Here is a 71,308-nt window from a genome sequence, read left to right as displayed (position 1 = left end):
GAATGTGATTCTCTCACAGTGAACAGCTCCAGGAACACCACAACACAATGGTGTGTCTGATAGAAAAAATCGAACCTTATTAGATATGGTGAGATCTATGATGATGTTCACTGATCTTCCAATAAATTTATGGGGATATGCTTTGGAAGCAGCAACATACTTACTTAATAAAGTTTCCACTAAGTCAGTCTCTAAACACCATATGAGATATGGAAAGGACGTAAGCATAACCTTAAACATATTAAAGTTTGGGGTTGTCCAGCTTATGTTAAGAGACTGCAGTCTGATAAACTTGACTCAAGATCTGATAAGTGTAGGTTCATTGGGTATCCCAAAGAAATAGTGGGATATTATTTCCATCACTTTTCTGACCATAAAGTGTTTGTGGTTAGTGGAGCAACCCATTTGGAAAAATATTATAGTGGAGAAATAGAACTTGATGGACTAAAGCAAGCTTCTCAAAGTTGGAATACTCGCTTTAACAAGACAATTGAAAAGTTCAATTTTGTTAGATGCGAAGAAGAGCCTTGTGTGTACAAAAAGGTTAGTGGGAGCACAATCATATTCTTAGTATTGTATGTTGATGATATATTTCTCATGAAAAATGATATACCGACATTACAAAGTACCAAGATTTGGCTATCTGAATAGTTCTCCATGAAAGACTTGGGAGAAGCGGCTTATATATTGAGAATACAGATCTATAGAGATAGATCGAAGAAGCTGCTTGGACTTTTCCAGTCTTTGTACATTAATACCATCTTAGAGAGGTATAACATGGATAATTCCAAAAGAGGCTATCTACCGATAGGTACTGGAATTACTCTCATTGGAGAGGATTGTCCTAAAACATATGAAGAGAGAGACTGCATGAGTAGGATCCCATACGCTAGTGCAGTGGGAGCTATCATGTATACAATGACATGTGCACATCCGGATGTGGCTTATGCACTAGGAGTGACTAGCAGATATCAGACAAATCCTGGTGAGGAACATTAGAAGGTGGTGAAGACCATTTTTAAGTATTAAGAAGGACTAAAAACTAATTCCTCATTTATGGAGATTCTGAATTGAAAATTGAAGGTTATACTGATACAAGTTTCTCTTCAGATAGAGATGATAGCAAATCTATTTTTGGTTATGTATTCACTTTAAATGGTGGTGCAAGCTACAATAGTTGATTCAGTGATTGAAGCAGAATATATAGCAGCTAGTGAAGCTGCTAAGGAATCTGTATGGATGAAAAAGTTCTTAACTAAACTTGGTGTGGTTCCTTCAATGGAAAGTACAATTCTATTATTGTGTGAAAATACTAGAACCATTGCTCAAGCAAAAGAACCAAGATCACACCAAAAATTCAAACACGTTCTGCGAAGGTATCACTTGATAAGAGAAATCAATGAACTTAGAGACGTTGAGATTCAAAAGGTTGATGGAAAGTAAATGCTCCAGACCCATTCACTAAAGCTCTTGGTGCAAAAGAGTTTGATAAGCACAAGTAAAAATTGGGAATGAAGTACAAGAGCGATTAGGTCTAGTACAAGTGGGAGATTATTAGGGATATAGTATATATGTCCTAGATCCAATCTTATATATGATGATTTGAACATATTTTTACGTATGTTATTTGATATAAAATATATATATATATATATATGGCATCTAATAAGGTCCTTCATTAAATTTTGAGACTTGACATCATGATGGAGATCATGATAATGAGAGTAAAGTTTCTTATAATTTTATCTAAATTTTATTCTTGATCGTAGGATTATTAATTTGGACATTAGTAATCCGGTTAGATCAATATTTATGTGATCGTCTTTATGGGATAAAGATTAGTTGATCTCATTAACTAAATTACATAGATAGATGATGTATATAGAGATATGATCATTGAACCGACTCATTGGATAATTCCTAATGGTTAGAATTACCATAAACTGTCAATAGGATATTCTCTTGAAGAATGTGATGTAAGAATTTCCTTTGACCTGAGATCATCATAGTAATTGACAAGTTATTTATTGTGCTTTGATACTAGACACCTATGGCCCCAGGGTGTTAGTTTAAAGGATATTGAGTACGATTAAATATTTGTAGAAGTAGTGATTGATCAATATGGAATCTATCAACTCATGGTATTGAGTTTATGCTCTATGTTGTCATGAATTATAAACGACCACATTAAGACCTTGGCCAGGACAACTGAATGAAAGAAGAAAAGAGTTTCTTAGGTCATTCAATGGTCGATTATATTTGACGTGAACACATAGTTAGTCGCCTATTAGGATTTGACAGTTGAACCATATTCTAGGGTGACTCAAAGCTATAAGGACAGAAGGAATTACTACTTTATTCTTCTACGAGTTTTTGAGAGTAAAATGTATACTTCGTGCTATCTGGTCGTTAAGGAGTGTTGCTAGACGCCACCCTTGAGTAGTATATTGATGTGATCGAATTACTACCGACTTAGTATTGAACCTATGTGCTCTCACACTAACGAGTGTTCTGATCTTTGCTAAAGGGTCGATTGCTTTATTTTTTGATAATTAAATTAAAGAATTTAATTAGTAAATTTTTGTTAGTTATTAGTCCAAATGACAACAACAACAACAACATACCCAGTATTATCCCACACCGTGGGTGTCACGACCCCAAATTCCCTCAGTAGGATGTCGTGATGGCACCTACTCTCTAAGACTAGGTGCTATCACGACATCCTACGGAGGAAATTTGGGGTCGTGACAAGTTGGTATCAGAGTACTAGGTTCATAGGTGTTATGAGTCACAAGCAGGTTTAGTAGAGTCTTGCGGATCGGTACGGAGATGTCTGTACTTATCTTCGAGAGGCTATGGAACTGTTAGGAAATATTCACTTCTTTGATTCCTTATCGTGCGCCTTTGTTATTTTCAAAGTTCTAAACAATTGTCTTTCTACTCTCTCACAGATGGTGAGGACACGCACAACTGGATCCGATGATCAGACACTCACGCCCCCTGTTGGAGCCGCAAGAGGCCGAGGTCGGGGTAGAGGCCGAGAAAGACCACGTGGTGCAGCCAGAGCACCTGCACGAGCTGCTGCACCAGAGCCACCAGTAGCTCCAGTTGGAGAGCAGGCACCTGAGACGCTTGTTACTACTCCTGCACTTTAAGAGACTCTTGCCCAGTTTTTGAGCATGTTTGGCACTTTAGCTCAGGCAGGGTTGATTCCACTTGCTCCTGCCACATCTCAAGCTGGTGGAGGAGCACAGACTCCCACCGCCCGTACTCCAGAACCACGGGCCCAAGTTGACCATGCCCAGAAGTTATACCAGTGCAGCCAGTTGTCCCAGTTCGGCCTGAGATTAGGACAGCAGTTTCAGAGGGGGAGCAGCTCAGGCTCGAGAGGTACAAGAAGTACCACCCTCCCACTTTCAGTGGCTTAGCTTCAGAGGATGCTCAGGGTTTTCTGGAGGAATGTCATCGTATTCTTCGTACTATGGGTATTGTGGATTCCAGTGGGGTTTCTATCACGACATTCCAGTTTAGAGGAGCAGCCTACTAGTGGTGGCGGGCATATGAGTTGGATAGTTCCGCTGAGGCATCTTCACTCACTTGGACTCAATTTTCATATATGTTCTTAAGGGAGTATGTTCCTCAGAGTCTTAAAGATGCATGGCGCGCAGAGTTTGAGCAGCTGCGCCAGGGTTCTATGACTGTGTCAGAGTATGCGGTCTGATTCAGTAATTTGGCTAGCCATGCACCAGCCTTAGTTGCTACTGTTTGAGAGAGGGTTCGCAGATTTATTGAGGGTCTCCATCCTAGTATCAGATACAGTATGGCCCGAGAGTTAGATATGGACATCACATACCAACAGGTGGTGTCAATTGCTAGGAGATTGGAAGGTATGCGGACTTGGGAAAGGGAAGAGAGGTAAGCTAAGAGACCCCGAGATTCTAGCACATATAGTAATTCTCGTGCCCCAGTTGCAGCCCGTCATGGTAGAGGTTATGTGAGTTGTCCTATTCATTCAGCACTTCCAGCTTCCAGTTGTATTCCGGCTACTCTCAGACCTCAGGTTCCATATTATGCACCGCTAGTGTCTACTGTACCTCCTGTACGGGGTAATTTCAGCAGACAGTCTAGTCGATCAGGCCCGAGCCAGTCCCAGCAGCCACGTCCTCTGAGGGCTTATTTTGAGTGTGGTGACACTTGTCATATTATGAGAGATTGCCCCAGATTTAGGAGGGGTGTACCTCCACAAATTTCTCAGGCCCCACCTATTCCACAGGGCCTTCAGGCTTCTCAGGCCATGATTATTGCACCAGTTGCCACTCCACGTGCACAACCAGCTAGAAGTGGAGGTCAGACAAGTAGAGGTCGCCCTAGAAGGGGAGGCCAGGCTAGATATTATTCCCTTCCTGCTAGGACAAAGGTCGTTGCATTCGATTCTGTTATCACAGGTATTATTCTGGTCTGTCATAGAGATGCATCAATCTTATTTGATCCAGGCTCCACTTATTCTTATGTGTCATCTTATTTTGCCCCGTATTTGGGCGTATCACGTGATTCCTTGAGTTCTTCTGTTTATGTATCTACACCTGTGGGTGAATCTATTATTGTGGACCGCGTGTATCGGTTGTGTTTAATTGTTATCAGTGGTTTTGAGACTATAGCTGATTTATTATTGCTCAGTATGGTGGATTTCGATATTATTTTGGGCATAGACTAGTTATCGCCCTATCATGCTATTCTTGATTGTTACGCTAAGACGGTGACGTTGGCTATGCCAGGTCTACTGTGGCTAGAGTGGAGAGGTACCTCGGATCATGTTCCTAACAGGGTTGTTTCATTTCTTAAAGCTCAACGAATGGTTGAGAAGGGGTGTGATGCGTATCTGGCCTATATGAGAGATGTTAGTATTGATACTCCTACTGTGGAGTCAGTTCCTATAGTAAGGGATTTTCCTGATGTATTTCCAGCGGACCTCCCGGGTATGCCACCCGACAGGGATATTGATTTTGGTATTGATTTGTTATCGGGCACTCAGCCCATTTATATTCCACCATATCGTATGGCCCTGGCTGAGTTGAAAGAATTAAAAGAACAATTATAGGAATTGCTGGATAAGGGCTTCATTCGGCCCAGTATATCGCCTTAGGGTGCTCCTGTCTTATTTGTAAAGAAGAAGGATGGTTCTATGCGGATGTGTATTGATTACCGCCAACTGAACCAGGTTACAGTGAAGAACAGGTATCCATTGCCACGTATTGATGACCTATTTGACAAGCTTCAGGGTGCCAGAGTGTTCTCTAAGATCAACTTGCGTTCAGGCTATCATCAGTTGAAGATTCGGCGGCCAGATATTCAGAAGACTGCTTTCAGGACTCGGTACGGTCATTACGAGTTTCTTGTGATGTCTTTTGGGCTGACCAACGCCCCAACAATATTTATGCACTTAATGAATAGTGTATTTCAGCCCTATCTTGATTCTTTCGTCATTGTGTTTATTGACGACATTCTAGTGTATTCCCGGAGTCAGGAAGATCACGAACAGCACCTGAGGATTGTGCTTCAGACTTTGAGAGAAAAGAAGTTATATGCAAATTTTTCAAAGTGTGAATTCTGGCTTGATTTAGTGGGATTTTTGGGCCATATAGTTTCGTGCGAGGGGATCAAGGTAGATCCGAAGAAGATTGAAGTAGTGCAGAGTTGGTCCAGATCGTCCTCAGTTACGGAAATCTGGATTTTCCTTGGTTTGGCAGGGTATTATCGCCGATTTATAAAGGGTTTCTCTTCTATTGCTGTATCTATGACCAAATTGACCCAAAAGAGTGCTCCGTTCAGGTGGACCGAGGAATGTGGGGAGAGCTTCCAAAAGCTCAAGACAACTTTGACTACAGCCCAATATTGGTATTACCTACAGGTTCTGGGTCTTATACTGTGTATTGTGACGCGTCGCGTATTGGTCTCAGCACAGTGTTGATGCAAGACGGTAGGGTGATTGCCTACACGTCCAGACAGTTAAAGGTATATGAGAAGAATTATACGGTCCACGACCTTGAATTAGAAGCTAGTGTTCATGCCTTGAAGATTTGGCGGCATTACTTATACGGTGTCCATTGTGAGGTCTACACCGATCACCGGAGTCTACAACATCTGTTTAAACAGAAGGATCTTAATTTGCGGTAGCGAAGATGGTTGGAGTTGCTTAAGGATTATGATATCACCATTCTCTATCATCCCGGGAAGGCCAATGTAGTGGCCGATGCCTTGAGGCGTAAGGCGGAGAGTTTGGGCAACTTAGCATATTTACCGGTAGCAGAGAGGCCTTTAGCCTTGGATGTTCAGGCCTTGGCCAACCAGTTTGTCAGGTTGGATATTTTCGAGCCGAGCCGAGTTTTGGCTTGTGTGGTTTCTTAGTCTTCTCTTTATGATCGGATCAGAGAACGTCAATACGATGACCCATATCTGCTTGTCCTTAAGGATACAGTTCAGCACGGTGATGCCAAGGAAGTCACTATTGGAGATGACGGTGTATTACGGATGCATGGCAGGCTATGTGTGCCTAATGTAGATGGTTTGCGCGAGTTGATTCTCCAAGAGGCTCACAGTTCGCGGTACTCTATTCATCCGGGTGCTGCGAAGATGTATCAGGACTTGAGACATCACTATTGGTGGAGGCGGATGAAGAAATACATAGTGGAATATGTAGTTCAGTGTCTAAATTGCCAACAAGTGAAATATGAGCATCAGCGACTGGGTGGATTGCTTCAGAAGTTAGAGATTCCAGAATGGAAATGGGAGCAGATCATTATGAATTTCGTTGTTGGACTTCCACAGACTCAACGGAAGTTTGATGTAGTTTGGGTGATTGTGGATAGGATGACCAAGTCAGCTCATTTCGTTCCTGTGATGACTACCTACTCTTCCGAGTAGTTGGCTCGAATCTATATTTGCGAGATTGTCAGACTTCACGGCATACCTGAATCTATCATATCTGACCAGGGTACACAGTTTACCTCACAGTTTTGGAGGGCTGTACAGCGAGAGTTGGGTACTCGTGTGCAGTTGAGTACAACATTTTACCCTCAAACAGACGGGCAGTCTGAACGCACTATTCAGATAATAGAGGACATGCTTCGTGCTTGTGTGATAGATTTTGGGGGTGGTTGGGACCAGTTCTTACCACTTGCTGAGTTTGCTTACAACAATAGTTACAAGTCGAGCATTCAGATGGCTCCGTATGAGGCCTTGTATGGTAGGCGGTGCCGGTCTCCAGTGGGTTGGTTCGAACCGGGCGAGGCTAGGCTATTGGGTACAGACTTGGTTCAGGATGCCCTAGAAAAAGTTAAGTTGATTCAAGATCGACTTCGTACATCCCAATCTAGATAGAAGAGTTATGCGGATCGGAAGGTTCGTGATGTTGCATTCATGGTTGGTGAGCGGGTCTTGCTCCGGGTTTCGCCTATGAAGGGTGTGATGAGGTTCGGGAAGAAGGGCAAGTTGAGCCCTAGGTATATTGGGCCTTTTGAGATTCTTGAAAGAGTTGGAGAGGTGGCTTACAGACTTGCACTACCACCTAGTCTCTCTGCAGTTCATCCGGTATTCCATGTTTCTATGCTTCAGAAATATCACGACGATCCGTCTCATGTGTTAGACTTCAGTTTGGTTCAGTTGGACAAGGATCTATCTTATGTTGAGGAGCCAATGGCTATTTTAGATAGGCATGTTAGAAAGCTGAGGTCAAAGAACATTGCTTCCGTGAAGGTTCAGTGGAGGGGTCATCCGGTCGAGGAGGCGACTTGGGAGACCTAGCATGATATGCGCAGCTGCTATCCATACTTATTCACCAGCTCAAGTACTTTTTCTAACTCCGTTCGAGGACGAACGTTTGTTTTAAATGTGGAGAATGTGATGACCCAAAATGTCATCTTTAAAGTTAATAATTAATTCTGTATTCTAAGATCCCGAAAAGCACTATTTATCATTACTCGACTTGCGTGCGCAGTCCGTAAAATTTTTCGGAAAGTTTTTATGTGAAAAATGGATTAAAATGTGAATTAGAGCTTTAAAACTCAACTGAGTTGACCTTGGTCAACATTTTGAGCAAACAGACTTGGATCAGTATTTTGACAGTTTTTGTATGTCCGTATCGTGATTTGGGACTTGGGCGTATGCCCGGAATCAAATTTCGAGGTCCCTAGTCCGAGATATGGAATTTTGATGAAAAATTAAAAGTTTAAGTTTAAATAGTGACCGGATATCGAATTATGTGCAAATGACCTCGGAATAGAATTTTGATGATTCCAACAACTCCGTATGGTGATTTTGGACTTAAGAGCGTGATCAAATTTTTTTTGGAAGTCCGTAGTGAAATTTGGCTTGAAATGGCTAAAATAGGAATTTAAGTTTGGAAGTTTGACCGGGGAATTGACTTTTTGATATTGGGGTCGGAATCCAGTTCCAAAAATTTTCATAGCTCTGTTATGTCATTTATGACTTGTGTGCAAAATTTGAGATCAATCGGACTTGATTTGATAGGTTTCGACATCGAATGTAGAAGTTGGAAATTTTAAGTTTCATTAAGCGTGAATTGGGGTATGAATTGCGATTTTAACGTTGTTTGATGTGATTTGAGATTTCAAATAAGTTCGTATGATGTTTTAGGACTTGTTGGTGTATTTGGCTGAGGTCCTGAGAGCCTCGGGTGAGTTTCGGATGGTGAACGGATAAAAAATGGGACTTAAACAACTGCTGCAAATGTTCTTCTGCCCAGAAATCGAGGGCCATGATCGAAGGCAGGCTCGAGGGCAGACTCGAGGGCCATGATCGAAGGTAGGCTCGAGGGCCATGATCGAAGGCAGGCTCGAGGGCAGACTCGAGGCCATGATCGAAGGCAGGCTCGAGGGCCGTGATCGAAGGTAGGCTTGAGGGCAGACTCGAGGTCCATGATCGAAGGCAAGCTCGAGGGCCATGATCGAAGGCAGGCTCGAGGGCAGACTCGAGGGCCATGATCGAAGGCAATGATCGAAGGCCCAGGATCGAGGGCTATGACCGAGGCCAGTGATCGAAGGCCTAGGATCGAGGGCTATGACCGAGGCTAGGATCGAGGGCCATAAAGATCGAAGCCATAATCGATGCCCATGATCGATGGCTGCCTCGGCAGTTTTATAAAACTGGGGATTTCATCCCAGTTGCCATTTTTGACGAACTTGAGCTTGAGCAGAAGCGATTTTTGGCAGATTTTCAAGGAGAAACATTTGTATAAGTGATTCTAACTCGGATTTGGTCAATATACACGATTATATCATTGTTTTCATCATTTAATTAGTGTATCGAAATGGAAATTTGGAAAAATTTTAGAAATCTCATAAAAACGAATTTTTGAGATTTTGGTGTCGATTCGGAGTTGGATTTGAGTGAAACTAGTATGGTTGGACTCGTAATTGAATGGGTTGTTGGATTTTGTAAGTTTCACCGGATTCCGAAATGTGGGCCCCACGGGCAATTTTTTAGCTAATTTTGGATTTTATTGAAAAATATAGTATTTTCTTATTAAATTGATTCCTATAATTTTTGTTGACTGTATCGAATTAATTATGACTAGATACGAGTCGATCAAAGTCGGAAAATCGAGGAAAAGGCATACTACTTGGTTAAATTGGAGCAAGTCGAGGTAAGTGACTTGTCTAGCCTTGTGTGGAGAAAATTTTTCCTAGGATTGGTATTAATTGTAATGTGATGAAAGTCGTGTACACGAGGTGACGAGTGTGTAAACGGGTTAAATGTGAAGGATTATGTTTTTAAATTGTGTAGATCACTGTTGCATATTAATTAAATTATTAAATCTTGTTATATGCTCCATCATTGATTTGATTTATATACTTTAAATTTGCTTGGCCTTTTTCCTGCTAATTATTTTACCTGTTTAGTTGGAACTTGGTATCTTTTGTTCTGTGCATTATTTGAAGGTTGATTTTCTTTAAAATAAATATTATTAATATGAAGTATTTGACATTTTAAATTTAGTATTGAAGCAACGTATTAAAGATTTTAAAATATTATTTTGCTGAATTATTTATTCCTAAATATTTTTGTAAGATTTTCGTACTCATTGTGATGGAGCCGTGAGCTCTTTATTGTGGAAAAATATTATTGATGATTTATTTTGGCATGAGCCGTGAGCTCTTTATTGTGAAAAAAATTATTGTCGAATTATTTTGGCAAGTTAAATTATTTGAGCACTTGAGGTGCAAATTATGATATATTGTGATATTGATACGCATGCGGTGGTATAAGGTCTAGGTATTGAAACACATGCGGTGAGATAAGGTGGCTTGATAAGCGTGGCTAGTAGGGGGAACTACTAGAAGTCATGCAGTGTGATAAGGATGACTAAAATGCGGGATGCTATTTCGGAAAAAATATTTTCTTTAAAATAAATTGTGAAGGCTCCCGCGGTGAGATAAGAAAATGAGATATTGTGAATTTATTTATGATTTGGGACTACGAGGCGGTACCTCGGAAGTGCCCTTGTTGATATTGATTTATGGCCGCAGTTGCCTTTGATTATTTATTGTGATTTTCTTAAAGTTGAAAGAAAATTTTGTTTGTTTCCACGAGATATTAATTGTCATTATTTTGTGTAATTAAATGGTGACCTGCTACTTAATTCATTTTCATTGTCATTTATTTTATTATATTGTTAACATTTTACCATGCTATTATTATTTTCCAGTAGGGCCTGACCTGACCTCGTCACTACTCTACCGAGGTTAGTATTGACACTTACTAGGTACCGCTGTGGTGTACTCATATTATGCTTCTGCACATCTTTTTGTACAGATCCAGGTACTCGTTACCAGCCCCATCTTCAGTGAGTTACCTGTGCACGGAGACTTCGAGGTATATCTGCCAACGTCCGCAGACTCCGGAGTCCCCTTCTATCATTATTATGTTGCTTCCTTATTTTTCTTTAGACCTTGATATATAGAGACATTGAGGATAAAATTCTTAGAAGCTTGTGACTTATTTCTACCGGATTTTGGGAGTTGAAATTGTTTGAATTGTAGTTTATTTATTTCAGATATTTATTATTATTCCGCATTGATAGGCTTACCTAGTCTTAGAGACTAGGTGCCATCACGACATCCTACGGAAGGAATTTGGGGTCGTGGCAGTGGGGTCTGGGGAGGGTGGTGTGTACGCAGACCTTACCCTTACCTTGTGAAGATAGAGAGGTTGTTTTCAATAGACCCTCGACTCAGGAAAGCATAAGCACCACATTAATAAAAATATAAACAAGAAGGGACAATACCAAAAAGCCATATAAAAGCATAATAGAAACAACAAGACCGTAAGGTGATCAACAATGAAAGAAAACAACGGTTAGTCATAAAAACTTACTACCAACAGAAAGCAAGACTGCGTGACAATACTACCGTTATGAACACTCTAGACTACCTACTCTACTACCCTATTTCTCGACCTCCATACCTTCCTATCAAAGGTCATGTCCTCGGTCAACTGAAGTTGCGCCATGTCTTGCCTAATCATCTCTCCCCACCTCTTCTTTGGCCTACCTCTACCTCTCCGTAGGCCCTCTAATGTCAACCTTTCATACCTCCTCACCGGGGCGTCTGTGCTCCTCCTCCTCATCACATGACCAAACCACCTAAGCCGTGTTTCCCGCATCTTGTCCTCAATAGGGTCCACACCCACCTTGCCGCGAATAGCTTCATTTCTGATCCTATCTAACCTGATGTGCCCGCACATCCATCTCAACATCCTCATCTTTGCTACCTTCATTTTCTAGACATGAGCGATCTTGACTGGCCAACACTCATCTCCATACAACATCGTTGGTCTGACCACCATTCCGTAGAACTTACCCTTAAGTTTCGGTGGCATCTTCTTGTCACACAAAATACTGGAAGCGAGTCTCTATTTCATCCATCCTGTCCCAATACGATGTGTGACATCTTCATCAATCTCCCCATCCCCCTGAATAATAGACCCAAGGTACTTAAAACTCCCTTTCCTAGGGATGACCTACGAGTCCAGCCTCACCTCCCCTTCCCCTCCTTGAGTCTCACTACTGAACTTACACTTCAAGTATTCTGTCTTGGTCCTGCTCAACTTGAAACCTCTAGATTCCAGGGTCTGCCTCCATACCTCTAATTGCGCATTCACACCGTCTCGCGTCTCGTCAATCAATACAATATCATTTGCAAATAACATGCACCACGATACTTCCCCTTGGATGTGGCGCGTCAGTAAGTCCATTACCAGAGCAAACAAAAAAGGGCTGAGTGCCGACCCTTGATGCAACCCCATCATAACCGAAAAATGGTCTGAGTCCTCACCCACCATCCTCACTCGAGTCTTTACCCTATCATACATGTCTTTAATCAACCTAGCGTAGGAAACATGTACACCTCTAGCCTCCAAATATCTCCACAAAACCTCCCTCGGAACTTTATCGTATGCCTTTTCTAAGTCGATGAACACTATATGCAAGTCCTTATTTCTCTCCCTATACTGCTCCATCAATCTCCTAACAAGGTGGATGGCTTCTATAGTCGAACGCCCCGCATAAACCCAAACTGGTTCTCGAAAATATACGCATTTCTCCTCACCCTTAGCTCTATCACTCTCTCCCAGACTTTCATAGTATGACTAAGCAGCTTGATACCCCGATAGTTATTGCAATTTTGGATATCACCCTTATTTTTGTATACAGGAACCATCGTGCTCCACCTCCACTCTTCGGGCATCTTCTTCGTTCTAAAAATGACATTAAATAACCTAGTGAGCCACTCCAAGCCTGCCTTGCCCGCACTCTTCCAAAACTCCACTGAAATTTCATCCGGCCCGGTCGCTTTGTCCCTGCTCATCTTACGCATAGCCCCCTCAACTCCATCCACTCTAATATTAGTCCAAATGAAATATTATTATATTCTTTGCTAGCATAGAGGATATAATTAATATTGTGAATAAATTAAAGTTTTCTATTTGAAATAGAAAATTAAAATATATCTCTTGGTTAAAATATATATATATATATATATATATATATATATATATATTGTGTGTGTGTGATATATATAATTGATATTTATTTATATAAGGTATATATAAACTATTAATGAAGACTTTAGAGTGAAATCCAATTGCAATTGGATTCACGTGCACTGTTCATAAAGGAAGTGTGACTTCCATGACACCCATTTGGAATGGGATTTAGCTTTTCATTAGGAAAAGTTTTATAAAGTAAAAGGACTGTTTCGGCAACTTCACGTAATTCCCGTTAAGAATGGGATTTGTACTTCTCCAGTAGGAATTGTGAATATATTAAGTCTCATAATCCAATCCAATTTGGAATTGAATTGGAACGTCCAAAAAGGATCCGACGGACCACGTTAAATTCCATAAGATATATTTTTGAAATAAACTTTTACCCTAAGTAAATCATCACCTCAACCAAATAGAAAAAAGGTTTATATGTGATGTTATATAAAGGTGATGGAAAAAATTTGCCGTAGCAAGTCTTGAGAAGAAAAATCACTTTGTGAAAGTGAGAGTGCAATACAAAGCCAAGAGAGAAAATACAATTACAAGAAAATTATTTCTTGTTCTTCTATCTTTGAATTGAAATTTTTGAGAAACATTTCAACACGATATTTTCATTTAATTTTTTCGCGGGTTTCATTGATCAAAAAGTTGATAGCAAGGATCAGTCTCGGTGTGAATACGCATAGAGTTTTCACACTATCGAAGAAAATTTTGAAACGAGACTTTCTTCACCAGGTACGTCTTAGATATGATCTTTGACATGTAAATAAATTTTAAACACAAAAAGATCTATCTAGGATTATTATTGTTTTTCGCTGCGTGTTACGAATATCTATATGCAATTCCTTCCGTAACAAAGTGTACAGGAACATGTACGGGCTGCTTCGGCATTTTCTTTTAGCCAACAAAATGACCAAGCAAAGCTTGGTGTTCTCCTTTGCATTTGACCAGCCTACAGTCGTCGCGGCTTTGGTTTAGGTTCAAAGTCTCTCATTAATTATAACAATATATACTTTTTCGGGAAACAAAAAAAAAAGACTTTTAAAATTTATTATTTAAATCGAGCCATAAATATTTGTGCGATTATAAATTATCTTATTAGGTGTAAAATAAAAAATTTAAAGTTAAATTATTTTTAAATATAAAAGTATCTCATTAAAACAGACTAAAATTAGTTAAGATCGAGTAATATAATAAATTAAAAATGCAATTTGATTCCAGAAGTCCCTCCCTTGACAGCTATTGTAAATAGCAAACGCAAGTGCTTTTCCCTGAATAACCGAATGCTATCACTTAATTTCTATAAAGGTGGCTGCCATATATTTGAAGTCAAAATCAGCTTAATTTCCCTTATCAAAGCATTAGTAAGACCCCAACACAGCCATCTATTTGTCACATATAGGGCTACCTCTTTATAAATTAATCATTCAAGATCCCAAGTCATCCGCACCAAATAAAAAATAATTAATGGATTTTTCTATGTACTTCTAAAAGAGTTTTTTCTACCTCAATTGCGAAAACAGTTGGAGTTAGTTTAGATCTTTTGGTTGTGAAAAAAGAATAAGGAAGATCTTTTTGTTGACTTGGTGGAAATATTAATAATTAAATACTTCAGAATTTTTAAAAAGGAAAAAAAATAAAATCTACTAATCAGACAGATTCTAATTTCACGTGATGCGGATTCTTTACTAGGACCCCAAAGCCCAAAGGTAAGGTCCCTCTCAGATAGACACGTTTTGGAAAAGCTCATTGCCATAACATCACTATAAATTGCCTTGGTATACCTAATAGGAATGAATGCCATTCTTTAATTAAATAGCAGAATCTCACCAAATACGAAAACTGAATTGCTGCTTCAATTTTCTAAATCTGTAAGTTGCTGTTATTCTCATTTTAGAATTCATACGCAAATGTCCCTTTAGTTTTCATTCTGATTTGCTTTTCTCTCGAATTTCAATTGTTTCTTTTGGGTAAAGTCTTGTTATTGAATCGAATTCAGTAATGTGTTTTTTTTAATCTTCTATAAGATATGATCCATTATAAAATGGAAGCAGAAGTGTGTTGTTTATGTTTCTGTTGTTTCTTGGTGATTTGTGTTTTTAAAACTTTTTGTCGCCTTTTATGTAGATTCGTATTTTATTTTATTTTAATGAAATGGGGGACATATCTGCCATCTGGTTTATTTTAATGACTACTTTTTCACAGAGATATCATTTTTCTCCAATTCTTCCACCAAATTTCTTCACGTTACCTTTCTCCCATGTATGATTGAGATTTTCTTGTAAGATGCCAACATTTTCTAGAACTCAAAAGCATGCACATACCCCTAAGATTCTGATTTTGATTAAACTCTTAGAATGACTAATATAAATACTTGTAAATATGAAAATTTTGGGATGTATGAAATATGATGTTGTTAAACAAAACAGATAATAATAAGTCAGAAAAACATTATGAGAAAATAGTATTGACTAATGCCTGTTAAATTAATGTAAAAGGAAAGCATCTCTTTTTTTGGGGGGGTGTGTAGAAGAAGAAACTTTAAGAGAGGGTAGATTACCAGCTTAAAATCATAGGCATAAACTCTGGAAGTGTAATGTGACAGAAATTAATGAATGAATTGGAAAGCCTCAGTTCTTCAATAATTGGAGAGGAGTCATTTCCTTATGACAGCAAAGAGCTACAATGGTAGTGCTTAGGCAAATGTCTTCTGAATTTATAGTTATATTGTTCCAACAAAAGTTTTCTCCTCTTGATTTAACATATTGCACATTTTACAACTCATTCATTAGAGGGAATCTGCAGGATGTTTTTTTCTCTCGATCACAAATGCTATGTTTTCTGCTAAAAGAAGAGTTGAATGGCATCTAGTGTCTTTGGTGTCTCGTGAAAATTGTTAACTGGCCTGCATAGAAAATGCTTCCTAATTTTGCCTTTCGGGAGATTGCACATTAAATGATCTGCCCATGCTATTGCTTGGCTCTAAAAGCAGTCCTATTGAACACTTCTGCTGCCTTTTATTGTATTTAGATGATGGATTCACATGTTTACGCTTGGGGAATTAGGACCTCTAAACTTATAGGAATAATGTAGACTGCTCATTCATCCTGATAATTCCCCCCACCCCCGGCCCCCAACCCTACTGACAACCAAAAAAGAAAAGAGTGCGGCTGCGTGAACGCGGAATGTTTCGTGCACCGGGCTGCCCTTTTTTATACAACGGTAGCAAGCCCAACCAGTAGAGGAACGAAGTTTTTGTTGAGGTTTTGTTTTTTAAGATGAAATAGTCTTAAAATGAGGGTGAATGGGAAATGGAGGAAAAATGAAATTTTTGAGTAAAATTTTAAGTTTCCCCCTCTTGACAATGAGACATTGTCCCATATTGGAAGAGGAAGACATTTTTGGTGGGTATATATATAATTGCTCTTCTTGTAGCTCTTAAAGAGTTAAGAAGAAAGCAAGCCTCGCGCCGCCGCCGTCGTCGCTCGCTCGGCTCCGGCTACAGCTACGGCTACGGCTACGGCTACGGCTTCGGCTTCGGCTTTGGCTTCGGCTTCGGATTCGGCTTCGGATTCGGATTCGGATTTGGTCAAATGATCGATCGATTGATTAATTTTTTGGACCAAATTTATTTGTTAATAGTAAATATTAACGTAAGATTATCCGCATTTGTAACGGATATTTTCCAATCCGTGTATTGACCATTTGGCAGCCGCCTAATGCTCTTCCCACCATGAATGTGCTTGCTCCACAAACATGAATGTGCTTGCTCCACAAACAAGCTAATGCTTGCTCCACCATGGAGAGTGGACGTTTGGTCTTCTTCAACACTGGCTGCTATATATATGTGCAGCAGATGTTGAATAAAGACACTCGGAACTCAACTGAAATTACCAAGAACTCAACATACAATTGGCTATACATTGCACTCCTTCCTCTCAGAACTTCCATACGTTCTTCTGAGTATATACTCCTTCGTTCTGCATTGTTTTTAACTTCAAACAAAGCAACTGTAAGTGTGATTTGCTACCGAACTTTGTGTTCGCTGAAACACTGGGGTTTGAAGTACCGCTACACCAGTGTGTTATTCGTTCTATCCTGGGAGGAAATAATCCATTACCTTGGGTACTAGGAGGGGATTAAATTCTTTAAGGAAACACTGTGAATTCAGTGGGCTCGAATTTATAACTTTTTCATTACGTTAACTTATATTTTGCAGAATTATTATTTACAAATACAGCAATATTGGCGGGACTAACAGTTTTCACCCTCTGAACTGTACTGGATCAATCATACTGCATTGCGATGATACTCTAGGGATGTAAGCATAACTAAGAAGTGCATATATGTATGACAAGCTAGAATGGTCTTACTCATTTTGGTTCTTGGAACATGTGAGTTGGAGGCTTTTCAAATGGGACATGTAGGTTTTTGTCTATACAGTCCTTACTTTAATGGCAATCGTGATGAAATTTAATTCAAATAGTGTCATATAATCTAAACACTTATACCAGAAATTAGAGTTGGAATTCAAACTACATGAATTACATACTGTTGCTAATGAAGAAATCAGTGAAGTCAAGATATCCTTCTCTGTTTAGTGTGATCGCATTTTTTTGTTTCCCTGAAGGGCTGATATGAACTTTGATTCATTCTACAATTCACAGGAAAGGCTTCTGCTTCCTTTGATTTTCTGTATTGTGCTTCATCATCAGTGAGGATGCTTAAGATTCCTCCGCACCAAGTTGCAGGACACCAAGCAGGCAATGGGAAGCTTGGTCCGCTCGTGGATGAATCAGGACGTTTCTACAAGCCTCTCCAAGGCGATGAACGAGGGTCCAATGAGGTTAAATTCTACGAATCATTCTCTTCCAACACTAAGATCCCAGAACACATCTCCAAATTCTTCCCTATCTTTTATGGCACTCAGCTCATAGAGGCATCCGATGGATCTGGCTTGAAGTACCACTTAGTTTTACATGATCTTGTTCTAGGTCGAGTCAATCCGTCAATAGTGGATATTAAAATTGGTTCAAGAACCTGGGCACCACAATCAACTGAGGAGTATATGCAAAAGTGCTTGAAAAAGGATGTAGAGACATCGAGCCTTCCCTTAGGATTCAGGTTATCGGGGATACAAATATATGGAAATAAAGAATCAGGTTACTGGAAACCTGAAAGGACTTCAATTCAAAACCTTTCTGCAGAGGAAGTCAAGTTAATCCTAAAAAAGTTTGTTTCTTCTAACGCGGCGACTGACTCAGACTTGGAACCAGATTGTTCCTTTGCAGCAACTGTATATGGCGGTTCTACTGGCATTTTATCGCAGTTGCTAGAGTTGAAAGCATGGTTTGAGGATCAAACGATGTACCATTTTTATTCTTGCTCAATTCTGATGATGTTTGACAAAGAACATGCATCGGTAGGACGGAATCCAGGTGCAATAATCAAGTTGATTGATTTTGCTCATGTTATAGAAGGAAGAGGTGTCATTGATCATAACTTCTTGGGTGGTCTTTGCTCTTTGATAAAGTTCATATCTGAAATTCTTACTGCTCCAAATGAGCACACAACAGAAGTTTCCTCAAAGCCTGATCATCAGAACTTTATTTGCTTTGATAACGGTGTAAACTAATTCAGCTTAAAATCATGTTGCAAATTGCAATCTTTTTGTAGGAAATTCTATTCTAATGTTGCTATGACCCCAGTAGATAATAATCTTTACTGGACTCCTGATCATAAATAAACTTTTCTTTCAAATTTGATACTCTATTTAACTTACTTTTGATAGTGCTTTATTTTTCAAACTCATATTTGTATATTTGCTGAAGCCTAGTTGATTGATTTATCCTTCGACTGATTGAATGGACAGGATTATGACAAGAACTTTAATCTTTAAAGCTTACCTTTTATATATCTTCCTTCATGGTTGCAACACATATTGGTTTCATCTGAGAATATTTAGTGGATTTTAATGTATTAATTTTATTTAAAGCCATAACAATAATTTTGTCTTTACTGATTCTTTTGAACTTTCCAAAAGGAAAAAACTTAAAATCAATTCTCTGATCATTTGAAATAAAATAATTTAACCTTAACAATTAAAAATTAAATAAAATGAGAATATATAACACTTAACCATGTGTGTATACAAAAGACACATGTCCTATATTCAATTGTTTGGTGTAATTGTGTAAATAAGGAGGGCGAATTTGAAACAAACAAATATTAAACCGTTTCTCGTCTAAAAGTCACTATTTTGATCACATGGACTTTATTCAAACGATTTGAAGAAAAAAAAGAACATCAAAAAGATCCAGTCATTTTATTATTTAAGGAAATGCAACGTCAAAACCCAAACCCAGGCCGAATGGCGTGATAGAAGGCGCCAAAATCAGTTTATAAGCGAGAGCGGGAGGGAAGAGCACTTAGCGTGACAAAGAGAGAGAGAGAGAGAGAGAGAGAGAGAGAGAGAGAGATCCAGAAAATGGTGATGCTTTGCTTCGTATTGGATTTGCGGAGCTTATCAGCTCCATTGCTTCGCGATTTGAAGCAGGTGATATATCCACATGCATTTACTCATGAACAATTATATACAGCAATTGAATCTGTTGACTGATTTGCTGGTGCAAAGCATTGCGTTGTTTTGTTTCATTCTCTTCGAATTTCACTTGAATTCGCATATTTAAAATAATAATTTTGACCGATATTCTCTTCTCCGCCAGTCGATGTTACAGCTCGCCAATTTCTACTCGATATCGTCTCCAAGTAGTAGTACAGACAGTTCGAGATCAAAACCTTTGCCCGATCGCATCGGACTGTGCTATGTATTCAAAAATCGAATCTCACGCACCGATGAAGTAAATATAATCTCTTCTCTATTTTTAGCTCGAATATTTAAATGCTTCGGTCCCTATATTCATTTGTAGGCTGAAATGCGTATTACTGCTATTTTTACCTGGTAAACTTGTAATAATACTCCTGAACTGATAAGTGATGTTATACACAGCTTAAGATAGCTTATAGTCCACGAGGCAACTTCAATCTCCGTGATTTCCACCATGCAGTGAGCAATTTGCCTTCCGATGCCTTTTTGCCTGATTTCAACAGTTCTGGAGCTCTATGTTGCAGCGGTAATTTTTACGTGAATTTTTATTGATTTCAAAAAATTTAAATTCATTCAAGTTGTTGTTCTGCTTCATGCTTATGCTTAATTTGATTTGATCACTCTTGTTACCATTGGTGTGGTCACCATTTGGCGCTTGCAGATTTGAAACTTTGCAGTATCCTAAATGACAAAGTTTTGTACTCATGGGGAGGTCATAATAAAGATATTACGAGAAAGGTGATTTTGATTAGTTCCTGCATATTTGAAAGCCTGAACTCTGCTACCAAAAAGGCTCTCATGGTGATGCATCTACTCTCTGCATTCATATCATTATCTGTTCTACTTTATCCTCCAGATTTTGGACGGATGATTAGATGTCTTAATTGTTCAGTTTCTAAACCTTTTGAACTGCAAGCTTCAAGTTGAAAAAAGTGGTGGTTTTGCTGACAGGATGCAGCAGATAACTGTGTTTCCATAGAGTTTATTTTCTTGGAGCAAAATTCAAGTCATCTTGCTGATACTCCTGGAAGTATTAACAAATTCTTGAAGCAGATTGGTGATCTCGAGAACTGCTCATTTCAAAACTATATTCCAGGTTAGGGACACTCTTTAATCCTTCTGTGTAGGAGTCCTTAGAATGATACTTAAAACCTATTTGTTCACCGTGATTTTCATTTTATGATTTAGTTCATCTTGATCTTGTCGTGGGTAAATGTAATAAATTGTCTAGTTGAGCAAGGCCTATCTTTATTGGTTTATATAACAGATTCTTAGAATCGACTCTGTTTCCTGAGTTACCGTAGAGATCATTTTGTTTAAAAATCCTTTCAGTCTGTAGGAAGTGAGTTTCCTGATATTAGACTTTAGAAATGCCAATTATGTTCTTCCTGGTTGTAGCATGTAGTTCAAAATGAATCTGTGACAAGTTCTCCTTCTCCATGTGTGGTTCTTTGCATCCTTCGTATGTCTTTGGATCCTTGTTCATGCAATGTTTAAAGCAGCTAAAACATTTATGTATTCAAAGAGGTTAAATTTTCTGTTGATGGAAATAAAGGTCAAATGTCCTTGACTGGTTGTAAAAAATTTGAATCATAAAGGTTAAATGTCCTTAATTTTGTTCAATGAATGAGTACACTTGTTGGCCCCTAACATCTTTGTATAATTCCTAGGAAGAATCAAGTTTTCTCTTCTTGTTATTTATAACAAATAGATCTGCAGATGCACATGCTTTGTCTGGCTTGGTAAAGAAATGGTTTCAGGAACTGAAGGAGGACTTGGAAGAACAATTACAGGCTCGTTTTGTCTTCAAGAGCAATCTTTTAGGTTCAACAAACCAGATATCCTGCAACTTGCGCACATCTTTCAACCAGATAATCGATGAATTCGTTCCTTGTAAGGTATACTCATAAAGTTCATTAGGATACCAAGCAAAACAATTGATTTATTCTAGATAGGTCCTAAAAGTAACTTCTTGTTTTGAAAATGAAAGTCTTGATGAGCTGGACGGTAAGAATTATAGATTCTTCAGTAAAATCATCGCATCTTTCTCTCTGGTTAGGGTTCTTCCTACTGCTAAGTTACATTCTTTAACTGATTGGTAATTGGCCTTCAAGTTTTGGATTTGTTTCAATGATGCATTTAAACTACTTGTTTGTCATGTGATGGCCTGATGAGGGTTAAAAAACAGGTGATATTTTAGATTCTATGATTTTAACCATGAGATATTATCAAAAATTCTGAGTAATCATACAATTTTGCATGATGATTTACCTTTTATTAGTATAGTTTCCCTCCCATATTAGTTTCTTGAGACCAATCTCTAATAGTAAATCTTTGATTGACAAATAGCCCTTGTGCTTGTCAAGTAGTGTGTCAAAGTAATACTAATTATGGTGTTCCCTTTAGTTTTCATATCTTTTTTCTAATCACAGATTTGAGTGGGAAGTCTCATAAAACCTTACAAACGATTGAAGTCTTTATTCTTGCTTTCGCAATTTAATCAAGTAGGTAACAGAAAAGTAGCTGGTTTTTTAATGCTAAAACATTAGTGTTGAAACCTCATATAGATCTTACGTTCTTGTAGTATAGGAAATATTAACTGACTTCGAGTTTTCGTTTAACTTCTCAATGTTAGTTTTTAAAATGGCAAAAATATTAAAATCCATTAAAGAAAGATAGAATATGCAACAGATTATTTGGTTAAACCTAGAAAGGAGACGAATTATTAAAAAGGAAGGACCATCAACTACAATCCTCTGTGTTTGATATGGTGTTCATTTAGTCTTCCTATTCAATGATCCATCCTCATCTCTAGAAAACATTCTTTCTTTACTCCTCTGTAATAACAAATTGCTACCATTATAACAACTATTTTCTTTATGTTGAGTCCTTCCCATAAATGCCAGAATTCTTTTAAATTTTTTAGTCTGAAGGATTGTTAAGTTCCCAAGCCTGTTTAAATGTAGAGATTTGTCTAAGGCATTTCAAAATCTGAAGCTAAACAGTTAATTCATTTGCACTTGTTTTGATATGCCTACTTAGATTTGAAAAACAAAATCAATTTATCAGTTCATTTCTGTCGTTATTTTGGATTAACTTCAAAGATCAGAAATCCCTTTAAAATTCAAATGTCTATCCTAACAGGCCCATGTAAAATTTCAAATATGTGCCAAAGATACTATATTGGAAAAATGCACTGTTAGATTATCCAATTTGTTCATCAGGAAGTTCAGGATTAACTTCAAAGATCAGAAATCCCTTTAAAATTCAAATGTCTATCCTAACAGGCCCATGTAAAATTTCAAATATGTGCCAAAGATACTATATTGGAAAAATGCACTGTTAGATTATCCAATTTGTTCATCAGGAAGTTCAAAAGTTGTCAAGCAGAATTATTTTGGCCCCTTGCCAATACTGTATTATGGGTATTGCAGCTGAGAACTAGTTTTGGATAGGAGATATTGCTGAATTTTTTCTTTCTTAGAGAACGCTTCTCTTAGAAGGCATCCTTTATCTTACGAAACTACACATAAATCATGCTTGGTGCTTCTCAAGCTGTCATAAATCATGACCAGACGAGCAGATGTTGATAAACGAATTCAGTTCATTTGGTCGCAATAAAATACACATCTTCGCGAACTGTTATAAGCTAGTTTTACAGTGAATGTTATAGATATCCCTACCATTAATTGCATCAGTAAACCATTTTTATTCCCCCTGGGTGTCCAAGAGTATACATCTTTTATTTTCTTGTAGTGAGCAGTAAGTCTCACGTGAAGTTTCTTAGAATTGTTGCTCCTTTAACAGTCATGCAGGTGTCATGGCATTCCATTTGACAACTCAAAAATGATCCGGACAGATAAGTCTTCTTGCCCAGTAACTGGAGTTGAGCTTGGAGCACTTGATTTGGTTGAGAGCTCTGTGAAGATAGGAGAACATACAATCCTCTATATGCCCTCTTTCCAGTGTTGCCGGGACCTTCAGAAAGTTCCTTTACCAATTAACTTCGATGTTATTGAAAGAACTAACTTGAGATCGCTTGATGAAGGTAAGTTTGGATGAAAATAAAAAGCTTTCTGTGTTAAATTTTGCATTCTATTGTTAATGTCTGGTCCCAGTTGAAAATATATTAGCTATGAGAAATCAAAGTCCTAACAAAGACAAAACTTATACCGATGCCCTCTCTTTGCACTTGTGAGAATTAATAACTCGGAAAATTATATTATTGATGTACCTTAACTATAATACAAGTATGCTTATTTACATTAACAACTAACTAACAGCACTCCTTACATCAATTGGAAATTCTCATGATGCACTAGAGTCATCAGTTTGGCACCTAATTCAACATGCATTTGTTACCTCTTGCTCATGACTGGTGATCTACACTCAATATCAGCTTCTGTTTCTTAACAGGGATTATTTTAGGTACTTCCTACATTGTTACCCCAGCTTTGTCTGAGTTGGATGATACTGATAAATCAGAGCTAAATTCTAAACGTAAGCAGAAGGCCTATCATTATTCATTGCTGCCATGCCTTCCCATACTATATACTGCATAACCTTGCCCAACTTATAAAATGTTCAAATAGTCGCTGAAATTAAACTGAGAATACTTTTCATGAAGAGATGATGATCTGGCTCTGTGATTTGGCAGTTTTTCAAGTGCTGTGTGGTGTTCTGCATTCCCTTGACCAGGGTTTGGTTTGTTCATCAAATTCTAATGTAGAAACTGCGAAGCAAACGTCCTTCCTGTGCTATTATATTCTTTTACCTTCAGAGAAAGGAGTAATGATTCTCAGAGTAAGTATGTAGTCCCTCTCACATCTGAGCCTTTATTTTCCTACTAAAAAGAAGTCAACAACATCTATCTCTCTTCATTTTGATAAAAAATTAGTGCTTTATTTCCTTCTCATTTTTCTTAAAAAATTTCATGCGACAGAATCCCTTGTAGGTCTAGACAAGAATATGCGACCAACGAGAACGTGCAATAAGCTATTATTATTGTTGTTGTTTCTTTCCTTTAATGTTTTTATGTTTTCCTTTTGGCCCTAAAGTCCAATCTGTCAACAAATTATAACCGGCAGTGAAGATATTTCTTTCTTCCAACAACCCCTTGATTATTCTTGTTTTAATGCATCCAGCTATCCTGCAATATTTTTTTCTACTCTTTATTATGTGATGTCACTGTATAAGTATTTTCAGCGGCTTGCTGGATCAGAGGAAGCCTTGCCTGTCCCTGACATCAGTAATATCGCTTGCACCCCAGTCACCGAGGATATTGAAAATTCTCTGCAGGTCTCTTTGCTTAAGGTCTGTTTCATTAGGGAAATTCTATTCCTGTTCTTTTATTTGATTCTTCCGATACATCTTCGTTTCTTACTGGGAGCAATACCAAACTAGATGCACTGATAAGATGAAAGATGAACCAGCATTCATTAATAAATTCATGAAGCTCTATAAGCTGGATCTTAATTTATCTTTCTCAAGGATTTGCAGTTTCACATTCTCATCATTAACGATAATGTAGCTTTATCTCTAAACCGTTTGCACTTTGCTAGGTATAAAGAAAGGGCTGAGTGTTCTTCCTTGGTGCATAGAGGAAGGTCATTTTTGGTACTTCTCCGGATTAAGTTCTGATGCTCTTTGTTATTCCAGATCGAATTAAGAAATTATGATCCAGTTCAGCACAAAAGAGGCTTCCATCAAAGACTAAACTTGCTTGTCAAAGAGAGCCTACAATTTGGGTAACTTCTTTTCTTTCCTGTAGTGTTTTTCTTTATCTGCTATAAAAATATATTTCACCGGTCACTGGTCAGCTATATGATCTAGGTCAAATGCCCAAATATGCCCTTGTACTATACGAAATTGAGCACATTTGCCCTTCGTTAATACTTTAGCTCAAATATGCCTTTACCGTCACATAGTTGGTCCATATATGCCCTTAGAGTTACACAGTTGGCCCATATATGCCCTTTTCGAAACGGAATTCACCCAAACTATTCTTTCGTTAATTGTATTAAAGTGTATTATTACAAACACTATTTTCTTTTTATTAGTACTTTTTTTCTTTACCTTTCTCTTTTCTTTCTTCTTTTTTCTTTTCTCTTTTTTTTTTCTTTTTCTTTCTCCCTTATCCGTTTCCTCCATTACTGATGTCTTCTCCATTTTTGTCACCAATTTCACTTGACAAAACTCATAAATTCCAATTACTAAGAAAAATCTCCCATAAGGTAATCAAGTTCCAATTTCACTGGCCCTCTAAATAAACGAAATTAAATTGTTCCAAAAATTATGGTTTAAACTTTAAAATAATAAAAACATCTCAACCTTTAACAATACTCAAAAGACCAAAATATTTAAATTATTTCCAGAAAGATAATTTAATGATTAAAAGCCTAGAGTTCAAGTTGTAGTGTTATAAATTTGAGTTAGTCCTTTTTCATCTTTTTTCAGCTGGACATTTTCTATTTTTTTTATTAACTATGTAAATTAGGGGTGTACAAGGAACGGGTTGGCTCGGTTTTTATCAAAACCAAACCAAACCAATTATATCGGTTTGGATTGTTCGATTTTGTTGGATTTTTCGGGTTTTTTGTTACATTAATATTACTTCAATCTTACTTTGTTAAATTTTTTTAGAACTAAATATATGTTCAGTAAAAATTAAAAAATTGACAAACATATGATCTATAAAAACATTCTTATGGGAGAATTTTCTTAGTAATTGGAATTCATGAGTTTTGTCAAGTGAAATTGATGACGAAAATGGAGAAGACATCAGTAATGGAGGAAATAGAATAAGAGAGAAAGAAAAAGGAAAAAAAAGGGAAGAAAAGAAAAAAGAAGAAAGAAAAGAGAAAGGTAAAGGAAAAAAGTGCTAATAAAAAGGAAATAGTATTTGTAATACACTTTAATACAATTAACGAAATACCTAATTAGTTTGAGTGGATTCCGTTTCGAAAAGGGCATATATGAGCCAACTGTATAACTCTAAGGGCATATATGGACCAACTATGTGACGGTAAGGGCATATTTGAGCTAAAGTATTAACGAAGGGCAAATGTGCTCAATTTCGTATAGTACAAGGGCATATTTGGACCTTTTCCGTATGATCTATGGATTGGTTTTTTCTTGAAGTTCATCCCTTTTCATTTTCTGTCAATAGTTGACGTGAAAGTTTTTCTGGTGGTCTGAAAACCGCACTAAGTTGCTGATGTGTATTGTTGATTACTCCATAGTGTCCATTTAAGTGCCACTGGTTAATATAAATGTTTTAGGAACTTGTTGCCTTTCTTAGTTATTTATAGGGGATCAATATAGCTAGTTGGTTCAATTGGTGTCTTCTTAAGCACTTCTTAACCTTTGTTCCATGCTCCTGATCTGGGTTAACTATAGCACATTCTAATTTTTAGCGAAGAATCTATGCTGTTTTATAGTTGATTTTGTTAGGTGATGGAAGGAGTCATCTACTTCGATCAGGAGCTATTTGCTTTAATAAGATTCACAACAAATTTCATTAGTTCTCAACTCTGGAAAAAATTAGCTTCCGAGCTTTAGCTTTAGCCCGAGCTGTCTGATCTGCTAATCACCATCCGTGCTGATCACGTGTAAATCAGCTTTATATAGGCATTGAGTTTAATTACTTCTTTTCAATATTTTCTTGGCTTGTCATGGACTTTCATCTTAAAAGATTGACTATCAGGGCAATACCTGCTAAGGCTAAAGAACCGGTGACAGCAACAAACATAGCCCTGCAAGACCCTATGATAGAGGACTTATCAGATCAAGCCAACAATTTGTTGGTTATAGAAGACAACATGATGGATAGTAAAACGACTGATGGCAAAATTGGTACTAGAATTACTGAAGAATGGGAACAGCTAGTTGTATTAGAGATTCCAAAGATGTCTTCTCCCACTTGTATCTCCAAGCCAAAGTTGGATAAAGAGGTTTCCTCATCTCCCCCTAAAACTACTGGAAAACTTGATGACAAAACTTCACGAATCCTTGAAAGGCTGGAGGTACCGAAGCAGCTGCAAAGAAAAGCAGCTTCCCCTACAGTGTCAAGCTCTTCAGTTAAGAAGCCTCTGATCCCCTTTGGACGTGGCATTACTGACGCTAAAGCCATTGTTTCGAGCCAGTCCATAAAGCCCAACTTTCAGAGGCTCAAGAGGAAAAGATAACTAGGGAAGTCCTTTTCGAGCAGAAATCTCAGTATGCTGAGGTCCATGAGGTCCGTCTTCTCGTTCTCTGTTGTTTTGGTATCTCGAATTTTCTAGAATGTCATCTTTCATAAGCAACTAATCATGTGCATAAGATGTTCTTATATCGCACATCAATCTCAACGTTCTTGAACTATTAATGATTCTGGATGGTCATGATTACCAACCATACCTTGTGACCTTATAAGATGAAATGAAGTGCTTTGAACTCTTATATGATACATTTGGCCAAGAAATTGAATTTATCAGGGGAAAGATCATTGTAGCGTAAGCCTTGACCGATGCCACTGATTCATTATGAAGAAAGAACTAGTCCAGGGTAAATGAGCTGGAAACACGACACAAAACTCTGAAAAGATAAGTTTAATTAGTTCAAAGAGAACTTAAGTGTGAATTTTGATGTATTCTTACATAATGAAAGATGTGTATATCAAACCATAGTTCTAGGGGTGAAGCATCATCATCCACCTAAAATTCAGGGACGAGATTAGATAGATACGCGTCGGGGGACTAGAAAGACCTGTTAGTGAGTTCTTAATTTGTCTTTCTATACTTCATGAAGAGTGAGGCATTATGATCTCAATATTAAAAGGAAAAAGTGCCTTTAGCTCGATTGCGGGCTTTTACCGTATTCTTCGCTCTTTTTCCCCTTTTCTTCGTTTTGGTCAGTCTTCGTTCCTTTTCATATCGAGGTTAAGTTGAATCGATCAATGTCTCTTACTTCCATCTGTCCCCATGACCAATTATGTTTTCGTATAAGATTGTGGGATAACGTTGATTCCAATTTAATGTGAGAATCTTAATCACAACTAGAATACCATTCTTAAATCCAATGAATTAAGTGTGGAATACAATTTAATGTCTTAACGCAGCCTTTAAACTTTAATTGGCTAAATAGTTTGATGATCTAGAAAGAATGACGACCTTGAACTATATAAATGTTTTACTCGTAACGTTCCTTTTGGTTTCGTTGAAAATAATAAGCATCTTCGGATCCGTATGTAATTCGATCATGTAAAAGTTCCAAATTCAAACCAACAAAAATAGTTGCAGAATAACTGAATAGCTGTAGAAAGTTGTTCAACCATTAAATGTGGCACCATAATCACATGATTACCACAATGCCCAAAATACCAGGACCTAGATTACTTTCATCAAATATCATTGTTTCTTTCCTACGTGCTTGTCGTCTTATTAACAGAAATAAGACTATTATGTAAGAAACTGAGCATCCTTAAAACTTGTCTAGTCAAGATTTTATGGAGACCGATCTGAACTTATCATCTACTTATTTTAATCAAAAATAGTCAATGGGAGTGAATACTTCAATAGCAACATTGATCAGAGAAACTAATCCAGTAATCAACAAAGAATATGAAGAGCAAATGTTGCTATCAGCAAGCAATTTCAGGTGCATCACATCAGCCATTTTATAACCCGGAAAGTGGATATCACAGTAAGTCCTGCCCAAAAACTTTACTTAGTAAATGGTACAAGAGAAACAAAATTATAATTCGTTCATAAGAAAATCTGTACGAAATTGAAGAAATCTAATTGGAAAATTTGATGTGTGTCTTATTCATTGCTTTGTACATGTATATGTACATACTTGCATATGCAATAACAGAAATATTTATTCCTCCCACCTAACTCACTAACTATATAATTTATCTTATCATAAACTCATCCAAAGGACCCTTAACTTTTCTGTGGGCAGAATACATGACTACTTCTTGGTCTTCTTCTTCTTCACCCTTCTTCTCTATCTCTAAGCAAATCTCCATGAGTCTTAGAATTAGGATAGGGTTTCTTCTTCCCAACATCCCCTCAAGTTGGAGGGTAACTTTGTGACCCCTAACTTGCTCAAAATTTCGGAGTGAGAAACCCCAGAAAGTGGCTTTGTGAAGAAATGCGCCAGTTGGTCTTTAGATGGAACAAAAGAAAGGGTAATTAAACCGGAAAGGAACTGTTGATGCACAAAATGACAGTCAATCTCGACATGTTTTGTGCGTTCGTGGAAGACAGGGTTACAGGCGATGTGAATGGCTGCCTTGCTGTCAGAGTGAAGAGGTATGGGAAGACTTACTGGTGCAGAGAGATCTTCAAGGAGTCGAACTAACCATGTAAGTTCAGCAATTACTCTTCTCATAGATCTATATTCTGCCTCTGCAGAAGATAGAGAGATCGACACTTATTTCTTTGATTTCTAGGAAATGAGTGCTCCTCCTAGTATGATGAAGAATCCACTAACATACCTCCTAGAATCCTTGTAAGAGGCCCAATCAGCATCGCAAAATGCAAGCAAGGAGAATGAGTATTCTGCTGAGAGAAGAATTCCTTGACCTGGATCAGAGCTCAAATATTTGAGCACTCGTAAGGCAGTAGAGAAATGAGACTTACAGGGTCTTTGCATGTATTGACTGAGGGTAAGGACCGCAAAAGAAAGGTTCGGGCGAGTGCTAGTGAGATAGTTCAACTTTCCAACCAGATGACGAAATACTGCTGAATATTGCAAAGGATGACCATCATCAGCTTGAAACATGGAAGAATGATCAAGAGGAGAACTGACTCGAGACAAATGGGAGATATCAAATTCCTGCAGCATATCCAAGGTAAATCTCTTTTAGCTTACAATTAAACCTTTTCATCCCTAAAAAATAATGTATGTCTTTATATGTTGAATTTCTTCCAAGTCATCTCCAATAAGCAGTATGGCATCTACATAGACAGATACGATAGAAATCAGGTTTCCTCTGTATTTAAAGAATAGTAAGCAATCATTTAATGATGAAGAACACCCCTTAAAACTCAAAGCTCCTACAAGCCTAGCATACCATTGCCTGGAAGCTTGCTTTAAACTATACAATGACTTCCTTAGTAAACAAATATGCTTAGGACTAGGAGGTGTTAAACCTGTTGGAAACCTCATGTACACTTCCTCTTGTAGATCACCATGCGAAAATGCATTGTTGACATCCAATTGACACACATTCCAGTCTCTTTTGGCTGCAATAGTGAGTAAACACCTTATGGTTGTCATTTTCACCACTAGTGAAAAATTCTCACTATAATATATTCCTTCTCTTTGGATATCCCCCTGACCACCAGCCTTTCTTTCAACCTTTCAATCCTTTCATCTGACAAATATTTTACCTTGTATACCCATTTTCAAGGTAGAGCTCTTTTCCCTTTAGGTAATTCAACAACATCCCATGTGTGGTTATCTTCTAGAGCTTTAATCTCTGAATTCATAGCTTCTATCCAACATAGATATTGACAAACCTGTCCAAAATTGTTAGGTTTTGTGATAGTAGAGAGGGATTGCAGCACATGTTGATTGTTGGGTGACAAGAAAAAAAAAATTCCCTAGGCTTACTTGGTTGAGTGAAACAAGTTGCTGCTACATTTGTGAACATAATGTTACTACATATATAATCTTTCAAGTAGGCTGGTTGATTGGAAACTCTTCCTAACTTTCTCAGTGGTATAGAAACAGGTGAGCTAGTGTGTGGTGTATCTGGGATAAATTGAAAAGGAACTGGGCTAGTAGACAATTGGTGATGAGAAAGAGTGTATGAAGAATTTGGTGATGGTGAGGAGAAAATATCAGAAACTTTAGGTTCTAAAGAGATGGGTGAGGATTGATCATGTGATGAAGGTGAATAGGTAGGTTCTGTAGTAAATGTTGAGCTTGGGAATATAGGGTGATGTGATGTGCTGGTTTCAACAAAAGGAAAGTGTGATTCATGAAATTTCACATCCCTTTGCACAAATACTCTTTCTGTGGACAATTCTAATAGCTTATATCCCTTATGATGAAAGGGATAACCAAGCAAAACACAAGTTGTTGCCCTATCATCAAACTTGTCTCTTCCCTGGGCTACTGTATAAGCATAACAGAGGCATCCAAAATTCCTTAAATGATCATACTTGGGTTTCTCTTGAAATAAAACCTCATATGGTGTCTTTCCTTTAAGAACACTAGAAGGCATCCTATTAATAAGATGTGTGGAAGTTAGGATAGATTCACCCCAATATGACATATGTAGCTTGGATTGAAACATTAACCCTCTTTCAATCTCTAAGAGGTATCTATGCTTCCTCTCAACAATTCCTTTCTGTTGAGAAGTTGCTACACTAGATAGTTGGTGCAGAATTCCTTCTGAAGCTAGGAAACCTGCCTCTTGTGTACCTTTTTCCAATTCTAATACATTGTTAGATCTTATCATTATGACTTTCACATTGAATTGCCTTTCAACCATAAACAGAAAAGATTTAAGCATAGGAAAAATATTGCCTTTTGCACTTAATAAAATGTCCATGTTCCTCTACTATAGTCATCTACTATAGTAAGGAAATATTTGAATCCATTGTAAGTATTTGACTTATAAGGCCCCCATGTGTCTACATTTATAAGTTCAAAAATATGCTTAGATTTTATGCTACTGACAGAAAAAAAGGATTCCTCGTTTGCTTAGCCTTATGACAAACATCACAGATAAACTTAGAATTTGACTTACAATGAAGAAAATCTAAATGATTCATTGCTGAAAATAGGAGGTGTCCCAATCTTACATGCCAAAGTTCAATATCAGGAGTAGCATTAACTTGAACTAGACTAGAAAAGGAAATAGACTCTAAATGGAATTTCTTCCTTTTGGAATTGAAAGTACATTACTACTGAATATCCCCTTAGACTCAACACTACTTGGCTCCAATAAGTAGAGTCTCTTTCTAACTTCACCAAAAACTTGTGAACTGTCTATTAAAAGGCCATGCAACACACACCCAATAGATATGAATAGGAAATCATACTTGATCTGAACACAAGACCTATTAACTGACAATAAGTTATATTTGAAATCCGGAACAAGTAACATAGTGTTCAGGATATGAAATGGCAGAATAGAAATACTCCATGTATGAGTAACAATCACCTTGAAAGAATTAGATAAACTGATATTCAAAGGTATAGGAAGTGGAGTTAGAAATAGGAAAGAATTAGGTTCAAAACACATATGCTCTGACGCATCTGAATCAATGATTCAAGTGTCTGATTTTAGACTAGTAAACACTGAACCTAAGTATTTTAGAATAATACCAGCAACTGAATTAGCATTGATTCATGTATTTATTGCATGTGCTAACTTTGCCTGCTTATATATGTACATCATTTCTGCAATTTATTCCTTGCTGAGTTGCTGTCCAAAATTACTGTTGTTGAGCTCAGTGCTTTATCCTGCTGAATTCTCACGTTCATCGTGTGTTAGGACTGCATTTCCTTTAATTTGATTCTGATAACCTTTGTGATTGGTGAACTCAAAATCTTCTGAAAATTCAATAATTATGTAGCAGTCCTTTTGTGTATGTCCTGTTTTTCTACAATAAGTACAAGACACATTTGGATTGTACTTCCTTTTCCCTTTAAACCTTTGCTGAGGTTTAACAAATTTTTGCCCTCAGTTGTTATATTTGGTGCTATGGTTGCTCCTCTTTGTGTTTGGTTTCTAAATTTCTAATAATTCTTCCCTTGTCCTGTGATCATAAAAGCTGCAAAATCAGTTAGAAGTTGTACATTATATTGCTTGGCCTCTCCAGCTGCCATGAGTAATATTGATTCAGAATAAAAATGTGCATTTGCATAAACTTCTCTTTGATTTTTATCTTGCAAGAGAAGTGAATAAGCAATATCTATGCTAGGCAAATAGTTCATCATGAGGATATTTCCTCTTGCTTGTGCATAGATGTCATTTAATCCCATTAGGAATTGGATCAATCTCTGATCCTCAAGAGACTTATTCAACTTTTTCTTTCCTTTACAAACACAAACACATGGACAACATATGATAACATTTAAAGCATCTAATTCATCCCACAGTAGTTTGGGCTTAGTGAAGTATCCTGCAATGTCATTGTTTTCCTGTACTAAACCTGATAACTCCTTCTGTAGATGATAAAGCTTGGCTCCATTTGATCTCCCAAATCTCTGCTCCAGGCTGTTCCAAAGCTCTTTTGCAGTTTTGGAGTATATCACACTGTCTGCAATATTCTTTGAGAGAGCATTTAGGATACAAGAGATGATCATGTCATTTACACAACTACATTGTTCATGGTATGGAGATTTCAGATCTAGAGATTGACATGCTCCATTGATGAAACCAAGTTTCTTCTTGTCTGACAAAGACAGGAGATAGATCTCCTTCACCTTGGGTATCCTCTTCCATCAAACACAGTGTTGACTAGAGTCATTCCATGTGAATCAGAGTTATTGAGATGATAAGGGTGATTGATATCATAGCTGACTAGTTTTGCAGCATTACTCGTATCACCAGTAGATGTGGTTGTTGTTTCAGGCATTTTAGGTTACTGATTAGATGATGAATCTGATGTAAATGGATTTGATGTTTCGACTGTTAGATCGAGCTTATTGCTCTGATACCATGTACGAAATTGAAGAAGAAATCTAATTGAAAAATTCGATGTGTGTCTTATTCATTGCTTTGTACATGTATATGTACAGACTTGCATATGCAATAACAGAATTATTTATTCCTCCCACCTAACTCACTAACTATATAATTTATCTTATCATAAACTCATCCAAAGGACCCTTAACTTTTCTGTGGGCAGAATACACGACTACTTCTAGGTCATCTTCTTCTTCTTCTTCTTCTTCTTCTTCACCCTTCTTCTCTATCTCTAAGCAAATCCTCATGAGTCTTAGAATTAGGATAGGATTTCTTCTTCCCAACAAAATCTAAATATTCAGTTGACAATTTAGTAATATAGTGTGAGAGTTTGTTGTCTACTAATTTGCAGCAAAGATGAGATCACATGGAGTGAGTGACATGATATCATGAAAGGTGTCGAGACGAAGCGAACTAATTAAAAGAAAACAGTATGACACAATTGCACACAAAAATGTAGCGTTCCTAAAGGGATTAAGAAACGTAATTTCTGTTTAACAATATAAAGTCAAAAACAATCCGATGAACATAGGAACTGCCGTAGTGCCAATAATGATACATGGATCACACTATCACAATAGTCTTGTGATTTCCATAAATATCAATTTGAATGGCGGGAAACACATTGAGAACAACAACTAGTTAGCCGTAGAGAAGCATTGGCAAGAACCTGTATTTCTTATTTTTGCACTAAAAGTGAACAACAATTTAGGGGAGGAAGTCAATGAATATTTGGTTTCAAAGTCTAATATTGGTGTAGGAGGATCCCATTAGATTATTGGGGTTACAATTTTGTGTGACATGAAAATTATCTATTTGAAGAAATAATTTGGTTCTTAAGGAGTATAAAAAGTCCATTAACACATCACATATATTTTTCACCTATTGAAATTGTGGAGCTTTTTTCAGTCGATCAACATTTCACTTTAGAATTCGTATTTTATAATAACAATATAGACTAGCTTATACGTATAGACAATTAGTATAGAAAAATAATGATGAAACTGGATTCTTATGTCTATTATTCCTATTGGAAGAACTTAAATATTTCTTAATTACACTCAACTCTGAAAATCTTACTTTTAAAGCTAGTATCAAGCATGGAACTCGAATGTGAGAAATCTATTGATTGTCATGAAACAATCGATAGCTAATACCACTCTATAGCGCCTTAAAAGGTATTATTCCAATGTTTAATAATTTTTCAAGAGTAGGTACAAAGGAAGTTGCATAAATGGGTACAACTAAAAAATGTGATGCATAGGGAAAATAAAAGGTAGTAAAATTCATAAAATAAAAATATATAAATAAAGGAAGCAAAAGGTGAGGTGCAAATGAAACTGATGCATACATTAGGGGTGCGAAATGAAAATAACTCGAATTTCAGTACCAAGTCTCAAAATTCCCAAATGACAATCCTAAGCTTCTCTCTCTTCTCTATTTCTATTTCAATTCTTAAACCCTAAACCCTAAGTTCAGAACCTACCCATCTTCGATGGCGCTGTACGGTCTCCGTCTCCGGCGAGCACTCTCTGTTTCCTCTTCCATTTTCACTCAAACATTCCGTCAACCAAATCCTCTTTCTTCAATTCCTCCATCATTCTCCCAAATTAGCAATTCGTCTACTAAGCTTCTTCAGTTTCCGTACCAATCGTCGAGGCTATTTAGGTCATCTGCAGTTTCACAGTCCTCGAGATTTGACCGGAACCGGAACCCCGCTGATGATGAAATTGGTCCGGATACGATCCTCTTCGAAGGATGTGATTATGAACATTGGCTTATTACAATCGATTTTCCTAAAGATACACAACTCACCAGGGAAGAGATGATTGAGACTTATGTGCAGACTGCTGCTAAAGTCTTTGGAAGGTCAGCCAATTTCTATTATTGCGCATTTTATATGTTATTTTCGGAAGTCATGTTCTGTCTGGTCAAATTTAATTTTAGTAAGTCTCTGTATTTACATGCTTGATATATACCCGTTAAGTAGGTGGAATTATTTGATGTTGTAGGTACAGGATGATTCGATAAGCTTGAAAGCTATTGAGTTAAATAAGATTGTTGTTATATCTTCTGGCTGAACACTTTTAATTTCTGCCGAAGATTAATATATTCATTGAAGAGCTGTAATTATTGAATGATGTAGTTATAAGATCTTTGGTGAGCTGAGCTCGCTGTTTAGATAGATCAAGTTGGCTTCAAAGTGGAAAGATATTGTATTTGAAATAATAATGATGATCATTTCCCTCTGATACTTTGTTGGTGTTGGTTCTGATGTCAGTTGTTAATATGCAGTCAAATAAGAAAGCCAAAGAAGTTTTACCCCAAATCATATCTTGAATGCAATATATATTAGAACTTAAAGAGCTGCAATTATTGAATGATGTAGGTATAAGATCTTTGGTCAGACGAGCTCTCTGTTTAGATAGATCAAGTTTGCTTCAAAGTGGAAAAACATGTATTTGAAATAATAATAATGATGATCATTTCCCTCAAGTACTTTGTTGGAGTTGGTTCTGATGTCAGTTGTTAATATGCAGTCAATAAGAAAGCCGAAGAAGTATTACCCGAAATCATATCTTGAATGCAATATACATTGGAACTTGGAAGCTTTGAGTTATCAACTTATCATAGATAAGGGTCCTATCAGATAGCTCTAAGTTAGTTGGTATATAATTGATTCTGTTGCTGTCTTTCACTCTTTTGATTATTCCTATTACTGCCTGCATAGTAGTCTCAGCATTATTGTGTTTGGAAGATATTTTCTTCTCTTGTATATCACTAATTGGTATGATTTGTGATATTAATAGAATAAATTATCTCTTGTTTTTTCCAACTTAACTGCCTTTAAGTAAATATTTGGTTGAATGTGATATCGAATCAGGTGGAACTTCCTATCATTGACTTAAGACTTTGTTGCTTTGTGGCTTCGTATTGTTTAAATGATGCAGTGTGGAAGAGGCTAAGAAAAAGATTTATGCCTTGAGCACAACAACTTACAATGGTTTTCAGGTCTTGTGTTCAGAGGAAACGTCAAAGAAGTTTGAAGGTGAGTGTATATGATGTTGTATCTTTCCTTCTGAGCAACGATAAATTTATTTTTGGTTTTAATATAGAGCTTCTGTCTGCAATCAGGCCTGCCAGGTGTTGTGTTTGTACTCCCTGATTCCTATATTGATCCAGTAAACAAGGAATATGGAGGTTTGAATGTTATTTTTGATTAGCATTTAAAAACCATGATTATGTTTTAAAGTTATTATCTTGAATTTTATTGTGGTTTCCCTTGTGGGTTTGCTTCTCTCGTGCTATTAAAATCAGGTGACAAATATATCAATGGGGAAATTATTGAGAGACCTCCTCCTCCACAGTTTCAAAGACCATCACGGCCTAGTAACAGGCCTCGAAGAGGCCCACAGTTTCAACAAGGCAATTATGGCCCACCGCAGAGTCCATCTCAGCAGAACTTTGGGCCACCACAAGGTGCTCCAGCCCAGCAGAACTATGGTGCAGCACAAGGTCCTCCACCCCAGCAGAACTATGGTGCAGCACAAGGTCCTCCTCCCCAACAAAACTATGGCCAACCAAGATATCCTCCACCCCAGCAGAACTATGGTTCGCAACAGTATTCTCCGCCACCTCAACAGATTTACAGCTCACCACAGAGTCCTCCACAGCAAAACTATGGGCGGCCACAAAATCCATTGCCTCAGCAGAGTTACAGTGCACCTCAGAATGTTCCTTCTCAATGGAATCATGGCCCTCAGCCAAGCTTTTCACCTCAACAGAATTATGGGCCTCAAGGAACTGGGGATCCTAGGCATCAAATACCTCTAGGTAGCAGCCCAGGGAGATGGGATAATTCCCAGAGTGGCAGACAAGACTCAAGACCTCAATATCAGGCTAATTACAATCAAGGAGAGCAAGGAAATCATTTTCCTCAAAGAGACCAGAGAGGTTATGGACCTCCAGAGGAAAGAGGCTTCGGAGGAGATAATCAACATTATGCCCCTCCAGAACAAAGAGGGTTCAGAGGAGATAATCAACGCTAAATGAGTATTTAGTTGAGCTTTGTTCTTCTGTTTAATGTTCTCCCAAGGATGGTCAAGTAAGCATCACACAGAAAACCGATTATGCACTGTTGTGTGGATTGACATTATGCAGTCACTTTGCTCTTTCTATTCATCACATGTTAAGTGATGATGGCTGTCAGTAACTAATTGATGATGTGGTTTATAGTCACTTTAGGCATAGATTTGTGTATTTGCTTTTCTTGGGTAGTTTCTTTAGGTAAAGAATTGGGAGGAGAGGAAATTGAATGAATGGAACTTTATCTATGCCTCATGACTTTTTTTAGTTCTGTCATTCTTTTTTCTATGGCATCGTACTTTTCTCATGGGAGTAGATCAATCTTAACTGGTCTGCATGATAAATGCTTTTAAATTTGTCTTTGAGGAGACTGCACATTAAGTATTCTCCCCCATGCTATAACTTGGCTCAAAAAGCAGTCAAAGTACTGGAAAATTTGATGATAAAACTTCACGAATTCTTGAAAGGCTGGAGGTACGAAAGCAGCTTCCCCTATGGTGTCTAGCACTGTACCTCTTGATGCATGTTTTTTGGCAAAGAAGCTTATAATCCTCTTTGGGGGATAGGCAATACCAACGGTAAGGCCATTGTATAGAGCCAGCAACTGATTGATTCACAATAGTCTTGTTATTTCCATAAATAACAATTTGAATCTCAAACAGATTGAAAACAGCAACTAGTTAGCCGAAGAGAAGCGTTGGCAAGAACCTGTATTTCTTATTTTTGCATTAGAGATTAGTAGGGTGTGGAGGTCGAGAATTAGGGTAGAAGATTAGTAGGTAGTCGACCGTTTCCGTTTGTCTTCCTTAGCTCAATAGTATTACTGTTAGTATGGTATCCCTTTTATCCTTAGCCGAGGGTCTATCGGAAACAATCTCTCTGCCCTTCCAAGATAGGGGTAAGGCTGCATAAATCTTACCTTCCTCAGATCCCACTTGCGTGTTTACACCGGATTGTTGCGTTAGAGATTAGCAGGAATTCATGTAGAAAGTCCGAATGTTTGGCTTCAAAGTATAAATATTAGTGGAGGGTCCAGTACTCTTAGGGTAGTCTGGTTGGCATCGAAGTTATCCCGAAATTATAATATCGTGAGCTAAATGATATGGAATTATTTGGTGGATATATTTTTATTGATAGATGTTTGGTTTATCGGACTAAACATGAGATATGCAGGTTATAATCTAAAATATGATCTTTGTGTATACTAGATAAGTGGAATAAATTTTTATTTTTAATTTTAACCTTAATTTTTTAAAAGACTTTGGGTGAAGAGCTACGGAAAGGGACGCCTTTGTCGAAGGTGAAGACAACCAACTGGAAGTTAAACGAAAAATTAATACTATCAATGTTTTTTCTTTTTTCTTTTTTGGCACTAATGATAATAACATTTTTTCAGCCACTATAAAGAGTAATAATTCTATAGCATTCACTTATGGTCTCCAAACAATTTAGCTCTTTTATACAAGAAGGCCTAGTCAAAATTATTACTGGAAACTATTAATTAAACATAGACGTATCATGGTCAATAATTACTAAGTTGGTGGCTCGTTGGCTTTCTATTCCACCACATAAAAAAGTACCCAAAAAAATTAAACAATAACAAAAATGATGACAGCCACCTTAGAAAATCAAATTTTACTGGTGGGTGGCACCCATCAAAAGAGGTTCAACTCCACTATCTTCTGCCTGCCTTGGTATTTGCCTCTCAATTTATGGAAGGCACATTCTTAATTCCCTTGGTATCTATCTATATACTAGAAATAATCTTATTATTTTGTAATATAGTAACATCACAACCACAACTATATATCAACTTGAAGTGCAACATTATCTGTACACAATAGGGAGAGGTGGTAGATTCTAGAAAACAACTTGTGTCCTTAGCTGTTTTTAAAATGCTCTGCTTAATGGTCTATTCTTTGATCAAAAATTTTCTTTATGGAAATCAAACTTGGTGGATGTCTTGTGTGAAAAATCCAAAGCGTGTTGTCTTAGCTCTTTGGTCAGTGCTGGTGCCCCACAATAGAAGACCCCTGCAAATTGTCAAAAAAGGGAAAAAACGAGTAATTAAGCCATCGACAATTGATGTCTTGACAGGAAATTGAAAGTGATCTAAGTGCCAATTGCTTTCACAAAGAAAAACTTGACCAATTAAACAATCTTTTTTAACTTTAATAAGGACATAGATACCAAAAAGTCTAAAGGTTTTTTAACACGTAGAAGTTGATATTTTTGTGGGAGATATATCTATCTCAATAAGCATAACAGCTCATGGATCACTAACGGCTAAATTTAAAAGAAATTTGTTATGAAATTTGCATTAAGCCAAATCCCACGTCATAATGAGAGAGAAAGTTGGACGAATTGAGGAATTCAATCGTCCATTTGGCCTTTTAGGTTACAAGATAAAATCGTGAGACTTTAAAGGCCTTGGATTGGCTTATAAACTGGTCAAATAAACTTTTAAACGCTTTTTTGATATTTAGCAAAATCAAAAAGTGATTAAAAATAAGTTTAAAGCTGTTTAAACAAACCAAAAATAATAAGTTGATTGCTTTTTGGCTTAAAATTATTTAAGGTGAAAAGTCACTTTTTTTTAAGTCAATTAAAACGGGCTCTAAGTCTAGAAAAGAAAAACATGAAATGAAATTAGAAGAAGATAAATACTTACCAACTTTAGCATCAGGGTGGTTGAGAGCAATGCGTTTGTAGACATTTCGCCAATTAGGTTTAGCAAAATGCGACTTAACTCTGGTGCCAGATACAATGTCAACACCATTTTTGGCATGGTGAAGAGACTGAAGCATAGTAATAAGAGCAGAACGAGCATCACCTTCTTCATAAACACTAGTACAATAATTGTGCATTTCAATAACTCCCTTATGGTCCATTTCAGCAGCTTCATTCATTATACCTTTAAACCAATCAAATGAACCTTGTTCTCTAGTAACCCAATAGAAATATGCTCTCCTTGTATTGAAGTTATTTCTTCCACTTGCTGAATCTGATTTATTACCTCTCTTTTGTGCAATATTTGGGCTAGAATTTTGTGCCATATTATTATTGTCTCCATTTTCTAAAGAATTTTCTTCTTCGTCCATTGCCTTCATGTTGTTGACAATGTCTTTAACAATACTGATCATTGGTGTGGCTCCAATTCCAAGACCCACCAACAAAACCACCTCATATTTCTTGTAGTCTTGTGCTGGTGCTCCATATGGTCCATCTATTAACACCCTTGGGAAACTGCAATCATCACACATTGGAAATTTTCCATTAGCTATGCTATATAATTACTAGGGACATAAGAATTGTGAAATTTCAAAAAACAAAATTAAAAAAAAAAAGTTGAAAATGGGATCTGAAAAATTGGAGTTGTTTTTGGACATAAATATCAGTTTAGTATTGTTGTTGAATTTTTGTGAGTGATTTGAAGAGAAAAATTGTGAAAAATAGCTTTTTGAATTCCTGAAAATTTTGAAATTCAACTTCAAACTGGATTTGAAATTTAAGGCTAAACACTAATTAAACACTAATTTCGGAAAAAAGTAATTTTTTTTTTTTACTAATGAGTTTAACCTCTTAGCAGATAATGTTTATAAATTTTTACCTTAGATCACTTAAAAGATACTTAAAAGTAACCTGCTATAGCAGGTAAAATTGCTACAAAATTATTTACATGGCTAGTAGATATATGTCAAATCCATTTACTCTATAATATCTTGCAAGCAAAGATTCCATTTTCATAAAATATCAACCAATAATTGATTTTTGTTTTATCCGTCCTTGTTCCTATCCCATTAATTTTACAAAATAACAAGCCTGCAGTACTTTAAGGAATGGTCCATCCAAATCTTGTACAGATTCATTAAGATAAAAGAGATCCCAAGTTTGTTATATGCAGGGCCGGATGTACTACATTATCGATGGGTTCAATTGAACCCATAACTTTCGACACGTAGTAAAAATTTATATGTAAAAATCCATTAAAATTGCAAAAATGGTATATATGAACCCATAACTTTAAATATATAATGGGTTCACTGCTAAAAACTTCAAAAGTTGAACCCATAGAATTTAAATCCTGGATCCGCTTCTGGTTATATATACCAACCAGTCCAGTCCAGATTGTGACCTAGTATCCATTACAAATCACGATCATCATAAGTTCTAACATAATGGAAAAGTACAATTACATTCGCAGTATTAAATTAAATTATAAAAAAAATTGGTAGTATTAAAATAGTATCTCCAGATATTAAGGTGGGGGATTTTTAATTTTATACTGAATTTTGTTGAGAGCTGTTTTCCTTAATCAGTATGCTCTAAATAGGATTATAGAATGGAGAAAGACTTACTTAGGATTATTCTCTCCTTGCAAGTAGTCAGCTCTGAGGAGTCCACTTTTTCCATTAGGTGGTGGCTGGCAAACCTACCAAAGACCAAAATACTATAATTAATTCATTAAGATCAATGATTAACATTAACACAGTGAAATTAAAATGTACTTTTGGAAAAAGAAAAAAAACGACAAAAGCAAAAGTATAAGGGGCTGCTTTTAAAGCTGTCATCCAAAGTGGGATATCACAGGCTCTACTATTTTGATGCATATCGCCAAAACAATGTTGCATATAATAAGGACATGTAGGTTATAAAATTCAGAAATTCCAAGTACTGAGGTTGATTTTAAGCCATTATGTACAATTAATTAATTATATTTAGAGGACTAATTACCTCAGAGAAAACAGTTTTAAGTTGTCTGGTCCAATCACCAAGAGTTCGAATATGGACACTGAGATAGTCATCTCCTGGGGCCGAAGTAATGGAAAATGGATGCCTGAAATCGATAATAATAACAATAATGGAATTAAAGTCAGCAAATACACAGCGTAGAGAGACGTAGTAATTATCAGTGACCCTTGATATGAGAAATAATAATAATAATAATAATAATAATTTAAAAAGCTTCACCTACCACTCAAATGGAGAAACCGCAGCACAGTTGACAAACATGTATTGCCCACTTTTGTATTTGTAGCCCTGTGGCTTTGACATGTGAAGTGCCAAGACATTTCCTGGATATACTGCCACCTACATTTTCCACACTATCAATTAGTCAATCTTCATTTTTACTAACACACATTCATGACTATATGGATAATTGTACTTTTAGTCCCTCGATTATAGGTAAATTATAAGTTTGATCCTTATGATATTTGACTAACTTTCAATTAACTAGTGTGTTTTTGGTCCCTTTATATAGGAAATACATTAATTTACTCTATTTTATTACCTCCAATTATGGAGTAATAATAGAAGTTAAACATATCTAATGCATGTGTATATAAATGATTTAGCTGTTAATCTCTCATTGTAAAGATTTATCAGCCAAAGGATCATAAGTTTTAATTTAAATTAACTGAAGGTTAATTATGCTAAAATAAATATCACACAGACTAAAATTGGAAATTGTCAATAATTGAGGGACTAAAATGCGAATTCCCCTTAAAATTATTACGAACACGACAATTTGTCGAATTCGACTTACCTTCAAAATCTTAACAGCTTTGATGCTTGACCTCAATGCCCTAATCAACCTTTCACTAGCATAGAGTATGATTGGGATAGTTAAGTACATCCATGTCTGCACATTATGAAAATTTAGTCCAAATTTTAGCAACTTTTCAACAAAGAAACTTAAATGAAAATACAAAAGAAAATGCTAAAGATTTGAATATATTTACTAACCGTTCTCTTGTACCAATCTTTGGTAATGTATAGCTTTTCACCATGGACAATGAACAGAGTATAGACAATAACAAAGAGATGGTGTGAGTACCAAAAGGCATTAAATCCAGTGAGTTTGTGAAATGGTTTTGGCAAACTGACTCTATTCCTTCTAAACCATGGGGTTGCTAGAGTAAATGCTATTGCCATTAGAACCACCATTATAATTCCAGTTACCCCTTCTACTCCTTTTATAAACCACCAATAGCTTTCAGGCTGATCTCCAAAATAGTACTTCATTGGTTCATATTCTTCTTCACTAGCATTTAAAAGCCGAGGAAAATCACATGTCAAGTGAGATAGTCCGTGTACTCCAACCCCAAGTGCAATTGCCACTGCTATCACCTAAACAATAGGGGGAAAAAAGAATCCGATTAGTTTTGTGTAAACAGCCGATGGACCGCCAACGGTAAAGCTTATAATTAGGTAAATTCCACATCAGAATGGAAGGAGAAATTGAGGCTCGAGCCTTTTAAGTTAAAGCTCAAGAGGACAAAATATTGGGTCAAAGTAGGCAATGCAATGTTTTTGGTTATATAAGAAAGAAGACACCGAATCTCTTAAACTAAAAATAGATTAGACAGATATATAAGATATGTATAAACTATTTGTTTAACAATCCCTATGAGAAAATCCGCTAAAAATAAAGGAATAATCAACTTACTTTGTGAAAATTAAGGTTATCATCAAATGGAACAGCAGCACCTAATCTGGTTTTACTACGAAGCCATGTGATTGTGTTTCTGCAAACCGGAAGTAAAATAATTGCCATGTTGAGCTTGAGTGTTTCAGCAGCACCCTTGGCAAAACACACACAGGGACCCATGACTTTATATGCAGCTTTTTCTTTATACTGTATATACTTCCAAGTAAATAGACCAGCCATAATTCCAATCCAAAGTAACAATACCCAAACTCTTTGCCAATTATCCAGCAAAAAGTACATAAAACTCTTGTACCATCTTACTATTGGATTTCTCTCTTGTGTATGCTTAAGTTTTTGACTTAGCATTTGACTTAAGTTCCGGCTTTCGCCTCCTCTTTGCACTGACTGATTTGGAGCTTGCAATAAAAGCATTTCCAAGTTCTCAATCTGTTCAATATCATAGCATTAACAGTTAATTTTCAACTTAGGATTATAGATTTAATAGTCTAATTAATTAATGCCACTAAATTACCATAATATATCCGAGGTTGTTAGGATCCAACTCTTCCATGATCATAGCCGCGTATTCATCAGCTTGTTTCTGGATTGTTGACAGCCTGTTGGCAGACGCGCTAAGGCCTATAATCTGCAAATGCAAATCAATTTTAGTAATTAAAAAAAATTAGGAACGACTTTGTCAATGTCATTCCGAGTTTCTGACGTATAATAAAATAGTAAATAAAATAGAATTAAAAAATATATACCTCTCTGACTTCTTCTTCTGTGATTCTACCATCAGCATCTTTATCAACCCTGCATTTAATTCATCACACGATTCAGATCTCAACTATTGATCTGAGATGCTTAACTAATGTACAGATAAAATGTATAGAACTGTAATTAATCCTTACATGTCAAAGAAAGTTTGAAGCCGAGAATCAAAACTTTGGTCAGCCACTTGGTCCCAGAACTCTTTGAGCTGTGCTTTGTTAATGGAATCAGTTGTAATATTTCTCCTCCGAGCTAGCGCATCATATAGCTCTACAGCAAATTCCTTAGACTCCTTATTCATACCTAACATTGGAAAATATAGATTTTCTTTTTTTCAGTTTAACAAGCTCAAGAAATCAAAACCATAAGATAAGACAAAGTATTCAGCACGAAATAATTATTGGTTGTGACTAAAATTCATTTAAATTTACCTATACATTCTCCAAACTTGGCACGAGGAAGCAAGCCAGTAGTGGAAGCGGTAATCTCATCGAACCGCTTCTCGACGGCGGCCCAACCAGCGCCGCCGTCAGTTTTGCTAATAAACTTTAGACCTTTAAGAGCATGAGCAGCAGCTGATTTATTCCTATCAAATCTACCAGTAGGAATTGGGCGTTTATTTAAGGAAGCCAAACGCCTGAGCTCTTGCGACACTTGCCGAATTCTAGAAGAAGCATTTCGGACAAGTGAAGATCCTAAAGTGGACTTCTTCTCTAAACCTTTAGCCAATAAAGCCAGCTCGGGATCTTCCACGTCATCACCGCCGGCAGTTTTGACACTGTGTACAGCGACGGAATCTTCGCGGACATCGAGAGTGATTTCAACGTAGGCATCATCATTGGACTTGGCGCCGGTTCCGACACTGGTTCCTATGTCGGTAGATTCAGGGATGTTAAATCTCGCACTCTTTTTGCCGCCTCGTTTGTTCAACGGTCCGCTTAACGGACCACTGTACGACGCTCTGTCATTTCCAATTATCTCTGTGTCCGAATGGTGGTGATGGTGGTGCGGGTGATGATTTTCCGAATTTTGCATTGCTAGCTGTAGTTTTTTCTTTGAGGAAAAATATGAATGAATTAATTTAGGGAGGTTGAAATAAAAGTAGTGAACCTACTATTTATGGAACTCGAATTCTTGAAAATGAAAGAAGCTAGGTTAAGAAAAAGGTGTATATTCCAGTATATATGAACGCGAGAAGGAAAAAGATGACAAAAGCTTAATTGGTATTCTATTTTGGAGTTTCAGACCAAAGGAAGAAAGAAGACCGAGTCTTTCTTTTTTGGTGTACTAATTTTAATAAACAAATAAAAGATTGGGGATTTTTCTTGTTCGAAGCAGAACACAGAAGTGGTCGTTACCTTCTCTTCCAAGAACGAGGCCTTCAACTTTAGTTATATAATGGTGGGAAGGAGCCGCATTCTGTTGAAAAAGAAAAAAAGAAAAATAGAAAAAGGGCGAGAGCTAGGAAATGAAGGGGGTAAGTGTTTGTTTGACCAAGGAATATTTTGTTTATGTCATATGCATTATTCTACCGGTACATGCATGGCGTTATTATATACTACCATTTTTCTTATTTTTCTTCAAATAAACTTATTTCAAGACTAATGTTATCAATAATTTATACTCCAGAGTCGCCGCAACGACGTAGACAACTACTCATAGAAGATTTTTCTGAAGATAAAGTTATAATCTAACATCGCAATCCGGGGAAATTTATAATTAACGTGTTTGTATCTGATTAAATATTTATGATAGGAGATAAGTGTACAAATTTTCATATTCTTTTTCTTAATGAAGAGGAGGGAAAAATATGATTATATTTACCTAATTAAGAAAACGACCTAATTTTCCACCTTATTTATTTAATACATGATTCAATTTAAGACTTGTTCTGCAGAACAGTTTTATAGAGGAAATACCACATTTCATGAGTAACTACCTACTAAACCTTTAAATTTAGTGCATATGGTCGAAATTGAAATTTCAAGAAATCTTAGTTTTTAGCAGATATTATTGAATTGGTCCGTTTTGTATTCGTAACTATTCACACGTAGCCCATAGGCATCGCCCTTGTATAATAAGGTGGCAAGGCCACTAGCCCACTAGATCAGAGACATTTCTAGGTCAAAGAAAGGAAGAAAAAAAAACGAGGAAAATGCGAATTAATCTAGCTAGTCTAGTTACTTAGAGAGGAAAAAAAGTAAGAATCTAATTTACTTAAATTTTACTTCAAAGAGATGAAAGCAAAAGAAAAGGTTTAAAATCTTCTTTATCTGTCTCGTATGTTTAATTCATTGTACTGTTTGACGCTTCTATCACTTTTGTACAGTTTACAAAACTGTATCTTTTAAATATCTTAAATCTGGGTAGTTACTTCGCTTAATAAATAGGTAGAGACGGATCTAAAATTTAAATTATATGGGTTAAATCTTTAAAGTTTTTAACATTAAACTTATATTATTTTTAAAGTTATAGATTAATACCTACTATATTTTTAAAAAATAATTTTGATAGATTTTTACACGTAAATTAATACTGGTATATATGCAACAAAAAAAAACATATATTGCTATCCATTCTCGTTGTGAGTCATCATAACAAAAGAATAAGACAAGATTTTCAAGTTGCGATAATTGATCAGTAGATTATACTAAATATTGGCACGCGGAAATGCATGTGAGCAGTGTCAACATATTTAAGAGATAAGACAAGATTTTATTTACGTTATGTATTAATCAGATTGACTTACACCATTTATCAGTCGTATATGCTTGTTTTAATTGGCTGAACGTGTTCATATTTAATTTAAAGGCTAAGGTAGCTGCTAATTAGTTAATTTTTTATTTTCTTCATAAATGATCATTACTATTCAAGTTTTGCTTTTGAATTGCATGGCTAATATTCTAATTTGATGGAGCATATTGTCGAGGTCTTGAAGATAGGTTAAATTAGCAACGACTAAGACTTCAAAACATTCTAATTTGATGGAGCATATTGTCGAGGCATAGATGGGTTTTACTTCTGCATGCTAATAATGTAAAAAGAATTATGCTATCGAATTACTTAAGAATAATACATATAACTGTACTTATATAATAAATGGAATTTGCTACTTAGAAAATAAGATAGATAATCTATTGAATATGTTATAGTAAACATATAATGTAAAAACATATTAACCCGTCAGTTATATAAGTTAAATTCGACATAATCCAACGCATTGTATGGATATGCATGTGTGTTCTATAATCTATAATAAGCTCCTCATAAGTCATAATATAGCCTTCATATTCACGCTAATCCGATCAGTGATTTCGGATCCTACTAAAAAGGAATTCTTAGTATAATTTAACGTTCAAAAATCAAAATGACTCGAAAAGAGGGATTATCAAAATGATTAATACATGATGATCTCGTTTGACTAAAAGTTGTAACTGTGAGTCACGACAATCATCATCGTATGTTGATACCCTAAGGTGCCGTTGGGTTGGATTTTAAGGGATTTAATCCCGATATTAAATCCAACATTATTTTGTACCATGTTTGGTTGCTATTACTTTTGTTTTCCTCATAAATAATTTTATTATATATAAGTTATACTAGAATCAATGTATTATTTTATTACAAGATAGAATATGAAATAAGAATACGAGTATTACTAATACATGGATAAAAAAATTAAATGACGAAAATAAGTATTACAATAGTAACAAAATTTTATTTTTTCTAAACAGTAAACACGAATCTTAAATTATACATTCTATTTTTAGTTTGTAATATGTTAGATTAAACCTTCATACAATCCTTGCATTACTAATCTCTATAATATTAATTAATCCCAATTATTTTTAACTAAATGACCTCCTAAGACATTATAAACAAAGCACAAATGGCAGTGTTTCTTTTGTGCTGTGAAATTGTGGTGAGATGCAAGTACTAGATAACGATAAGTTGGAAGTGGCAATCCCAATTCGTCAATAAATGTCTAAATCACAAAATCGTTTGATTTGTTAAATTTAACTAAACCAAACATTAATTCCTTGCCTTGATTAGTTTTCTTCACCTTCCGTCAGCATATGCGCATGATTTTATTACTGCCGTGATTGAAGTGATTACTATGGTCGGTCTATGAGTCGTATATGTATAGTGGATGTTATTATTAGTATAATCCCACTTAGAATATCAGTTATTGTACGCAATGGATCATTTTTTCTTGGCAAAGATTTAGCTGCCTATTTTTACGATTGCCTATTTTTGTGCTGACGACACAAGGACATATGAATATACGTAGTTTGGACCCAATGTATATAAGTGTGGATTATTAAGTTGAGTAAAAGCATATTTTAGACCTTAAGTAATTTTTTGCCTTTTATATAATATCTGGATGGAATTATAAGATCAATTTGATCAATTCATAGTCTTCTCAAATTTTCACAGATCGAATTTGTGCAAGTATGCTTAATAGAATTAGTGTAGAGGTCATATTTATGACTCTTTTGCTCATTGGTTGATGAAATATAATGGAACTATATTCTTATTTTCTCACAAATAAACCAGCAAATCAGATTCATTTAAGTAGTTGGAGAACTCTTCTTTGAACTTGTATACGGTCGAAATAGATTTTTGCCTTCGTACGTCTGATCGAGTTCGAAAGATAAGCGATCGAGGTGAGACTTCGAGATGGGTTCCGAAGATGGTACAAACAAGCTTCGAACCCGAGGGGCCGATCAATGTCGAGTTCGATATCATTATCAAGCTCGAATCCAAATCAAACTATGATGCAAAGTAAAGCTATCAAGCTTACGATCCAGAGACCGACCAACATTGACTCCGAATCAATTCAAGGGTCCGAGTCAGAATCGAGCTTAAGCCAAGATCGAGAGCTCGAGTCTGGATCGAGCTCAAGCCAAGATCGAGAGCTCGAGTCAAGATCGAGCTCGCAGACAAAAGTCATTGCAATCCCACTAGAGGAGAGAATCTTGGCAGGAATTGTGAAAAAGCTGATCTATCATGGACTTTCCACTGAGTATTTTTAATTATATTTAAAGTAAGATCCCTCTATTATAAAGGGGGAGGGTTATCATTTCTGGAGGCAGTTTTTCATATAGAGCTCACATTGTAATTCAAGCACCATATCCTCTTATATTCAAGAGTTCCTCTTTTAAGCCTAAAAAACTGATCCATCTTGCTTAGTCCTAAAAATCGTCTTCTTTACAACTTTGTTTATTTTACATTCTTTGTAATTCATATTTGATATTTCCTTATTAAGCTATATCACATATCCTTAGAACTACGTGTAAATTCAACTCTATCCAATTTTTCGGGTAAACAGTTTGGCGCTCACCGTGGGGCTAAGGATAACAGTGGTTATTTGATACGAATCTGAAAAATACGCCATTGTGTTTTGCGCTTGTTTCCAAAAATATCTTGAATTTCGGATTAGCTACGACTAACCACCAATCAAATGGCTTCACCAACCGACAACGGAGCCTGCCTTCAAGACAAAAACAACAAGTTGACACCCAGTACTGAAAGACCACTTGTAAACGCCGTTGGAGCTCGAATCGGAGCGCCAATAAATATCAATTCGCATGTAGCCATTGAGGCGAACCTACATGCTGAACCCGAGAATAGCATCCATGGTGGTACTCAGTCTGCAGGTCGAGATATCCATAACGTCGAGGAAAACGACATTAGCTTGCGTATGATTTTCAAAATATTGCAAGCCCAACATGCAGCAATAGCTCAGTTGCAGAGCCAGACCCAGCTACAAAGCAGGCCGGAGCCCAATCTACCTCGAGAAATCACCCACATAACGAGGCCAGCCATAGTGAAGTCAAATGAGCAAGAATAGGGGACTACTCCCGAAATTGCTAAATTGCTCGAGGAACTCACAAAGCGAGTCGAAGCCAACGATAAAAAATTAGAAACTTATAACTCTAGGGTCGATCATATCCCGGGAGCTCCACCAATGATAAAAGGGTTGGATTCGAAAAAGTTCGTGCAAAAACCTTTTCTCTCGAGCGTAGCCCCGAAACCAATCCCCAAACAATTCTGTATGCCCGAAATTCTCAAATATGACGGAACGACCGATCCCAATGAGTACGTCACTTCTTACACATGTTCCATCAAGGGCAATGATTTAGAAGACGATGAAATCGAATCTGTATTGTTAAAAAAAATTCGGAGAGACCCTCTCGAAGGGGGCAATGATTTGGTATCACAACCTACCACCAAATTCCATCGACTCGTTCGCCATGTTAGCAGATTCTTTTGTGAAAGCACATGTCGGCATCATAAAAGTCGCAACAAGGAAATAGGACCCCTTCAAGGTAAGACAAAAGGATAACGACATGGTGAGGGAGTTCGTATCTCGTTTTCAAATGGAACGAATGGACTTGCCACCATTCACATACGATTGGGTTGTTCAGGCTTTCACTCAAGGTTTGAATGAACAAAGTTCGACGGCTTCACGGTGATTAAAGCATAACCTAATCGAATACTCAGCTATCACGTGGGGCGACGTGCACAATCGGTACCAATCAAAAATTAGCGTCGAAGATGATTAATTGGGGTCTGAACCCACTGTTCGAAAGGGTACTAATCGAGAACGAGGTTCGATCGGGGATCGATACTAACCGTACAACGGAAGCCACAGAGTTAGTGAATCGGGACATAACCTCGGACAAAATAACAAAAGAAGTGATTGAGGTCAAGGGTCCCAGGGGCTGATGAACATAAGTAGGTTCGATAGGCATGCCGGATCTAAGGAAGCACCTCGGCTATCGGAATATAACTTCAGCATTGATGCATCCGCCATCATTTCCGCTATCGGATGCATCAAAGATACTAAATGGCCTCGACCCATGCAGACCGATCCTGCCCAGAGGAATCCAAATCAAATGTGCGAATATCATGGCCACAGAACAAAAGATTGCAGGCAACTAAGAGAGGAAGTAGCCTAGTAATTCACAAAAGGCACCTTCGAGAATTTTTGAGCGATAAGGCGAAGAACCATTTTAAAAACAGGGATTTCGGCAAGCAAAACAAACAAGAAGAACCACAGCACGTCATTCACATGATCATCGGCGGCACCAATATCCCTCGGGGACCAGTGCTTAAACGCACTAAGACATCAATTGTGAGAGAAAAGCGATCTCGAACTCAAGATTATACACCAATAGGAACTTTGTCCTTCAATGATGAAGATGCAGAAGGAATCATACAACCTCATAACGATGCACTGGTAATATCTGTACTCATAAATAAAACTAAAGTTAAGCGTGTGTTGATTGATCCAGGTAGCTCGGCCAACATCATCATATTGAAGGTCGTAGAATAACTCGGCCTGTAGGACCAGATCGTACCCGCAACCCTGGTTCTAAACAGATTCAATATGGCATGTGAAACCACCAAAGGCGAGATAATTCTACCAATAAACGTGGTCAGAACCATACAGGAAACGAAGTTCCACGTGATCGAAGGCGACATGAGATACAACACTCTTTTTGGAAGGCCATGGATCCACAACATGGGAGTTGTACCTTCGACCCTACACCAGGTCCTCAAATTCCCAACATCGAGAGGGGTCGAAACAGTGTACGGAGAACAACTAGCCGCAAGAGAAATGTTCGCTGTTGAGGAAGCGAAACCAATATCCTCACATTCGCCAGTAAAGGGATCGGGCTCAGAAGGGGAACGAGATACCAAATAGCAATCACATACATCGGCCTTGACCCAACCAAATAACCAGAAGATCGAAGAAGATTATCAGAGGATCCCTCGATCCTTCATGATTCCCGATGACTCCGACGCCACCAAATCAACGATTGAGGAACTGGAGCAAGTCACGCTAATCAAGCACTGGCCCAAACGGAAGGTATTCCTGGGAAAGAGGTTGAGCCCCGAACTCAGGAAGAAACTTATTCAATTTCTTATCGATAACATCGATTGCTTTGCCTGGTCCCATTTAGATATAACAGGGATCCTACCGTACATAAAGACGCATCGGCTAAGCTTGGACCCTAGGTTAAGACCGGTGAAGCAAAAGAGAAGACCCCAGTCCAAGGTAAAACACGCATTCATAAAGGACGAGGTAACCAAACTTCTCAAGATAGGGTCCGTTCGGGAGGTAAAATATCCCGAATGGCTAGCCAATGTAGTTGTAGTGCCTAAAAAGGGGAACAAACTTAGAATATGCGTGGACTATAAGGATTTGAACAAAGCATCCTCGATGCCACGGCCGGCCACAAGATCATCACTTTTCTCGATGCCTATTCCGGGTATAATTAAATCCAGATGAACCCGGAGGACCAGGAAAAGACTTCATTTGTCACCAAGTATGGAACATATTGTATAATGTGATGCCCTTCGGGATAAAAAATGCAGGGGCTACTTACCAACGCCTGGTAAATAAAATGTTCGAAGAACAAATAGGTAAATCAATGAAAGTTTATATTGATGACATGCTAGTTAAGTCGCTGCGCGCAGAGGACTATTTGACCCATTTGCAAGAAACGTTCGAAATTTTGAGGAAATACAACATGAAGCTCAACCCCGAAAAATGTGCTTTCGAGGTCGGTTCGGGCAAGTTCCTCGGCTTCATGGTGTCAAATAGGGGAATCGAGATTAACCTCGACAAAATCAAGGCTATCGAAGACATCACCATCGTGGACAGCGTGAAAGATGTACAAAGGCTAACGGGACGGATTGCAGCCTTAGGCCAATTCATTTAGAGATCATCAGATCGAAGTCACAAATTTTTCTCTCTACTCAAAAAGAAGAACAATTTCGGTTGGACCCCGGAATGCCAACAGGCATTAAAGGAACTAAAACGATATCTATCGAGCCCACTACTACTTCATACTCCAAAAACAGACAAAAAACTTTTCTTGTACTTGGCAGTATCGGAAATCGCGGTAAGCGGTGTCCTAGTTCGAGAAGAGCAAGGTACGCAATTTCCCATTTATTATATAAGTCGGACCTTGGGTGAAGCAGAAACTAGATATCCACACCTAGAAAGATTGGCACTTGCACTGATAAGCGCCTCTAGAAAGTTAAGACTGTACTTTCAATGTCACCCCATATGCATATTAACCACTTACTCGCTTCGTAATATTTTGCACAAGCCCGAACTATCAGGCCGATTGGCCAAATGGGCCGTTGAACTCAGTGGGTATGATATTGAATATCAACCCCGTAAAGCCATTAAGTCTCAAATTTTAGCAGACTTCGTGGCCGATTTCACGCCAACCCTCATACCGAAGTCAAAAAAGAACTCCTGTTGAAATTGGGTACGTCATCGGGGGTATGGACCCTTTTTACGGACGGGGCTTCGAACGTGAAGGGGTCCGGACTAGGCATAGTTTTAAAGCCACCCACGGGCAAAACTAATAGGAAATCTATTAAAACTACCAGGTTGACTAACAACGAGGTCGAGTATGAGGCCATGATTGCAGGTCTTGAGCTAGCTAAACACTTGGGAGCAGAAGTCATTGAAGCCAAATGTGACTCTTTGCTGGTGGTAAGTCAAGTAAACAAAACTTTCGAAGTTCGAGAAGATAGAATGCAAAGGTATTTGGACAAACTACATGTCACTTTGCACCATTTCAAACAATGGACTTTACAGTATGTTCCACGAGAGCAAAACAGTGAGGCCGATGCACTTGCGAATTTGGGTTCATCGGTCGTGGAAGGTGACTTGAGCTCGGGGACCATCGTTCAACTCTCAAGATTTATGATCGAAGAAGGTCATGCCGAGATAAATTCTACGAGCTTAACCTAGGATCGGAGAAATAAGTATATTGAATACTTAAAGAACGGAAAGTTCCCATCGGACCCTAAAGATTCAAGGGCACTACGGACTAAAAATGCTCGATTCACGTTGGCTTCAGATGGTACGCTATACCGAAGGACATTCGATGAACCATTGGTAGTATGCTTGGGTCTAGGAGATACCGATTACATCCTACATGAGGTGCACGAGGGCACTTGTGGGAATCACTCTGGTGCATATCCACTAGTCCAAAAATAATCAGGACATAGTATTATTGGGTCGATATGGGCAAAGATGCGAAGGAATTTGTTCGAAAATGTGACAAATGTCAAAGGTTTGCACCAATGATCCATCGAAACGGGGAGCAACTTCACTCAGTCTTGTCCCCATGGCCATTCATGAAATGGGGAATGGATATCGTCGGCCCTCTGTCATCGACCCCAGGTAAAGCTAAATTCATTTTATTTATGACTAACTATTTCTCTAAATGGGTTGAAGCACAGGCGTTCAAGAAAGTAAGAGAGAGAGAGAGGTTATAAACTTTATCTGGAATCATATCGTATGTCGATTCGGAATACCCGGCAAAATAGTGTGTGACAATGGGAAACAATTTGTTGGCAGCAAAGTGACGAAATTCTTCGAAGATCACAAAATAAGAAGGATATTCTCAACACCGTATTACCCCAGTAGGAACGGACAGGCCGAATCAACGAACAAAACTATCATTCAAAACCTAAAGAAGAGGATGAACGACGCCAAAGGAAAATGGAGAGAAATCATACCCGAAGTCTTTTGGGCATATCGAACAACATCAAAGTCTAGTACGGGGGCAACCCCATTCTCCTTAGTATATGGGTCCGAAGCCTTGATACCCGTCGAAGTCGACGAACCCAGTGCCAGATTTTGATACACAACAGAACTGTAAAATAACGAGGCTATGAACTCTAGCCTCGAATTATCGGATGAAAAATGAGAAGCTGCTCTCGTCCAATTGGCTGCCCAAAAGCAACGAATCGAAAGATACTATAATCGAAGAACCAAGCTTCGCCATTTTAAGCCCCGGGACTTAGTGCTAAGAAAAGTCACCCTTAATACCCTAAATTCGAACGAAGGAAAACTAGGACCGAACTGGGAAGGACCATATCAGGTTCTCGAGAACGTCGGAAAGGGATCATACAAGCTCGGCATTATAAACGGCAAACAACTATCAAGCAATTGGAATGTGTCACATCTAAAACGATACTACTGTTAAGGTACGACCCTCCCATATTCATTTACATTTCAAAACTAACCCCAGCAGAAGTCCGATCAGGAGCTAAGATGGATCCTTCAATATGAAGCCTTAGGTCTGAAAGCACGCGTTGCACTCTTTTCCCCTTAGACCGGTTTTATCCCAAATGGGTTTTTCGGCAAGTTTTTTAATGAGGCAACCAATGATCGTGCTGCACTTACAACAGTATCTGAGGCCTCTTTACAATTGACCTCAAATACTGGGGAGGGGGGGCATTAGCCCTCAAATATATCAAGTTCTGATGCAAGAAAGTTATTTCGCAATAACGAGGTTCCAATAGGAAAATTTGTAAGAGCCAAATGGTCAAAACGAACCATGCTCATATAGTTGGCCCGAACCCAGACGCGAAACATGAACACATGTATAATGACTTGCAAATAAAGTTCTCTTCTTTACCGATATCTTATATCCAAGAGAAATTCCTCTATTTGGGGATTTATTATGCAAACAGAATTAAGATAAACTCGACCACTAAGCCTACGGGCTACTTTTATTTAGAGTTCGAGCAAGCACTCACTCGACCATTATGCCTACGGGATACATTACTTTGAGTTCGAATCATTCACTCGACTACTAAGCCTACGGGCTACTTTTATTTTGAGTTCGAGCAAGCACTCACTCGACAATTATACCTACGGGCTACATTACTTCGAGTTCGAATCATTCACTCGACCACTAAGCCTACGGGCTACTTTTATTTCGAGTTTGAGCAAGCACTCACTCGACCATTACGCCTACGGGCTACATTACTTCGAATTCGAATCATTCACTCGACTAATAAGCCTACGGGCAGGCTACTTTTATTTCAAGTTCGAGCAAGCACTCGACCATTACGCCTACGGGATACATTACTTCGAGTTCGAATCATTCGCTCGACCACTAAGCCTACGGGCTACTTTTATTTTGAGTTCGAGCAACCACTCACTCGACCATTACGCCTACGGGCTACATTACTTCGAGTTCAAATCATTCACTCGACGACTAAGCCTACGGGCTACTTTTACTCCGAGTTCGAGCAAGCACTCACTCGACCATTACGCCTACGGGCTACATTACTTCGAGTTTGAATCATTCACTCGACTACTAAGCTTACGGGCTACTTTTATTTCGAGTTCGAGCGAGCACTCACTTGACTATTACACCTACGGGCTACATTACTTCGAGTTCGAATCATTCACTCGACTATTAAGCCTACAGGCTACTTTTATTTCGAGTTCGAGCAAGCACTCACTCGATCATTACGCCTATGGGCTATATTTCTTCTAGCTCGAATTATTAACTCAACTAATAAGCCTAAGGGCTACCTCACTTCAAGTTTGATTAAGTTGTTTAAATCCTTGCGAAAACATTCATAAGGCGTGAATAAAGTCTTCACAAAGCAGGAAACAAAACCGAAGCGAGTCGGCAAAAAAAGGGATATTTTTATATAAAATTGTTTGCGTGATTGATTACAACATAAAAATTAAGGACTAAGCTTCCTGATCATCCCCAGGAGCAGTCTCTTCTCTATCGAGCCCCCCCCCCCCATTCTCAGATCCGCTCTTACTCCCATCATCATCATCACTATCATCATTATCATCATCGGAAACCAAGGCTTCAGCATCGGCTTTGAGTTCTTTGGCCCTTTTTATCTCTTCAGCGAGGTCGAAACCACGAGCATGGATCTCCTCAAGGGTTTCCCTCCGAGATCGGCACTTAGCAAGTTCAGCGACCCAATGTGCTCGGGTATCGACATTCTCGGCTGCCTCTCTTGCTTGGACCTGGGCAGCTTCAGCATCGGCCCGATAGACGGCCACGAGTGCATCTGCATCGGCCTTTGCCTTTTTGGCATCAGATTCGGTCTAGATAAGTACAGAGGCCAACCGAGCCTCGAGCTCCTCTACTCTTCTTGCTTGAATCAGGCCTTTTTTCTTCATTCTCTGAAGTTGGGTTTCGGCCGATGAAAACTGGGCTCGAGCAGTTTCTTTCTCTGCAGCAAAGCGGTCCATACCTTCTTTCCACTGCAAAGACTCCGCTTTTATCACGTCGACCTCCTCACGGAGCTTCCCGATCATCTTAATTTTTTTCTGCAACTATGAGACCAAAAAATTAGCCATCGTTCCGGTATCAAGCCCATAGGCTTTTAAAAGTATCATTACCTGCTCACACAGATCGGTCTGATCTCGGTAAGCCTTGGCCAACTCAGCTCGGAGGTCTTTTATTTCCTCTTCCCTTTGCCCTAAGAGAAGTTTTAGGGAGTTCCTCTCCTTAGTAACCCGTTAAAGGTCGGCCTCGTATCAACGCAACTCGTTTTGGTACCGAGAACATGCTTCTCGATGAACTGCTGCTGCCTGCAAAGAAACAAGAAACGAAAAGTAAACATAAAGGTAGTACAGACAAAATAATTTTAAAGCTTACTTGATTCAAAGCATGCTGCACCCCATGAAAAAGATCTGATTCATCACTAGTACCGGAAACGTCCTCGATATCGGTAAACAGGTCATGAAAGAGATCCTCTCCATCATGAGGGTTGTCTAGATCGAGGGCCCCCAAATCTTGGGCTTCCCGAATCACCCCTGCGGAAAAAGCGGGAAAGGTGGGCGAATCTTCGATTGCTGCTGCCCCAAATGAATCACTTGGAGAATTCTCTTCGGTTCGAAGGGATTCAAGAGGGGGCCCTTCAGACATATCCCCCATCTGTTGGCTCCGATGGGATGCGTCCTCGATCTCTGATAATTCAGGGATTCCACCCGAATCTTTCTCCGGTATATCCTTAGTTCGAGGCAGAGCCTCATGAAGCATCATCGATCTAGCTGCCGATGGGGTATCGGTGGTTCTCTTTGTTCGGGCCGCCAGCGCGGACCCATCGTTTAATTCTTCTTTTTCGTCTCCATCCCTTAAACGCAGAACTGATTCCACGGTCAAAGGAATGGCATTCTTGTTCGGCTTACGAGCCATCATCTTCTTCGGTTTTGGATCTTCAGGAACGGAGGCTCTTTTCCTTTTATTTTTCTTCACTGGCTTTGGGACGGAGGCCAAAGTTTCTTCCTCGTTAGACAAGGGCCTCAAAACCGCATCTTTGCCCAAACCTGTATATGAAAAGTTTTATTAAAATATTTGGAAAGCATCTCATTCGAATTATCAAAGAGAATGAGAAAGGGGCTTACCATGATTTTTGGCCTCCCACCGACCTTTTGACAAATCACGCCATGAATGCTCGGCGTATGTGGAGGTCGAAACAAGAGCTCGTACCCAGTTCTTGAGATCAGGAACTGCTCCGGGCATCCAGGAACAGCTACATCACAAAAAGAAGAATATCGATGAGAAAAGAAATGAAAGAACAAAATAGAAGGAAGTAACAGCAGGATCACACTTACGTTTCATATTCCACTCCTCGGAAAATGGCATCTTTTCGGTCGGAATCAGGTTCGAAGTCCTCACTCGAACGAACCTGCCCATCCAGCCCCGATCCCTGTCTTCATCAATGCTCGAGAACAGAGCCTTAGTAGCCTGATGCTGAAGTTTTATTAACCCTCCTCGAAAAAGTCGAGGATGGTACAATCGGATAAGATGGTCGAGGGTGAACGGCAACCCCTCGATTTTGTTCACAATGTATCGGATCAAGATAATGATCCGCCAAAAGGACGGATGGACCTAGCCTAGGGTTATTTGGTATTGACGACAGAAGTCAATAATAACGGAATCGAGGGGACCTAACGTGAAAGGGTAAGTATACACATTCAAAAACTCTTTCACGTAGGTGGTGATATCTTCGTCAGAAGTAGAAATTATTATTTCTTTTTTATCCCAATTGCAATATTTCTTTAGCTGTTTGAGATGCTTTTCTGTTATCGAACACATGTACCTCGATACTGGCTCATATCGGCCAGGGACCGATGAGCCTTTATCGACCTTAAAATCAGAAGTAAGAACACATGCCTCGGGAACGCACTCCTCAGACCGTGGTTCTGTCGGTGTCTCATCGGCGGCACACTGTGAAGATGAAGCCTTATCTTTTTGAGGAATGATTTGTAATGTTTTCGCCATTTTCGAATTCAAAGGTGAGGAATAGAAGAAAGTGACGAAGATTTGGTAAAATTGAAGAGGGGCTTATTGCAAAGAGAAATCACAGATTTGCGGGCAAGTCAGAGAATACGAAAATGGACTTGGGAAATTTTGGAAGATTGGAGATGTAAAAGTGATAAATGATGAAAGGAAGGGTTATTTATAGGTTTAAGCGATGACGGTTCAGTATCAACGGTGGCCGACCACCGTCTGACATGCATTAAATGCCTTGAAAGACTAAATCGACGGGACAACTATCACGTGCGTCATGATCGAGCCTGATGGAAACGTCAGTTTATAATCCGATCGAGCCGTTGGAAAATCATATCGTTTCTCACCATATTCTTCCTCAGAAACGAGGGGACTATCTGTATACGGTCGAAATAGATTTCGGCCTTCGTACGTCTGATCGAGTTCGAAAGATAAGCGATCGAGGTGAACCTTCGAGATGGGTTTCGAAGATGGTACAAACAAGCTTCGAACCCGAGGGGCCGATCAATGTCGAGTTCGATATCATTATCAAGCTCGAATCTAAATCAAACTATGATGCAAAGTAAAGCTATCAAGCTTACTATCCAAAGACGGACCAACATTGACTCCGAATCAATTCAAGGGTCCGAGTCAGAATCGAGCTTAAGCCAAGATCGACAGCTCGAGTCTGGATCGAGCTCAAGCCAAGATCGAGAGCTCGAGTCAAGATTGAGCTCGCAGATAAAAGCCGTTGCAATCCCACTAGAGGAGAAAATCTTGGCAGGAATTGTGAAAAAGCTGATCTATCATGGACTTCCCACTGAGTATTTTTAATTATATTTAAAGTAAGATCCCTTTATTATAAAGGGAGAGGGTTATCATTTCTCGAGGCAGTTTTTCATATAGAGCTCACATTGTAATTCAATTACCATATCCTCTTATATTCAAGAGTTCTTCTTTTAAGCCTAAAAAACTAATCCATCTTGCTTAGTCCTAAAAATCGTCTTCTTTACAACTTTGTTTATTTTACATTCTTTGTAATTCATATTTGATATTTCCTTTTATCCTTGCGGTTTGTATTAAGTTATATCTGATATCCTTAGAATTACATATAAATTCAACTATATCCAATTTTTCGAATAAACAGAACTCAAAGACAATTTAACTTGAATTATTTAAGAAGAAGAAGAATACTGAAGAAGTCAACTTGTCAATAAAAATGGAGGGAAAACACCTTCGTCATTTTTAAATTGAATATATTGCTAGTTCAAACAAAATCAAACATGTTTATTCTTCCGTATGTCGATAATATATAAAGAGAACGCTATAAGAAACAAAAATTGCAGTGTTCGGACTACATGTAGTCTTCATATAATTTCCAAGTATTATTATACATTTGAATTCTTTGATCTTTTCTAAAAGGTAGAAATTATTATAGCACGAATCTAATGAGTAGTTAATTAATAATTAATTTGAAATGCAGGAATAGACCCATCTGACTAATTTAATTCTATACTCAATTACTCAGGATGCCATTATTTTGATAATCCAAAGTAATTACCAGAGCACCAAATTCAAGAAGAATACTTGGAACACGGCGGGTTGTTCAAAGTAAATTTTCATTTTGAAGGTAAAAACAAGAATATATTATGTTGCTTTTCGGCGACAGATCTGTAGCATTTATTCCAAAATAAATTACAAATTACAATTTTTTTTATTTTGCTTAAAACCGCGGACCAGACGTCAAAAGAATTTATTTTCAATTTTCGTTAAATAAGCAAAATTTTCTTAAACTTCGTTTAAAAAAATATCTTTGCAAGTGGCACTGGGGAAAAATAAAAGTGCAAGTGGCAACAATGATGATCCAGAACAAAGAAAACAATCACATGTCTTAATTGAGAAATGGGAACACGGTTAAGGTTTTGTCATCTTCCATTTTCCATGTTCTAAGAATTTTCTTACTGCCTTATCGGACTTTTAATATTGGTTTGACCTATATTCGAATAATGACAAAGCTAACTTCTGTCTTCTGTAATTCAATAATCTTCTACCAAATAATACAAAAACGATAGACAAAAATGGATTCGTCAATGTTTCAACCAAATATTATTAATTTATGGATAACTAGCTAGGTGCAAGAACTTCGTTTAATTCAGTCAAAGTAGCAGCCTCGATAATTCATCCGCCCAATCGATTACCATGAATATTTTTACCTTTTACTGTTAGCCATCATAAATTTGACCTCTTTTAGAAGGTGATCTAGCTAGTATTATACTCCATAATCTGGGTGTTTAAATTCTTTAACAATCCAATTTTTGTTTTTCCTACTAGGGCCTTAAAGTCAAATTCATCACAGAAATCCATAGCTGGCAAGCATATACGTACGCAACACTTATTATATAAATAAACTGTGTTTAGCTTCGTATAAAATTCTTATTTTATACTATTATGTTGGTGCCAGGATTTCAAATGATTTAGGAAGTGGTGATGATTTACAGAAGCATCGAGCATTCATCTAGAAAGAAGAGACGAAGAAGAAAAGAGAAAGACAAAGTCGAATGAGAGAGTTCGATCTCTACACTGTCTCAAGGAATAAATTATTTGCATCACCACCGTCCATCTAAAGCTTGATGGATTTAATCCTAGTCGTCTATTTTCAGCATAAATAACACATATGGCAAGCATCTTATTTTATATCTTCCAGAACATTCTTGCCTCTGTGTAATTAGTATAGCTAAAGGATAGAATTTAGTAGTTAGAGTTTGTTATACAATAGCTAGTAAAAGAAAGGCAAGTGTAAAAATAGGAATCTTTCTTTTCTTTATTCCTCTTGTATATATTTATCAATACAATACACATACAATCTTCAGCACTTCATTCTCGTCGATTTTTTTTTGGTACAAATAATAAGTTTGTTTACCCGAAAAACGGATAACAAATGAATTTATATGACCAAATATCGAAACCATAAGAAAGATAATATATTGCTTTATGTTCTATCAATCTCAATAAATCTGAATCCATGCCCCTTACAAATAATTAGACCCCCCTTTATATAATGGGGAGGTCCTATTCTCAATATAATTATTAAATACAGCAAGGAATTTCATGATAGATTAATTAATTGTCCTCTCATTGATATGCGCCGTGATTTCCGCCGAGATTCTTGCCCAATTGTGGATATTTCGGCTTTCTATTTTTTGGCTCGATAAGCTTTCTTCGATCGAGGCCGAGATCGGTCTCTATTTAGTCAGATCTCGATCTTGGCTGATCTCGATCTTGACCGGTCTCTGTTTTGCTCGACCTTGATCTTAGCCGATCTCGATCTTGACCGATTTTCGTTTTGCTCGACCTCTCGATCTCGAGCTCGGTAACCTAACTTCGCATCATGGCTTGAAATTATACGAAGTTGAAACTTAGTCCATCGTGTTCCAATCTCGATTATTCATTCGAAGGGCAAACTCGATTTTGACCGTATACAGATAGTCCCCTCGTTTCTCGAAAAGAAGATGACAAGAAACGATATGAATTTCGAAACTCCGACTTGGTGGATGATGATGTCAACGACGAGCCCGATTATGACGTATGTGACAAACATCCCGTTGGTCCAGTTACCAAGGCATTAAATGCATGTCAGTCGTTGGTCGGCCACTACCGATTCTGAATCGTCATCACGAGGCTATAAATATTCAAACTTTCATCCTCATCCAAAATTTTCGCTTAAAAGCTTCTTCTCTACTCTTGCATCTTCTACAAAAAATTCCTTTGCTTCATACATTTTACATCGCATAAACCCCTAATTCTCTTTTCTTGTGTTCATCAATGGCGAAAACCTCCAAAACAGTGCCGCAAAGAGAGGTCGCTTCTTCATCACGACCCGCCGGCGGCGAGGATGCGGCGGAGCCTCGCCCCGAGGAATTTGTTCCGGTAGGGAGCTCAACTGTCATCGATTTTAAGGTTGAAAAACCTTCTTCGGTACTGGGCTGATGTGATCCGATCTCGAGGTACCAGTGTACAATTACTGAAAAAATTCTCGACAAAGTAAAACATGAATGCAACTGGGGCGACAAGCACGTGGTAGGCCCATCGCCTGAAAAATCGATTACTACCCACGTGGAAGGGTTCTTAAGTGTTTATACTTATCCTTTCACATTGGGCCCATTAGACCTTGTCATCATCGCCTTTTGCAAGAGATACAATGTGACCCTTGGCCAGATCCACCCTTATTTTTGGAGAATAGTGATTCCCTTCTGATTCTTCTCGAGCAAAATCGAGGGGGTGTTTTTTCACCCTCGATCATCTCATGCGCCTTTATAGTCTCCGACTCTAACGAGGATGGCTAATCAAACTTGCTCGCCGAGCCACCAAAGCACTGTTCTCGAGCATAGACGAGACTCATGACCGATGTTGGATGGGCCGATTCGTTCGAGTTAGAACTTCGGACCTGATCCCTGCTAATGACATGCCGTTTCCCGAGAAATGGAATATTAACCGTGAGTACTATTCCCTTTCGAGCGTTTAATTTTGTGGCTCTATTTTTTATTTTCTTGATCCACTTTTTCTTTACTGTTACAGTTGTGGCCCGGATGCTGGAACCGATTCCGGAACTTAAATAATGGGTTGAAGGTCTGGTGCTGCAAAGACCATACTCCGAGCGCGCTTGGATGGAACTATCAAAGGGTCGATATGAGGCCTATAGTCATGGTAAGTCTCTTTCTTAGTTTGTTTATCATTTGATCTTCTTCACTTGCTTACCCCTCTTTTTTCCATTGTAGGCCTTGGGAAGGACGCTGTCATGAGGCCCCCATCTGGTGACGAAGAGGTCCCTGCCCCGAAGCAGGTTAAAAAGAAGAAGAGAAAAGATGCTCTCAGTTCCCCAGTCTCAGAAAAGAAAAAACTGGCGAAGAAATCTCACAAGCCCAAGAGGGGATCCGGTACCATGCCTCCGGACTCGATCCGCCGATTAAGGGATGAGCCCAAAGAAGGAGAAAAGGAATTAGCTTGTGTGTGAGCTAATGTTGTGATACAACAATCCTCTGAATTAGCGGAGTTTGACAAGGGAGCCCTGGCCATTATTCCTGAACAAGGAAAAGCCGAGACTATTCCATCTCGAGCTGAGATGATTGAAAGAGAGACCGGGGTCAAGAATTCTCGGGCAATAAAAGATATCTCGAGGGACAAGCTCGGGATAATCGATATTACTGGATCCCCTCAGATTTTGGATGATATGATCCGTGAGGCCAACATGTTGGAAGGTCGATCTTACGAGGGTATTCAGGAGTCGACTGATATCCATGGCTTTCTGGATGGGCTTGAGTCTGCTGCTTCGGAGGATATTATCGAGTTCGGTGGATTACCGATACCAAAGAAAACATCATGGTTGGGTGCTGTCGGATCTTCATCGGGCCCAAAATTGTTGGACCGATTCCCGGTCTCGAGTGTTAATCTTGATCGTAGGCGAAAAATAATACTCTCCATCCCGGAGGAAGCCCGAGTTTTCTATCCCCTCATGGGGATTTCTAGTTACCTTTGGTCCTTGGTGACCAAAGAGAATCAAGCCGTGATGAATGTGGTAGGACCCGCTTGCCTTTTCAACGAGGCCCAACATGCTTTGAATCGGGTAACTTCGATGGTATCTCTGTTGTTTCTTTTACACTTTGAGTTGTAGTTAATTCTAACATTTTTTCCATGTTTGTAGGCTTCTGTGTTGTATCACAAGGCTTTCCTCCGAATCCGGGAGGAGTATAAGGCTGAAGTTCGGAACCTCACTGAGAAGAGTGACTCCTACAAACTTCTTAGTGAGAAGCTTCGAGCAGATTTGGCAACGGCTCGGGATGAGCACGAGGAGATGGCTGAGTAGGTATTTCGAATTCTTCATGATAGTGAAGATGAATTGGAGATAACCATTAACGATCCGATTCTGCAGGTTCGGCAGAGGCTCGAACAGATCGGACGGCTCAATTCGCAGGTAGATGAGCTACTGGTCGAGGCTAATAAAAGAGCTGATGTTAAAGTGGCCCAGTTCAGGGTCGATGTTGAGGTCAACCAGGCCGAGGCCAAGGGCATGGTCGAACACGCGAAATGGCAGGCACGAAGGGAAGCTCTCGAGGAGGTCAGTGCCCAGGGCTTCGATATTGTGGCCGAAATTAAAAATGCCAAAGCGGAGGAAGACAGGGCCCGAAGGCTGGCTTTCTCTGAGGAAGACTCCGAGAGCTCGAGCGAATCTGAAGACTGAGAAAATCCCGAGGATGGAGCCTCCGATTAAGACCAAGCCACTTAGGACATTAGGTTTCTTGTTTTTGTATTTTTTCTGAGGCCGTATTTTGGCCGTTGTAAATTTAGGCTGATTTGGCCTTTGTAAAAAAAACAAACTATTATGTATAAATATATTGCTTTTCTTGCCCTTTCGGCTCTCGTATTTAACATTTTTGAAGGACTATTTACGGATTTCGGACGTCTCTGAGCCGTGTTAAAACGGTCGTAGCCTTTTAGTTCGGGAGTTACCCATTGGGCTTGTTCTCCAGTTTTTTCTGGGCTTGCCTGAGATAATTATTCCCAAGTGGGGTGGCCATGAATTTTAGAAACTGGGGCATTGCCTATTAGGTCTTTTGCTCCCGGGCCCGATGACTTGGGTTGTTCTGAGTCGTATGGCAATCCCCGAGTGAGGGAGAGATCGTTCGTATTCCGGTTAGGTATTGCCCTTGGTCTTGTTTATATTCGGAAGTACGAAACTCTTTACAAAGAAGGAAAAAGAAAAATATTATGCTAATTTCAAAGCATAAGATGCTTGTAAGAAACATATTTCTCTTCATTCTTGATCAAAATAGGGTCCGAGCAATCTATATGGGCACGGCTCGATTTGACCGTTTGACCCTTACAATAAATTCTATTTCTCGAAATCCTCCTTTTATGAAGTAGTTTCCTTTCTAGAGTTGATCTTTGATGATAACGCATATCCGAGGGTAGCCCTCCAGTATTCGAGGTTGATTGCAAAGGAACCTCGGATAATGTCAAATGGATCTCCAATGTCGATTCGTAATCGTTTTTGATTCTAAGTTAGCACGATTCATTGTTGCCTCGTTAAAAACCTTGCCGAAAAAATCCATTTGGGACAAAACTCGGTCTGAGGAAAAAAGAGTGCAACTCGTGCTTTCAGACCTAACGACTTCGTGCCGTTTGCTAAAAAGTCAGTTGTCATTTCTTGTTGACCACCTGCATGTGTTAATCTGAAAATAGGAAAGGAATGAAGAAAAGGCGTACCTTAGCAATAGTACCGTTTTAGGCGGGATATGTTCCAATTGCTTGGTAGTTGTTCCCCATTCATTGTTCCAAGCTTGTAAGATCTCTTTCTGGTTACTTCGAGAATTTGGTACGGTCATTCCCAATTCAGACTCAATTTTTCTTCATTAGGATTTTGGGTGTTAAGGGTGACTTTTCTTAGCACTAAGTCCTCGATATTAAAATATCGAAGATTAGTTCTTCGATTGTAGTATCTCTCGATTCGTTTCTTTAGGGAAACTACTCAGATGAGGGCGGTTTAACTCCTTTCATCCAATAGTTCTAGGCTCGTATGCATGGCCTCGTCATTTGATTCCTTTGTTGCATATCATAACCGGATACTCGACTCTTCGACTTTGACCGATATTAGAGCTTCGGCTCCATAAACTAATAAAAATGGGGTAGCCCCGGTACTGGATTTCGAGGTTGTGCGATATGCCCAAAGAACTTCAGGTAGGATTTCCTTCTACTTTCCTTTGGCGTCAGTTAACCTCTTCTTAAGATTTTAGATGATGGTTTTATTGGTTGATTCGGCTTGCCCGTTCCCGCTAGGATGATAAGGTGTTGATAGGATTCTTTTGATCTTATGATCTTCGAGAAATTTGGTTACTTTGATGCCGATGAACTGTTTTCCGTTATCACACATAATTTCGAATGGCATCCCGAATCGACATATGATGTGATCCCAAATGAAGTCGATGAGTTCCTTCTCCCTAACTTTCTCGAAAGCATGTGCTTCAACTCATTTAGAAAAATAGTCAGTCATAGACAAAATAAATTAAGATTTACCTAGTGGTAATGGAAGGGGCCGACGATGTCCATTCCTCCATTCATAAATGGCCATGGTGACAAGACTAAATGAAGCAATTCTCCGGGTTAGTGAATCATTGGCACGTGTTTTTGACATTCGTCACATTTTCGGACAAACTCTTTTGCATCTTTTTCCATGTTGATCCAGTAATAATCGGCTCTGATTACCTTTTGAACCAATGAGTCAGCACCGGAGTGATTTCCACAAGTGCCTTCGTGAACTTCTCTTAGAACGTACTCGGTGTCTCCCGGTCCCAGACATATCGCTAATGGACCATTAAACGTTCTCCTAAACAAGGTCCCATCTTTGGTCAAAGTGAATCGTGCTGCCTTCGTGCGTAGGGCCCTAGATTCGTTTGGATCCGAGGGAAGCTTTCCGGTCTTCAAATACTTTATGTACTTATTTCTCTAATCCCAGGCCAAGCTCGTGGAATTTATCTTGGCATGACCTTCTTCGACTATTGATCTCATGAGTTTCACGACGGCTCCTGAATCGAGCTCGCTGTCCTCGATTGATGACCCTAAGTTTGCAAGAGCATCGGCCTCATTATTCTGATCTCGAGGCACATGTTGGAAAGTCCACTCCTTAAATCAGTGTAAAGTTACTTGTAACTTATCTAGGTATCTTTGCATCGGTCTTCTCTAACTTCGAAGGTTCCGTTAACCTGATTCACTACGAGGAGGGAGTCGCATTTGGCCTCGATCACCTCCGCTCCCAAGCCTTTGGCTACTTCGAGACCTGCAATCATGGCCTCATATTAGGCCTCATTGTTAGTCAATTTAATAGTTCTAATAAACTGTCTAACTATGTTGCCTCTGGGTGGTTTTAGTACGATGCCAAGCCTGGGCCCTTTCGTGCTCGAAGCACCGTCCGTGAAGAGGGTCCAGATTCCTGAGGATGTACCCGAATTTATCAATAGTTCTCTTTCGACCTCGGGCACTAGGGCCGATGTGAAGTCAGCCATGAAGTCTGCCAAAATTTGAGACTTAATTGTTGTTCGGGGTCGATATTCGATATCATACCCGCTGATTTCTATGGCCCATTTGGCTAACCGTCCCGAAGGTTCGGGTTTATGCAAAATATTCCGAAGTGGATAAGTTGTTACAACACATATGGGGTGAGATTGAAAGTATGGTTTTAGTTTCCTAGAGGCGCTTATCAAAGCGAGCGCTAATTTTTCTAGGTGGGGATATCTAGTTTCGACCTCACATAAGGTCCGACTGACATAATAAATGGAAAATTGCGTGCCTCATTCTTCCCGGACTAGGACTCCACTTACTGCTACCTCCGATACTGCCAAATATATGTAAAGTTATTCGTCCGCCTTTGGTGTGTGAAGCAGCGGCGGGCTCGATAAGTACTGTTTAAGCTCTTCCAAGGCCTACTGGCATTCTGAGGTCCAAGCAAAATTATTTTTCTATTTTAGCAACAAGAAATATCGGTGGCCTTTATCGGAATCGCCCCAGGGCAGCCATGCGCCCAGTTAACCTCGCACGACTTTTACGTTGTCTACCACCGTGATGTCATCGATAGCTTTGATCTTGTCGGGATTAATCTCGATTCATAGGTTCGATACCATGAACCCGAGAAATTTTCCTGACCCGACTCCGAATGCATATTTTTCCGGGGTCAGCTTCATGTTGTACTTCTTCAGTATACCAAGAGTTTCCTGCAATTGCTTTAAATGGTCCTCTGCTCGCAGGGACTTAACTAGCTTGCCATCAATGAAAATTTCCATAAATTTACCTATTTGGGGCATGCTTTATTTAGATCCTTGTAATCTACACACATTCTAAGTTTGTTTCCTTTTTTAGGGACTACTACTATGTTTGCTAACCATTCGGGGTATTTTACTTCACGGATGGATCCTATTTTAATAAGCTTGGTTACCTCGTCTTTAACGAAAGCATGTTTGACCTCGGACTGGGGTCTTCTTTTTTATTTCACCGAATGGAATTTTGGATCCAAGCTTAGTCAATGAGTGGTGATTTCCGATGGGATCCCTGTCATGTCAAGATGGGACCAAGAGAAATAATCTATGTTAGCTATAAGAAATTGAATAAGCTTTTTCCTGAGCTCGGGATTTAACCCTGTGCCCAGGTATACCTTTTGTTCAGGCAGATGTTCGATTAGTATGATTTGCTCCAGTTCTTCGACCGTTGATTTAGTAGCGTCAGAATCGTCGGAGACTACGAAGTATCGATGGATCCCGTAATCATCATTTTCGTGAGTCTCCTGCTTCTCTAGTTGGGTCGAGGCCGGCGTTTGTGATTGCTATTTGGTCTCTTGTTTTTCCTTCGAATTTGACCCATTTGTCGATGAGAGTGATGATATCGGAATCACTATGTCGACGGCAAACATTTCCTTTGCTGCAGGTTGCTCCCCGTAGATTGTTTTGATTCCCTTTGGTATTGAGAATTTCAGAACCTGGTGAAGGGTCGAGGGTACTGCTCTTATGTTGTGAATCCATGGTCTCCCGAACAGGGCGTTA

At 38.3% G+C, this 71,308-nt stretch overlaps 5 protein-coding genes across 10 annotated transcripts; 3 read left to right on the top strand and 2 right to left on the bottom strand.

The window, feature by feature from the left end:
• Window positions 1-14,775: 14,775 nt before the first annotated feature.
• On the top strand, window positions 14,776-18,822 carry LOC104111716 (inositol polyphosphate multikinase alpha-like). 4 transcript variants are annotated; one of them, XM_070197667.1, is made up of 2 exons: window positions 14,776-14,930; window positions 17,727-18,822. In XM_070197667.1, the coding sequence occupies exon 2, from the start codon at window positions 17,780-17,782 to the stop codon at window positions 18,692-18,694; it is 915 nt and encodes a 304-aa protein (XP_070053768.1). In that variant the 5' UTR covers window positions 14,776-14,930; window positions 17,727-17,779; the 3' UTR covers window positions 18,695-18,822. The 4 variants fall into 4 exon arrangements, with proteins under 4 accessions (XP_070053768.1, XP_070053769.1, XP_070053771.1 ...); XM_070197668.1 differs by having other exon boundaries at window positions 14,896-14,940; window positions 17,732-18,822; XM_070197670.1 differs by lacking the exon at window positions 14,776-14,930 and adding an exon at window positions 15,021-15,039 and having other exon boundaries at window positions 17,732-18,822.
• Window positions 18,823-19,140: 318 nt separating this feature from the next.
• Window positions 19,141-28,110, top strand: LOC104111717 (uncharacterized). 3 transcript variants are annotated; one of them, XM_033660135.2, is made up of 12 exons: window positions 19,141-19,615; window positions 19,785-19,919; window positions 20,069-20,192; window positions 20,328-20,467; window positions 20,618-20,762; window positions 21,386-21,564; window positions 23,474-23,714; window positions 24,083-24,166; window positions 24,324-24,469; window positions 24,863-24,979; window positions 25,325-25,413; window positions 27,372-28,110. In XM_033660135.2, the coding sequence occupies exons 1-12, from the start codon at window positions 19,547-19,549 to the stop codon at window positions 27,850-27,852; spliced, it is 1,950 nt and encodes a 649-aa protein (XP_033516026.1). In that variant the 5' UTR covers window positions 19,141-19,546; the 3' UTR covers window positions 27,853-28,110. The 3 variants fall into 3 exon arrangements, with proteins under 3 accessions (XP_033516026.1, XP_033516028.1, XP_033516027.1); XM_033660136.2 differs by having other exon boundaries at window positions 19,142-19,615; window positions 24,872-24,979; XM_033660137.2 differs by lacking the exon at window positions 24,863-24,979.
• A 5,296-nt stretch (window positions 28,111-33,406) lies between these two features.
• On the bottom strand, window positions 33,407-34,248 carry LOC138908535 (uncharacterized). The gene is made up of 2 exons (XM_070199212.1): window positions 34,097-34,248; window positions 33,407-33,989 (listed from the first exon to the last, which is right to left on the bottom strand). Exons 1-2 carry the CDS (start codon window positions 34,246-34,248, stop codon window positions 33,407-33,409), a joined length of 735 nt encoding a protein of 244 aa, XP_070055313.1.
• Window positions 34,249-35,761: 1,513 nt separating this feature from the next.
• On the top strand, window positions 35,762-38,692 carry LOC104111719 (multiple organellar RNA editing factor 1, mitochondrial-like). The gene is made up of 4 exons (XM_009621476.4): window positions 35,762-36,227; window positions 37,310-37,407; window positions 37,494-37,559; window positions 37,677-38,692. The coding sequence occupies exons 1-4, from the start codon at window positions 35,854-35,856 to the stop codon at window positions 38,405-38,407; spliced, it is 1,269 nt and encodes a 422-aa protein (XP_009619771.1). The 5' UTR covers window positions 35,762-35,853; the 3' UTR covers window positions 38,408-38,692.
• Window positions 38,693-39,846: 1,154 nt separating this feature from the next.
• Window positions 39,847-47,007, bottom strand: LOC104111720 (respiratory burst oxidase homolog protein C). The gene is made up of 12 exons (XM_009621477.4): window positions 46,080-47,007; window positions 45,789-45,951; window positions 45,642-45,690; window positions 45,410-45,523; window positions 44,896-45,324; window positions 44,193-44,576; window positions 43,993-44,088; window positions 43,420-43,535; window positions 43,179-43,281; window positions 42,803-42,876; window positions 41,116-41,690; window positions 39,847-40,477 (listed from the first exon to the last, which is right to left on the bottom strand). The coding sequence occupies exons 1-12, from the start codon at window positions 46,681-46,683 to the stop codon at window positions 40,368-40,370; spliced, it is 2,817 nt and encodes a 938-aa protein (XP_009619772.1). The 5' UTR covers window positions 46,684-47,007; the 3' UTR covers window positions 39,847-40,367.
• Between the last annotated feature and the right edge of the window lie 24,301 nt (window positions 47,008-71,308).

The sequence above is a fragment of the Nicotiana tomentosiformis genome, chromosome 3 (assembly GCF_000390325.3).
Source record: "Nicotiana tomentosiformis chromosome 3, ASM39032v3, whole genome shotgun sequence".
NCBI classification, from domain to species: domain Eukaryota; kingdom Viridiplantae; phylum Streptophyta; class Magnoliopsida; order Solanales; family Solanaceae; genus Nicotiana; species Nicotiana tomentosiformis.
The sequence above is the reverse complement of the archived record's forward strand: the minus strand, read 5'-3'. Positions and strand labels throughout refer to the sequence as shown.

Excerpts from the sequence above, each read along its gene's own strand:
- LOC104111716 (XM_070197667.1), top strand. The coding sequence starts at position 17,780 with ATGCTTAAGATTCCTCCGCACCAAGTTGCAGGACACCAAGCAGGCAAT.
- LOC104111717 (XM_033660135.2), top strand. The coding sequence starts at position 19,547 with ATGGTGATGCTTTGCTTCGTATTGGATTTGCGGAGCTTATCAGCTCCA. Across the intron at positions 20,763-21,385 it reads ATTTCAAAACTATATTCCAG|ATGCACATGCTTTGTCTGGC; the intron begins GTTAGGGACACT and ends ATAGATCTGCAG. Across the intron at positions 21,565-23,473 it reads ATGAATTCGTTCCTTGTAAG|TCATGCAGGTGTCATGGCAT; the intron begins GTATACTCATAA and ends CTCCTTTAACAG.
- LOC138908535 (XM_070199212.1), bottom strand. The coding sequence starts at position 34,248 with ATGCCTGAAACAACAACCACATCTACTGGTGATACGAGTAATGCTGCA. Across the intron at positions 33,990-34,096 it reads GATGGAAGAGGATACCCAAG|TTGTGTAAATGACATGATCA; the intron begins GTGAAGGAGATC and ends TGAACAATGTAG.
- LOC104111719 (XM_009621476.4), top strand. The coding sequence starts at position 35,854 with ATGGCGCTGTACGGTCTCCGTCTCCGGCGAGCACTCTCTGTTTCCTCT. Across the intron at positions 36,228-37,309 it reads GCTGCTAAAGTCTTTGGAAG|TGTGGAAGAGGCTAAGAAAA; the intron begins GTCAGCCAATTT and ends TAAATGATGCAG. Across the intron at positions 37,560-37,676 it reads AGTAAACAAGGAATATGGAG|GTGACAAATATATCAATGGG; the intron begins GTTTGAATGTTA and ends TATTAAAATCAG.
- LOC104111720 (XM_009621477.4), bottom strand. The coding sequence starts at position 46,683 with ATGCAAAATTCGGAAAATCATCACCCGCACCACCATCACCACCATTCG. Across the intron at positions 44,089-44,192 it reads AAGATTGGTACAAGAGAACG|ACATGGATGTACTTAACTAT; the intron begins GTTAGTAAATAT and ends CATAATGTGCAG. Across the intron at positions 43,536-43,992 it reads AAGCTGTTAAGATTTTGAAG|GTGGCAGTATATCCAGGAAA; the intron begins GTAAGTCGAATT and ends TGGAAAATGTAG.